Consider the following 70,729-nt stretch of genomic DNA (forward strand, 5'->3'; position numbering starts at 1 on the left):
AGGAAGACTCGATTCAGACTTATGCATAGGGCTTTCTCCCACTGAAATGTCACCACTTCCATGTGATGTGAAGAAGCTTAAATTGGCCTCCCTGAAGATGAAAGACCACATGGAGGAAGAAACAAAACCACTCAAATTGTTCTAGCTGAGCCTAGCACCCTGATGATCCATCAGCTGCATACAACCGTATGAGCGAGTCTAGGTGACTCCAGCTTGAGACTGGTCTACCAACATAACTATGATAAATAAATTGTCATTGTTTTAGATCCCACAGGTTTGGGGTGGTTTCCTATGTCACATTAGACATCCGATATAGTATGCTACAAATATAACATGTTATTAATATTTAATCCTTATTAATATTGTTATTAAAATTGCACAAGAATGAATCAAAGGTAAAAGAATAAATAAGAATAATAAGATTGTCCTGGAAACCTCTATAAAGGCAGAAAACTATCCCTTAGAAAAGTATGTTTCATTATTTTATGAGAATATTTGAAAGGGTGCAATCTCTCCTGAATATGATTATTCAGGAGACTAATCATTAGGATTAGAGACAATAACTACAATCTACTCCTTCCCCTTCTGCCAAATTCATTATCTAACTCACAAATATTTGTTGAACAATAGTGTTGTGCTATGGGCTATTCCCTCAAGCTGTATTATTCAATATTTTTATCAGTGACTTGGATGAAGATGTGGCAGGAGATTTATCAAAAGTATAGATGGCAAAGCTTGAAATTTAAAACATTTAATGGTAGAATCATCATTCCAAAATGTCTAAATCAGTTGGAATAATGAGTCAAACCTTTCAGTTTAATAGAGATTCAAGTAAAAGTCTTAGATTCAAAATAGCAACTTAGTTCAAAATACACAAGTACCTAATTGGAGAATCATATTTAAAATATATCATATTGAAAAAACAACAACATGAAATAAAACACAGAGACTTGAATTGGCTGCAAGTGAGTCAAGAACATGACAAGGCTGCCAAGAAGATGGCGTCTTGGCTACAACGAATGTGCAGTGCCCAGAAGAAGGACAGCAATGGTCCCCTACTCTCTGCTGTGGTCAGGCTACAACCTGCATATTGGGTTCATTTCTGGACTTCAGGACAATATGTAGGAGAAACATAGAGAATGAGAAGAGGAAAACCTGGTGGAGGAAAGGTCTAGAGACGGTGTCATAAGAGGAACAATTGAACAAAGCAGGAATCAGTAGATAGAGGAGATATGGTTTTCAAACATTTGAAAGGTTGTCATAATGAAGTGGTTTGAAATTTATTATCTATCTCTTCTGATAACAAATGCTTAGTTGAGGTCTGAATGGAAAACTGTCTCCATGCCTCATTCATGCGGCATTCAAGCATAGCTTTTAGTAGGCAGATCTTTGTACAGCACATCTTTTTCACAGAGAATGTCAAAGGCGAGGTCCCTGGAGCATCCTTGAAGTTTGACCTTTCTCATCTGTAAACATGCCCTGGACTAACATCAAAAACATCAGAAAAATCCTTTCCTCTATTTCTACTACACTCTGAATGGATGCAGGAGGGAGCCTTCAAAATGGCAGCTCATAGTCCTGTAATGAGACAGGCTTTGCCTGATCTCTTTGGGGAAAGACACTGCCAAGAACCAAATCTTATTCCAGCTTAAGGACCTCACTTATTCATTCATAAAAATTTACTGACTACTGACTCTTGGCCAGGCACTGTGTTGGGAATATTGAGATAAAAGACATCACCCTTATTCACAAGGAACTCACTGACTAGTGGGGATATAGGCAAATAAGTAACTGTAATAAAACTTGATGAAATGCTATAATAATAGCTATTTTCCTAGGTAGAGCTTTAATTTCATATTTGACACTAATATCAATTACCCATTTTTATTCTTTTAAATGTTTCTATATTTAATTATAAATCTTCTGGGTATTAAAAGATGCATACTTATTAGGAAAGATAGCTCCCTTCCTGATTAATTGGGTTTTTTTTTAAATACCAGAGACGATGGAGGGCCTGGATCTTCCCAAGACCTGAGGATCTATGGTTATTATGTTAATAATTCCACAACCTGATATAAGTTATCATCAAGCTCACTATCCTGAATGTACATTACACATAAGATCTAATTCTTTCATCTACTTATAGAAATCTACATCTCCCATCCCGATTAACCCATGTGATGTGTTTGGGGTTTTTGTTTGTTTGTTTGATTTTGTTTTTAATTTAAATTCTTTATTGTTTAAAGTATTACATGAGTCTTCTCCCCCCACCCCCACCCACTGACCTCTCCCCGGCCTCTCATGCCCTCACCCCACTACTGTCTATGTCCATTAGTTATGCTCATATGCATGCATACAAGTCCTTTGGTTGATTTCTTACCCCGTCACCCCCTGCCTTCCCTCATAGGTTGGACAGTCTGTTCGAAGCTTCTGTGTCTCTGGTTCTATTTTTGTTCATCAGTTTATGTTGTTCATTATATTCCACAAATGAGTGAAATCATGTGATATTTATCTTTCTCTGAGTGGCTTCTTTTATTTAGCATAATGCTCTCCAGCTCCATCCATGCTGTTGCAAATGCTAAGAATTCTTTCTTTTTTACAGCAGCGTAGTATTCCACTGTGTAGATGCACCACAGTTCTCTAATCCACTCATCTGCTGATGGGCACTTAGGCTGTTTCCAAATCTCAGCTATGGTAAATTGTGCTGCTATGAACATAGGGGTTTGGGGTTTTTTTTAACTATGTAAATATCTCTTTGACTCTCAAGACTTATAAATTTATTATATCATAAATAGGTATATGCCTTTTCATTTATTTCAAAATTGAAATTTTTGCTTCATAATCAGTCCACAGATGTCATGAAACTTTGCAAACAATTCTTAATACAAATACTAAAACTTTAAAAATTCATGAGTTATAATCCACAGCCATTTTTCCAGTGACTTTCTATCATAAAATCTGTAGGCAAATTATTCTTTTATAGAGGATCTCAAATACCAGTATTATTAAATATTGATAAGCTGTCAGACCTAAATTCCTTCCAATATATAATTTAGTACATACACACCACATGCTCAAAAATTTCCAATTCTCACAGCACATTGACAAAATAATTAGGAAAACTAGACTACCACTACCAAAATAGACTACCACTACCACAGTTCTAATGGAAGAACTAAGAACAGGGAGCAAGCATTTGTGGGTACTATTCTACATTAAAAACAGGTTTAACTGTTAGTCATTTAAAATATTTGTCATGTGGAATGCATGATTATGACTTCGAATTACCATTTGGTTATACTTCAGATTGGAGAATATTAAGACTGCCCTTCTGCAGCCTATGGAAGGTTAAGTTGACACATAAGACAGTACTCACTTTTTAAACAACATTTGTACTAAAAAAAAAAAAAAAGGCATCCAACTAAATATATATAAAAAAAGGAAAAAAATAGAATGAGGGCTGGGGTTATTGCTTTTAAAATGTTCTCCTAGAGCTACCAACAACTTGCCTTTATGAAAGAATTGAGACAAATACCTCTGCGTTCGCTAGAAGAGACATACAAGGACCGCTGGTGAGACTTGGTATAGGACACTAATTGGACTTGACTTCTTTCTCACTTTCTTCATCAGTGGCTGGACTCTCTTCATTTTTTATTTCTCTGGTTTCTGCAGGAGAGTCTTCTATAGTTTCTTAGTTAGCTACCTGGCCTTTTCTCTTTTGTTTGCATTTCGTTTTGTCTGAAGATGTGTTGTCCGGCTGCCTTTTGTGGCTTTGTTTCAACATGCACGCACGGGCTTGACTGACAGCCTGGCCATCACCTCTTGAACTCTTGTTTTTGCTCCTTCACTTGAGTTGACCTCCTTTTGAACCTTGTGATAGTGTTCGCCTTTTCCATTTACCTTTAAAGACATTTGTATGTGATGCATTTTTTTCCTTCTTGACATCATTTAAAAACTGATACAAATGAATTTCAGATACTTCCTTTGACTTCTGTCTGACTTGTAGTCACATTTTATGGAGTCTTTCCACTGACATTCCCACCTTGTGTCAGAAAATGCCTTCTAACTGATATATTTCACATTACCTAATTTCTATAGTCTTTATAGGCACAATAAATGAGCCAATAACGCCAAATAAATAACAAGGCTCAACAGTAATAAATTCTAGTCCCTTCATCTTCTTTTCAAATACTTCATGCATATTTTTGTTCATCTTTAAGGAATCATGGCTTTTTATTTTTTATTTAGTTTATTGGGGTGACATTGGTTAATAAAATTATATAGGTTTCAGGTGTTCAATTCTATAATACATCATCTGTATATTGGATTGTGTGTCACCACCCTAAGTCAAGTCTCCTTCCATCACCATTTATTCCCCCTATACTCTCTTCTTCCTTCCCCCACCCCCTTTCCCTATAGTAATCACTGTCTATGAATTTTGAGGGGTTTTTTTTTTTTGGTTTTTTTGCTTATCCCTTCACCTTTTTTTAATAGATTAAATGTATTTCAGCTAACTGGAGAACTTATACTTTTTAATGTCATAACTTTTGCCAGTGGTAGCTTTTTATTTATTTTTTATTATATCCTATTTTTTAAATATATTTTTGTTAATTTCAGAGTGGAAAGGAGAGAGAGAGAGAAACATCAATGATGAGAGAGAACTACTGATCGGCTGCCTTCTACATGCCCCACACTGGGGATCCAGCCCACAACCCCGGCATGTGCCCTGATTGGGAATCGAACTGTGACCTCCTGGTTCATAGGTCAATGCTCAACCACTGAGCCACGCCAGCCGGGCCAGTGGTAGCTTTTTATATGCAGGCTCCTATGTCTTTTTGACAGGACTTTTTAATCTTTTGAAGCTTTCTTGCTTTCAGGCACAAAATGATCCAAGCTATTATATATATTTCTAGGCCAACCATAGATTGAGATGTTTCTCCAAAAATCCAAGGTTATTTTAGTGAAAAAAATATAGAGAATAAGAATTGAATAATGGGGTGTCACATGACATAATATTATTCTTAGGATATTTCAGTATCAAAGGTATGAAAGTTCTTTTAAAGTTTACATTGATATTTCTAATTCTGTCCTAAAATTGCAATGTTCTTTCTTAATTTGAGGAATTCTCTAAGTGCTGCACAAGCAAGAATAATCTCTTGTTTACTTGACACAGAGTTCCAAAATGCCCACCCCAATATCACTACGAGCAATAAAATACTGAATGAAGCTCAATATTTTCTACTAGAGGCCCGATGCACAAAATTCGTGCAAGGGTAGGCCCTCGCAGCCCTTGCTTCCTTGGCCCTCGCAGCCCTGGCTTCTTCCGGAAGGTCGTGCAGATGGTCGTTCCACTGTTCGGCGGTTCAGTTGATTTGCATATTATACTTTTAATATTATAGATGCTATTGCTTTTGTTTTGAGACAGGATCCCAGAAAACGATGTGGATTCCAGCTACTTGGTTTCAGTTTCATAGTTCAGCCACACTCTTCTTGGCTATGTCAGTAGTGCTTGTTTGACAGATGGGTTTTTTCACTTGTTTCCATTGGTTTTGAGTCTGAGGTCTTGGTCCCAGCTGCCAGGTTTGCATTCTCAGAAGTGGAAGTTTTGGGTCACTCTTCCTTTCTTGGTACAGATATTCATGCAGTTTTAGAAGAGAACCCAAGTGCTAGTCAAGTCTCCTCTTAGAGGATGGGAAAAGTTTCAGTTCATGCCTACTATGACTTACTCCACAAAGAAAAGTACAAGTTTATTTACCCAAGTAGATGCTGGTCAAACTGATTTTTCCCATTCCTCTTTAAATTTTCTATCACACAATTAAATGTTAGCACTCCTAAATTTTGCTCTTATCTTAAAACTCTTTAAATGTCTCTCCCTTTCCTGACCCACAAGCACTTTCTTATAAATACCATTTAACACTTCCTCATTCACTTAGCAACCTAATGTATCATGAAATGTTTTATTTGCATTGTATAAACCTAAGTGATTTGCCCAGTTAGTAACACTTTCAACCCAGCACCAGGCCAGTTCAAGGTGTTTCATTTTCTGCAGAAAGATCAAAAAAAGAGTTTGTATGCAAATAACATACATGCAAATTCAGGCTTGTGAGGTTTAGACTGAAAGTCTCTCCTTTGACCCATGATTCAAAATTCATATATTTTGACTATATCATCTGACAAATTTTTATTTTTCAAAACACATATGTCTTGAATTTAATTACAGTGACACCAGTATAGAACTCCAATTTCTCATGGGTCTCTGTATAAATAAAAATATTACTTGCTTAATATTTTACAAATTCAAATTTCCAAAAACTACTTAGAGTTTTATCAGAAAATAAGCAGAATGTATCAAAATAAAACTCAGTAGAAATATGATATACATTGACATAAGGTAATAGCACATTTTCACTTCAGTTTTTATGCAAAAGTCTAAACTTGTGTCACTCATCCTTACAGAGAAAAACCCAAAATCACATTAAATTTCCAAATTTCATTATGGTATATAGATATGGTTAACCTCTGAAATTTAACAGGTTTTTAATACAAAATGACTTAATTGTAGAAAAATATTTTAGAAAATCCACCAAATTAATTTGGTTGTTGCTATTGTTCAACGCTTATCTTTCTAGAACTGGGACTTTTGTTATTAGGACAGATTTTAATGGCCACTTTATATCTCTCTCAGACTTTTACTCAGACCCTAGATTCCTATCTCTTTCTTAGTCTTACTTTTGTTCTTATTAACACAAAGTTGAACTTCTCTTTTGAGCTTAAATCTTTTTTAAAATATTTTTATTGATTTCAGAGAGGAAGGGAGAGGGAAAGAGATAGAAACATCAATGATGAGAATCATTGATTGGCTGCCTCCTGCATACATCCTACTGGGGATCGAGCTCATAAGCCAGGCATGTGCCCTTGACCAGACTCAACCAGTGACCCTTCAATCCACAGATTGACACTCTATCCACTGAGTCAAACCAGCTAGGGCTGAGCTTAAATCTTTGATATAAAAGTATTCATTTAAAATAGCTTAATTCATATAATATTTAACTCTATACAGACACTCATATTATCATCCTATTTTTTAGCTAAATATACATCAATCCACTCCAACAAACTATTCAAATACAAATTTTCATATGTGCTTTTAACCAATGAAACTACAGTTTCAATTAAGTGGTTTTTTTAAAATATATATTTTATTGATTTTAGAGAAGAAGGGAGAGGGAGAGAGAGAGAGAGAAACATCAATGATGAGAGAGACTCATCGATCGTCTGCCTCCTGCACATCCCCTACTGGGGATGGAGCCTGCAACTCAGGCATGTGCCTTTGACCAGAATCAAACCTGGGACCCTTCAGTCCACAGGCTGATGCTCTATCCACTGAGCCAAACCAGCTAGGGCAATTAAGTGGTTTTTTAAAATTGTTTGCTTGTTGTTGCCTCCCCCCACCCCCCCGAAAAAAAAAGCCCTTATTCTTTAAATTCTAAAGTCCCTGATTTTCAATATGTGAGCAGCCTGCCAGGGGTTCTTTGTTTTGTTTTGCTTGTTTGTCGGTTTGTTTTAAGGCAGGGGACAACCTTTTTTGTGTTAGTGCACACAGAGTTTTTTACCATTATACATATGTATTTAAATATGTGCTCTGGGGGAAACAAGTCCATCATCCTGTGACTTGAAAGTAAGGTTCAGGCAGTGGAAGCGCTGATTTCTTTGAACAGACTTCTCCTGATGAGGGCCCTTTTCCCCATTCAGTGTGGGACGCTGCAGGACAGCACTTCCTTGAGTGAGGACCCAGACCTATTACTTCTAGATTGTATCTCTAATCTGTGGGGATGTAGTGATCATGTCATGGGACTAACTATATTTCCAGACAATCTATAGAAGACATCTTGGTATCCCTAGGGAAGGAATACATGGTAGTTTATGGGGACATCTTAGAAAGGTAGATTTGGAGCTAAGAGCAACAGCAGAAGTCGCAGAAGTTTACTTGGGCACTTATGTCCCCAACAGCCAGGCTATCATTACTTTTTAATAACAGTTACATTTTCTTGCAACTAAGTCCTGGAAGGTGTCATCTTTTGTACTTGATGGCACTATACAGAAACCTAAGAGGATTTTTCCTGTATTTTTCCTTCATGTTTTTAATGATTTTGCAACCTGTCTTGAGTATCTTTGAGGAAGGCAATTAGAAATTTGTCCTTCTCACAGGTACCATGATTCCATCTGGCTGCAGTTCCAGGTTGAGTCTAGGACAACCAGGTTGAGTCTAGGACAACCATGTTGCACAAAGCCAGGGGGCCTCACATTTATTCTGTTTGACTGGTGACCCCTGGAGTTAGGCAACATAGCAGTTCTGCCAAGATCCAACTACAATTTGGTATACTAACTGGTTAATAAGATTAATTGATCAACAAGATCAATTTGGTACAATTCCATATGGATACAAAATGGGGCCCATACAATGGTCAAAAGAGGAATAGAAGTGATGAGGTGCTTCTTTCCCAGTCCTTGAACTTAAATTAAGGAGCACACACGGTAAAATAATCTAGTGTAGGGACAAACAGTCACATAAGAGATATTCAGAGCAGAAAAGGCTCTTAAAGACTAAATGGGCAGATAGACAAGTTCAAATTAATGGTCTCTCTCCCAAACTATGAAGCTCAGGCATCTGTGCACCACAGGAGGGAGGTAAAGAGGGAACTAACTAAAAAATAAGGTATCAGAGGTCCAAGCATTTACTCAGTCCTAACCTGCTGACCACCTCTGCTATTCTCAGGGTCTGTATTGTTACCGATCATGTCAAAACCACATCAAATTACTGTGGAGAAAAAGAACACACACTTAGAATTTAAAAATAGATCCACACTCTTTGATAAGAACTGCATTGCAAGCAGGAAGGAGAAGGTACTCATCAGATCGTAACTAGGTGACCACCTCGCCCCTGTTTTCTAACACATCAAAGGTACCCTTTCCTTTGAACGTAAGTTCAACCTGAGACCCCTTCTGAGAACTGCTTTGTGATCAGCAGGGAAGTGAGCCTCATGACACTCAGGTAGGGGGGAGAAGAACTCATGACCTTTAGGGAGGAGAATCCAAAGAACTTCAATACTAATCAGAGAAGAAAAAGATGAATCTGGTCGTCATTGCTTAGCAAACCTCAGAAAGACGATCAGGGGGGGAAAAATGCCTTTGTCAAAATGTTGAAAGGAGACCCAGTGTTTGTGTAGTAAAACACATGGATCTATCATTTTGGTAGACTTTATTTTTCTTTAACTCTGGGCAAGTAGTGCTGCCTTATTAGGAAGGGCTGATTTTTCTCATCAAAGTCATCTATTGAGGACAGGTCAGGGTGGCTCTGGACAGGACCGCAGAGTGCAAGGGAGGTGAGAAGATGATCTGTGAGGTTCCTTCCCTCACCAAGATTCCTCAGATCCCATCGTATTCACCAAACAAGGAGGAATGAGAAGAGGGGAAAGAGGAAAAAATGTACCTAATAGAGGGTCCCAGTCCAAAGCCCCAGGTGGCTTGATAACCTCAAAGTTGGGACCACCAGCAATTGACATGTTAGTCAACCTATCTCATTGCCTTCTGGTTGCCATTAATTTTGGTATCTTGTGACCAGAGTTCTTTCAAATGAGACATATTTCCCAAGATTCCTGTAGGGGACATGAGACAGAGGAAGTGGGACACCACAAAGTGACTATACCCCTTTAGCTCAGGAGCTTCTGCCCTAAGGGCATATTATGATTATTCAAATACCACCAGTGTTTTCCTGTCGATCTGTAGCAATAAGCAGACCCTCACCCAAAGGAATGTCCTGGAATTCCACTGATAAACCACTGATGACACAAGTTTTAGACAGGACCAGAGGGAGAAACATCTCCATGCTTCAGCCATGTGGCCTTCAAGCCTACTTGCTCGCTCTCAGAGGTTGGAACAGTGAAGCCTGCTCCAAGGGATTGACCTGGCTACAGCCATTGGCAGCCATTAAAACTCAGCTCTATCCTCAGTGGACATGTTCTAGGCTAACAGTCTCATGGGCCTGGATCTCTACTACATTCAGCAATGTGGTAGGAAGGGGGGTTTCAAAGATGAGGGGTCCAATATTACTACAATATGATGGACTTTCTTCTGACCTTCCTTGAACAAAATATCGACATGAACTAAATCTCCCCTATAGAAAGCATGTGGCCAAATCTTGTTAATTCAGATGAAACAGAGAATCGGGGTAAAGGGCAAACCTAAAATTTATCTGCATTATTTATAAGAAAAAATTCATGATTCTGTTATCATGAAAAAGTATTTACTTAAGAAGTGGAGCGCTTTTCAAGCACAAGTGTAGCATCCAATGTTTATGTAAATTTCAAATCATTTTATGCCAGAAAGCTAGTCCACATTGCCCTTTACTAGACCACCTAGTAAAGTTAGACCACCTTTGTTTGTCTAATTTTGCTTAAAAAAATAAAACCAAATTCTCTGCATAGGATGTGAATCGTACTTTTCACTTCTGGAGATAAACTGCGCACAACTGATTCATACAGATTAAAGACATGCTAGTTAGGAATCAAATAGTGTAACTTGCTGCCTGGTTTTGTATATAGACTAATTAAAAATAATCTCTGCTCAGCCACAAGCCCACACTTTCCTCTATTCTAGAAACATAGGGGCGATTGCTGAGTAGCAACAGAGTGTACAAAGATTTCCTCCTCACCCCAAGCCAGATCTAACCCAGATCAAGTGTATGTATACCACAACCAGGAGATGATACAATAGATTCGCAGACTCGAACTTGTTTCTAGACAGCCACAATTTCAAAATGTTATTGGTATAGAAAATATAAATTCTCATTTCACAGTCTTCACTCAAACCCATTATTATTGGAATTGCAACACAGATTATGTGTTCATTAGAGAGACTACATTGACTATGTTAGTCTCATAACAGCCATGTGAAACAGTGTAGGAAATTGAAGCTGAAGAAATTAAAATATAGCCTAAGTAAAAGGCAGATCTGGAATTCATTTGGAAGCTGCCTGACTTTCAGGCATATAATCTCAATTGTTACGTGATTTGTTTCCCTTAAGCCCATAGCCAGAAGAGTATAGAATTCACAAATTCTTGCATTTGAAAGAGACCTTAAGTGAGTCATTTAATCTGATTCTCCCCCCCTCCCCCCGCCTCCCTGCCCCACTTCCACCCAACCCCACCATGCAGAAATTTCTACTTAGTATCCCTAAAAGAGCAGCCAGGGTCTATTGGATATTTCTCATTTGAGGATAATTCATTTTAATACTGGACTGCTATAATGGTTAAACAGATCTTCCTGACTCCAAGATAGCACTGTAAAGAACTTTCTGACTGCTTTCTCCTCTAAAATTCACTAGCAAACAAGAAGAAAGAGAAACAGAAATAGAAACTCTAACGTCAGTGAAACCAGAAGAATTGAATCCATGAACCCCAAATCACAGTGAATGAGGACAAGAACACAAGATGTAATAGAAATGGCCCAACGGTAAAAGTGTGCTTGACAGAAATGGGCTTGGGTGACTGCAGGAAGGGCAGCAGGAAATTGAGAAGCTAGCTAATTTGCCTGGTAGATTCTGAAAAGACTACAAAATTTGAGGTTAGTTCTCAGCAAATAGAGATAATATCGAAAGTAGCAGTAGGCTGGGGGGCTATAGTAGAATCATTTGATGGTTAGTTTTTTGTTTTCAAATTAGAATGAACAGTTAGATCTAAAAGTCCCAAATCCCACTCACAAAGTCAAGTAATTTGTCTCTATCCTTTCAGGATACCTGAGGATTGTTCTCTGGTGAAGTTTAACCAGAAAGTTCTGGACTCAGGGAGGTGAGGTCCAGTGAAGGGTAAGGGTGAAAAACAATGATAAAGGGAAAAGGAAGTTAAACACATGAATCTCCTGATTAAAATCCCATTAAGAATCCAATACAATAAATGAAAAAAAAAAAACATATTGAATTTTATCATTGTGAAACTTCATAATATCAGAGATAAAAAGAAGATCCTAAAAAGTTCCAGAGAAGAAAAAAGAAATAAATCATACACAGGACCAGGAATAGGAATGATCGTACATTTTTAAGGGGGGGGGGGATGAAAATTAAAAGACAAGGGAATAATATCTTAACACATTTGATAGAAATATAAAAAAGTTATCAAAAAAAAATTTTATTTTACATGTTGTAAAAGTTTATATCCAGCCAAACTATCAATCAAGTAAATGTAAGGATAGCAAAAAGGCATTTGAGACATACAAAATCTCCCATAAATGCTCTTTCAGGAAGCCAAAAGACAATGTTTCACTAAATGAGGAAGCAAAGAAAGAGGAAGAATGGGACTCAACAGGAGAGAAGTAAAGGGAATTCCCAGGATGACAGCGGGGGGGAAGTGCTAGGAGCACAGCTGTGCAGCAGGCGGAGAGTTACCAAACCAGACTGGAGCAGGAAGTTGAGGTTCTGAGGGTATTTCTATGCGGGTGTTATCGCCAGAAAATATTATGATGTATAAATTGTCTAATAGATTTGTTCTTGAGGAAAATTGCATAGAAAGGCATTTTATAGAGCTCTTGTGTAGTTAGGAAAAACAGAGTATCTTATATAATAAAAACCTAATATGCTAAGTGTCCAGTCAACTGGTCGGCCATTCAACAATCAAAGCATAATATGCTAATTCTATGCTAAGGCCGCTCAACAGCTCGCTATGACATGCACTGACCACCAGGGGGCAGACTCTCTAACCAATAGGTTAGCTTGCTGCTGGTGTCCGGCCGATCAGGATTAGGCAAGAGGGGGCTGGACACGCCCTGGAGCCCTCCAGCAGTCCTTCCCTGGCCCCGATCATGCACCAGTGGGGTCCCTTGGCCTGGTTTGCACACTCTCGCAATCCGGGACCCCTCAGGGGATGTCAAAGAGCCAGTTGCAGCCTGCTCTTGGAGGCCAGGCCAAGTGACCCCACTGGTGCATGAATTCGTGCACCGGGCCTCTAGTTCTTAAAAATAAACAAGTTTTTTAAAAAGGTAATTATTAACTCCAGGAAAAAGACAAAGTTTTGAAAGAATGAAACTATAGTCACAGTGTTCTACCTGATTTAGCAGTAAACTTTATTTCAATAATGAAAATATAGAATATGAATTTAAAAATAAGATGTAATTTTATTGAGAAGTGAGGAGAGAAAAACAGATGTCAATAATTTAAACCTTCATCTATGGGAAGACAATAGGTAATGTCAAAAATGGATGAGTTGACAGGCAGCAAGATAAGTGTTTTATTTACAAACGAGAAAGTAAACCAAAGAAATATCTGCAAAAGTTTCTGTCATATCTGGGGAGCACGACAAAGGGAGGACAAGATTATTGTTTCTTGTGATGAGCTCTTTAGCATCATTTGATTTTTAAACTAACTTTTGTAATATTTACATAAAAATGAAAATGCTATTTTCAAAAAAAAGTTATTCCTTATAGTAACTCAAAGGTTGATTTTATAATAAGCATGGAGCTCTGTTAATTTGTCTTCTAAATTTCTCTACTCCAGATTTTTGGGCCTTTAGTAGGCCATAGATAGATTCTTAGGAGCCACTGTGTGTGTGTTGGTATTAATTTAATTTATAGTTAAAAATGTATAAGTCCATTCTGGATCATCTGGGTAGCTGTCACTTTGGTGTCAGTATGCATATCAGTCATTTTGGCCTTCACTACCATTAGTTTATCTAAGAAGTTAGTGAGCACCAATTTTAATAATTGCAGGAAAATGAGAAAGAGCAGTAAATGATGCATTAGTATCAAAGGAAGTCTAGAGAAATTATGGCAAGTCATATAAATGAAACATATAATAATTTGAATGGACTGAGTGTTGAAGAAATTGAATAATTTCACTGTAAAAGTGGTCCATGAATTCAAAGGACCAACATTCAGTACCATATTCATGTCTGAAGTTGCAGTTGGGGTTCAGCAAAATATTATCTGTCACATAAAATCAATGTTGTGATTTGAATCACATTTATTGATTTTGCAGTATTTTTAATAATATTTTTTAAAGTTTATTTCATATAATAACAATAAGCATCAGAAGTTTATACCTATTTTTAGAGTAGTGCATACTGGTACAAATAATAACATAATAATTTGGATCAACCATGGTGAGTTCTCTTTTTCCCTTTAAATGAATTTCAACATTAAGTTATTCTATTAAAAGAATCTGTACATTATGTACATGTGAGAATCATTCATTTATTGTTTGTATTTACTGAGATCTGACTGGTTCAGTTTGCTAGAATTCAATATGGGACACCACCCACTTGTGGCCCTCACTGACTATGTACTTACAAGGAAGTACTTTTTTCTCTCACCCATTTTAATTCACCAACTTCATTATCAAATGATACAGTTTCACTGCCTTTAGCACTGGAATTTCTTCATCCTGATCTCTACTTGTTGGTTACACTCATTATGGGAAGACAATAGATAATGTCAAAAATTGACATTATATATATAATACATGCCTCCCTGGAACTTGAAGAAAGAGGTGAAGGAAAATAAAAGGTTTAGGATATTTTACTTGCTATGATAACAATTTACCACACATCTAGTGTCTTAAGAACAACACAGATTTATTAGTTTACAGTTCTGGAGGTTAAAAATTCAAAGTGAGTTTCACAGCTAAAATCAAGTGTCAACAAAATTGCATTCCTCCTGGGAGATCTAGAGAAAATTCATTGCCTTGCCTTTCCAAGCTTCCAGGACTTCCCACATTCATGGGTTTGCACACCCCCCTCCCCCCTTCACTCTGATCTCTGTTTGAATCATCAAATCTTCTTTTCTGATTCTGACCCTCCTACCCTGCTCTTTTATTTACAAGGACTCCTGTAGTTGCATTGGGCCCATCAATCCTATGTAATAAAAGCCTAATATACAGATTGTCCCCTCGACAACAGGGAGTTCAACCACTCGCTATGATATGTACTGACCACCAGGGGGCAGTGCAGAATAAGGCAGGTGTCGGCGATGTGGCACTGGCAGCTGGTGGCAGTGGAGGCACTGCTGGCCCCAATGGGCCCCGATGAGAGCGGGACTGTGGCAGGATGGTGGAGCAGGTGAGCTGGTGGCGCCAGGCCAAGGCGGGTGCAAGCAGGGCCAATCACCCCACAGACAGCAACCAGTGGTGGCGGCAGGGGGCAGGGCTGCCACCCAGCTCCCAGGCACTGAGGGAGTTAGGTGGGGGGCCCAATGACTCAGGTGGAGGGGGGCGCACGGTGGTCCAGGGGGCCCAGGTGCTGCCCAGGGCCCAGAGGTCAGCTGGGGCCTGCCCTTCTATGCCAGACCCCCATGCTTCATTCGCCAGCCAGGCCTAGGGACTGCACCTGTGCACAAATGTCATGCACTGGGCCTCTAGTTATGGATAATTTCCCCCATCTCAAAATCCCTAATTCAATCATACCTATAAAGTCTCTTTCACTATATAAAGTAAGCAATATATTCACAGGTTCCTGGAACTAGGATTTGGACGTTACTCAGGTGGCATTATTCTACCTGCTACAGGGGTGTCACTAAATCCCACCTATCCCAAGAACAGAAACTCTGATGGAGGAATCCACTTTGGGAAAGTGTGGGAACACACTCTCCAAAAACAGCAAGTAAAAGGGAATGGATGCAGGGTTAAGAGAAGCATTTTATGGTGAATGAGGAGGAGGTGGTTCTTTTTCAAATGAATTAAGGAGCCGGTTGAGGGTGTGGAAAGGGTGGAACGGACTTGGCAAGGCTGCTTCGGAAGGTGGGGAAGCCTCCAACTAAGGAAGGAAGAGCACCTGCTTCCCCAGGGGCTTACCTGAGACGTGAAGCAGTTACCCAAGTAAGGCGTGGGGCCTGCGGTCACACGGATTCCGTGCACGTGAAGACGACCTAAACCCACTGCCAAGATAACCCTCTAAATTTTTATTTCATGTTTTTCAAACAAACCAAACAATGACATCAGAATTAAAGTCGTTGTACCACCTCCTTTTGGTTATGCATTGTCTCTCTTTTTCCATGATTCTTATAAGAAACCTGATCCTAGTTAGACTAGCATAAGAAGAGAAAAAAAGGAGATGATTCATAGACCACACTGGAAATAAACCAAGAAATAAGAAAAACTGATCTCTGCCCAGAAGAAAAATGGTGAAAAAAGTGTGCTAGCAAAAGGGTTGTATGCTGAGAGTTTAAATTGTTTAAAGGATAAAACATAGAATCTGATAAGATCTACCAGCTGTGTCTCCTTTCTAAGACATCTGCCCAAGAGACAGCTACCAAAGCTTAGAGGTTTTTCTCTCTTGCTATGTCATACGGTGTTCCTTTCCCCTCCCCCTCCCTGCTCTCCTGCTGACTCGTGTGTGTGTGTGTGTGTGTGTGTGTGTGTGTTTGTGTGTGTGTTTGGTTTCTCTCTCCCTTGCAAGAACCCAGCTGCCTGCCTGTCTCCTGCTGTCACTGCTGTTCTGACTAGCTTTTTGCTGCCTCTTTGCCTCTCCTTTCCTCTTTCTGCTTAGCTCCTTGCCTTTTGGTAAGTATGACAAACACTCCCCCGACCAGGCAGTGTGAGAAGACGTGGGGTGTGGCTCGTGGTGTTTGAAACTTGCAGATTGCCAGTGAACTGTTTAAGAACTTTCCATTGTTTTATTTACAATTAAAATGTGTTGCTCAGGAAAGGATGTGTAATGATCTGCTGGGACTGCTAGTACAAGTGAAAAATTCTCTCCCAGAGGAGAAAAAAGGCAGGCAGGAAAGTTTATAAAAGCTAAAATTTACAAATGTTCTGCTGTAAAATTAATCTAGAAAGAGACGATTTAAAAGTAACAGTTCTTTGACCTTGTTTTTCCTCTTGTAGAATTATCTTGAGGCTAGGCTACTTTTAGGAATTGAGTTGTTCTGTGGTTTACAATGACTAAGTTATTCCGTTTTAAAGTAAATATGGTACATGTGTTTAAAAAGTACTCATGGGATTAACATAAAAACATCAATGATGATGGCTGGCCTCTGGTGAATGAAGAATAAAACTAGTCCAAACAAAACACTTGCATGTATACTAACCACACTAAAACTCATAGAGAGTGTCAGTTTTAAGTTCATTGCTTTGAAATTTGGTTTACTCTAGACTTTATTACCTCCTAAAAAGCCTTCCTAACACTTTAAAATCTGCATATGGAATTAAGCCAGTAGATGTTTACTGTTTTCAATTTGTATTAAAAGTACTCTCTTCCCTTGATTGTCGAGGATAAAGCACTAAATGCCATGGGTCCTTTTAGAAGAGCTTAAAATAGCTCTGGCTGGACAGCAGGTGCTACCCGTCTTTCTCCAAGTTCAGGGGAGGCCGAGTTATATATAGATGAGTGGGCCCAACAAGTAGGGGTTGGGATAAAGAAATTTCAGTGATGAAGAGAATGAAACTGTTTACTGTATCATTAGATGATAAAGTTGGTGGATTAGAATGGGTGAGTGGGGATTTCGGGTGATAAGATAAGCAAAAAGCAACAACAACAACAAAAAACCACCCTCATAGACAGACAATAGTATGGCAATTACCAGAGAGAAAGGGGTGAAGGAGGTAGAAGAGGATAAATGGAGATGAAAGGGGACTTAACTTGGGATGGTGAACACATAATATGATAGATGATGTGTTATAGAATTATAGACCTGAAATCTATATAATTTTATTGACCAATGTCACCCCAATAAATTCAATAAAAAAGAAAAAATAGAATAAAATGGGTGAGAAAAAAGTACTTCCTTCCAAGTTAACGAGTACTTGGTGAGGGCCACAAGTGGGAGGGGATATCTGTACGTTGAATTTTCCGTTCTTGTTGGTGTTTGAGCATTTGACATGTACTGCCCTGAGAAGGGGAGCAGGAAGCCACGCAATGCGTAGAGCAGTATGTTTCTGTTTTTGCTTTCATGCCACCACCACAGCAAAACCTGTGCATTCTGGGGATCCTGTCATATTTTTATCCTGCTAATTAGCTCCATCACCATTAACTATCATTTGTAAATAAAATGCACCATAACTTAAAGGCTTAAGCTAAATCTATTGCAAGCCCAGATTGGTAATAGCCAGAAACCCTGAAATCCTGGACTCAGCTCATTCCTTGCCCCCTATTTCCAAAGAACCCAAATTATATCTCGATTATTTCTCTAGTTCATTCCCTCCCTGTTCATTAAACATTGTTATTTCTTAAAAATTAAGTTACCCTAATGCTTCTTGACTGAGAATGTTGCACTCTCTTCTTTTTTTCTATAAGATAGTCAATTTTTATATTAGAACAAAATATTATAGGAATTCAAAGAATTATTATTATGAGCATCACCATGTTTCCATACCAGTTTGTTTGTTAATTTATACCTTTTCTCATTTCCTGTCTTATTCCCAAAATGATACTAGTTTTAACCCCCAAAAAAGTGTTTTCATCATTGGTAATTATATGTTGCTCATCTGGGCAAAGGAAAATACCAGAAAAGCAAGAAAGTATGTTTTGTATCCAGTATAATGATTTATCTTAATGTACTCATATCAAACAAATCTTCATTTATACATTAAAATAGAGTTAAGAAACATTATTATTATTATTATGAAGGATTTTAGTAAGTTCAGTGTCTCTTGTATTAAATATTTTCACTTTGAAAAAGTAACACCATTTAAAATGTAATTATTTTAAATATATACATCCAAGTATGCCTAATAATTGTAAATCTACATAGAATTATTTAAGAGAATGATAAGATATATTGACTATTCTAAGCAAAATAACAAATATGGCCATGAAAAACAACATCTTGAGTTACTCTGTCAATGCCAATAATCGGAGATGCTACTGGACTTTAAAGACCAAAACCAAAGCTATGCTAACAGTATGACTCACTTGGGAAAAATAGCTTCCCACTGTTCCTAATATTTATGGTTTTGTGAAAGTACATTCATTCTATGTTAGAAACTGTAATTAGTAGGTGCTCATTTGGGGATGTCCTTATCATTTACATGCAACTGGATTCGCTACATGAAACCTGACTGTGCTTGCCACTAGGTACCACTCCCGTATGGAGGCCAATCACTCTGTACAGCTCCCGGGAGAACCCCAGTCAACACCTCCAGGGGGCAGTTCGCCATTACCCAGTCAAAATGGCCTGGGGAAGCCAGGCGATCAGGATTCCTCAACCCCACTCCAAGCACCATTGAAGGAGGCAGACGTGAAGCCGGAAACAGGGGCTCATGACATCACTGAAGAGTTGAATAGACAGCTGGAAGACATCATTAACACGTATGGGTCTGCTGCCTGCACAGCAGGGAAAGAGAGCTCTCCCAAGGCCAAGGAGCAGCCTGAGAACTCAGAACCAGCTGACAGCGGGGACAGGGACTGTGAGGAAGCCACTGAAGAGGCCGAGAGAGACCCCGTGGCTTCTGGAGAGCCACCTGCAGCCAAAGAGCCTGCCAGCAATAAAGAGCAAAAATTGGAAAAGAAAATCCTAAAAGGATTAGGCAAGTAGTTACGTTCTATATTATGCTTTTTCTTTGAATTATTTCCAAAAGGGCATTTCCTCCAACCTTTACTAAAAGGTACATCTCGTATTTGAATTACTACACGGTTTCCCTACACTTCTCTTGCTGTACTGGCTTCCAGCTGCTTTCCCTCAAGTGAGCTAAAGTGAACTTTCAACATGTTAGCCACCTCCCCTCTGTCCTTAATGGTTTAACTCTGAGAACAAAGAGCAAAATTCTTAACATAGTCTTTCAGCCCTTATGGTCTAACCCAAACCATTTTTTCCCAGCTTTATCTCACATCACTCTCTCCCACAACATCCCCTTCCTGAACACTCTGCCCCTATCATCACCACTTCTACAGCCGCCTAATAACTAGTCATTCTGATCTTCCCTTGCAGTTTTTTAAACCTGCCACTGGGCCTGATTAAATCCTATATTCTCTACCTAGAAATTGGTCCCCATTCCCCAGTTCAGTCATTAGGACACTTACCTCATCATTTGGCTTACAACTCAAACAGCATTTTCTTAGCTGAACTATAGATGAAGTCTTACTTTTTTCTTACTATGTATCTTTCCTTCCTAGCATATATCAGCATTTAAGCATGCACATTTATTTTGTGATTCTTTGGTTAATGGGTATCTTCCCCACTAGCTCCTTTTTCAAGGGCAGGACAGGGACTGTACATATTCGAACATCATCAGAGGCCTAGTGTCCAGGACAATGGATAGCACATGGTAGGTGGTCAATAAATATTTGTTGTAAGGATGAATGGATGAATAAACGGAAGCTGTTTAAATCAAAGCAAGTGGAATTTGGATTTAAACAAAATATAAATGTTGGGATTGATTTGTACATATAAAATGATTGTCAGATCACTTAGTAATACGTACCATTACTATGTAAGATATTTTTTATTTAACAAAGCTCTTCAGAAATGTGTCAATTTCAGAATGTCAACAACTGCAGAAAATATTTTTACTCTCATTATTTCATTGGTTCAGCAAATACTTATTAATGTCTCCACTTTATGAGATACTGTGCTAAGTGCACAAAGATAATTAAATTGTCATAGCCTTTTAGTCAAGGAGCTCTAGGTATGAAGAGAGGAAAAAACATGTAAACTAATTATATTACATAGGGTAAGTGCTAGAACAGGTGCGGGGAAATTGTTAGGAGAGCCATGAGGGATTGGTAACATCAAAAATGGTTGTGAAAGAAGGGTGAGAGAATTAATGCTTTAACTAGGAATGAAAGCATGTTACTTTGCATATGAATGCTCCTCTGCTTGTCCTCCTTGGTGAATTTTACTGAAACACTCACTATAAATACCACCTCCTATGTGATACATTTCCTGACAGGCCCAGGTCGAGTTAGCATCATGTTCCTTAGTTCATTATTAAATGTTCTGCAGCAATCATTTATTTATATAGCTTCCTCCCAAGCTGGATGGAGAATCTATCAAGGGCAGTGATCACATCCTACTCATTTCTGAAAGACAATGTGGCAGAGTGAAAGGTTGTGAGCTGTTGGAGCTAGAACTGGATTCAGATTCCAGTAATAGATTGTCTGTAAACCCAAAAGTATGCCTATGCTGGCACAGGACATCACTGTGATGCTTAAAGCCCATTGCTGGCAATGCTTTCAAAAAGGGCTAAAAGACACATTCGAAAAGCATACTTGACCCATCCAGCAAAAGGCTAACCCAGACAATGTGCCAATGTGCAAATTCTCTAGTGTTTGAGAACTTGGGGAAGGAGAATGAAATTGCTGTGTGTTACAGAGCTATTTTTTCCTTCTCTATCCAGGACATCTCAAAAGAAAGTCTCTTTGCATTACTCATTGTTACACTTCCCATAAGACAATAGAAAAATCACATGCAGAGGTGAATGATTTCAAGTGTTTCTAACCAGAAAAGTTATTTTGCTTTCTAACTCTAAAACTTCCTCTACATAGGAATTTGTATGTGTTGTACTGAGGGGATGATAAGAAGACAGTAGGAGTAATGTTAAAGATGGCCAATTTTGGTTTCTATTCTGTTCATGAATTATTTCAAAATCTGTTTTAACCTTCTAATTACCAAATAATTTAAAAATTAGGAGAAAAAAATTCCACAACTCTCATTCTGCCACTATGCACAAGTTACCAAATTTCAATTGAATGTGTTCGATCAGAACCAACGTTTGTGAATCAGAGTGCCCAGGGGGGTCCACTCTAATTACTGCGTCTGACCCTTCCATGCCATTCCTCTGAACACCATCAGAATATTCTCCCAATCATTGTACTATTTCAACTACAATATGAGTTAAAACAACATTTTAGGCTAATCTAAATATGCAGCAACCACTATTTTAAATATTATTTCAGTTGCCAGCAAGTGATTTTAATATGCTTCTTGGCCGTTTATCAATTAAATGGCACTGCATATCATCTAGATCAGTGGTCGGCAAACTCATTAGTCAACAGAGCCAAATATCAACAGTACTTCTTCAAAAATACCCTCGCCCAGGCCGAAAACCGACTTCTGCGCATGAGCCACCTGCGCACCCACACGTGGTATTTTATGGAAGAGCCACACTCAAGGGGCCAAAGAGCCGCATGTGGCTCACGAGCCACAGTTTGCCGAGCACTGATCTAGATCAATAGTTTTTCAACTTAACTGTGCATTAGAATCAAATACGGAATTTGTCAAAAATGCCGCTCCTTAGCACATAGATTCAGAATTGGTAGGTCTAAGGTACCCTGGGTAATTTTGACATAAATGGCTTGTGGAAGCAATGGTTCTGATGTTTCTGAAATGCCGGGGTCCAACCCCAGCAGGTCCAGTGGTTCCCAAAGGTGTAGACGGAGTCGGCGAAGAAGGAAGGACACGGAGACAGTGTTCAGTTGATCAGCAGCCTAGCCAGGATCTCCAGCCAGGATCTCCAGCCAAGTTCTGGTCTGGATCTCCAGAGAGGTTCTGCTTAGGATCTCCAGCCAGGTTCTGTGTCCATGTTCTCTTGCTAGGTTCTCCAGGTTCTCCAGCCAGGTTCTGTCCAGGTTCTCCAGCCAGGTTCAGTCACCAGGTTCTAGTCAGGTTCTCTTGCCAATTTCTGTAGTCAGGTTCAGTCCAGGATCTTTTGCCATGTTCTCTCGCTAGGTTCTGTCTCTAGGTTCTGAGGCCAGTTTCTGTCCAGGATCTTTTGCCATGTTCTCTCCAGCGAAGTTCTTCTGTCTCTAGAGAACGTTCTGTGTAGGTTCTGTGCCTAGGTTCTCTCTCTCTTGGTTCTGTCTTCTAAGTTCTGTGTCTTGCTGTCTTGTTACATCTGTATTTATACCAGTTGATTCCAATCCTATCAATCTCTATTCCAAAGGTTAGGACGTTTCTTATCTCCATTCCAGGGAGTAAAGATTATGTAGCTTAAGCATGATTGTTCATAGTTAAAGTGATTAATTACCCACCTGGCACTTAGTTAAGAGGCTTTATTCCCTCCCTAACTTCAGGGGAAAATCCCTACCTAGGGAAACAACCTTTCTCAGAGACCTTGGTTAAAACACATAGTGCCAAGAAGGTGAGCAAACATATTAAGAACAGTATGCCATATATGCCAGGTCCCTTGAAACAGCAAGGATGGACCGGCTCCCGGCACTGAAAGTGCTTCCTCCACCTTTCGGGGAAAATATAAAGCGCCAGCTGTGGTCCTCTTTGAAAATCTATCTAGCTCTTTGGAGGATTTTATTAAATCATTCTACCCATACCTGAAGATACATGCTTCGACTTCATTTATGTACTTGGTCAAATATGAGTTTTTAATTATTACATGTTTATCAAGTAATATTTGCTTTATTGGTATTTTTAAGGTTATGAAATGTTCTGACTCTCTAACCCAAAACCTCCCAACTTTGGGTTATTGGAAATTTCAGACCAAGTTAAAATTTCCCTAACTGCCAGGATTCTCTGGCCTTTGATATAGCATACAACAAGAAAATCTCCAACAGTGATGGGCATGGTTTACAACATCTCCTAAACGTACTGGACCACAATACCCTTCTTTCGTGGAACATTTGTACATGTCTCTACAACCCAAGCACTCAGGACTTATTTGTCCTTTAGAGGTTGCATATCCTCCCACAGTCAACACGCTATACACTGAAGCAGTTGGGGGAATGTTTTAAAACCTCCTTAGTGTTTAGAGTCATGCTTTCCTTGGCATCTGAACTGAAAGAAAACAGATTCCACATTAGATAGCACCATGACATATCCTGTTAGCATTTAAAGTATCGCCCTTGCTTCCCTCACACCATCCTCCAGGCTCACGAGTGTCTTATTAATCATGTCTCTGTTAACATTACGTGGGCTGCACAAGCGCCACATAGTAACAAGCACAAAACAATGATGAAATATAATATACCTTCTGGTATTTCGGTTGATAACTAATTGTATAGGAAATCAGTTTGAAGCATAAGTCCAAGAGAAAAACAGCTGATCTGCAGGTCCATTCTGAGTTCAGACTCCATCTAGTCAACCCACTGATTTTATAGACAGGGAAATTGAAGCCTAGATAGTTTTAAAGATTAGAGGGGAGGAGAGAGGAGGGAGTTTACTCAACTAATTGATGTGATTGTGAGATTACTCATAATGAAAGCAGGGGAAGCTCTGAAGTTATTAATATTGCAGAACCAAATATACATAAAAATAAAAAATCCGTATATTGGTTGAGGAGCATTCACTGAGCTCACTTAATGTGCTTCATCTTTTAGTTACAGGTGAGTTTCAGTTCTACTTTCGGAAGGGCACCTTGACTAAAACATTGCTTTTCTGAAGTGTCTTCAGCCATTTACTTACTTTGCCTTAGAACAGCCACTTTCCCTGATGGTCTGTTTCATCCATGTTAGCTTGATTTCTAGTTTCACTGTGAGAGGGAAACAAACTGCTGCTTTGAAACAAATTCTAAATTTTCTGGAAGAGATAGTTGGAGACCAGATGAATTCATGGGGAAGAAGAACCAGCAGAGACTGAAAGGTTCACAGTAGATTCACAGGGAAGCTAAAACTTAGGCCAGACCCTGAAAGCAGAGGAGGGTCTGGAGAAGCAGGTGGAAGAAGAGAGAAAAATGTCTCTCAAGCAAAATAACCAGTACTCTCTTCTAAACGTGAACCGAGTTGAGAAAGGATGTATTCATTTCTTACTGTTCTTTCTAATATGTTTCTTTTTTATTATAATGTTTGCTTTATTTTATTTTTCCTAGAATAATTTCCTCATTATTAGATTTAGAGATTTTTTTCTTTTTAAGCAGTTTTTCTTTATAGTTATAGCCAAGGAATTGCTAGTGGTTTAAACACATTAACAGAACTAATAAGAAGTCCAAAACCACTCTCCAAATGAGTGAGAAGCCAAAATTCCAATTACATAGAATAAGGTCACTAAAATACAAGAGAAATAAAACGTCAGCTGAATGGAAAACAATGTGACTAGAGAACACAGGGAAGATAGTATTTTCAAAACTGATGTAATTAGTAAAAACAAGCAAAGCAAACAAAAACCATGACTATATGAGGTGACAATGAGGGGGTAAGAGAACCTTTATAAATTTGAAAAGTGGACCAGAACACTTGAGGTAAACAAATATGTCAACCAGACAATGTTATTTGTTGTTGTTTTCTGTATCAAGCTAAAAATAGTTAAAGCTACTTCAGTCATGCAGTCATCAAATTTTAGAGGCTGAACTCAGAATCTATTTAGTCAACTTATTAATTTTATAGACAGGAAAATGGAGCACAGAAAGTTCAAGAGTCTGTAAAAAGGTCACTCAACTAGTTGGTGAACTATGCAGTCAGTTCTAGAACCCAGGTCCCCCAAACTGCGTCCAATGTGAATTTAAGTATACTGTCCTTCCTGTCTACATACATTGATACATACATATTTCCCTTAAAAGATATCTATAGGTGTTCAAGAATTATTTGTATTACACTCATTATCTTTAAATTATGTTAGAGGGAAAACAAAGTTAACAATGAAATATTCTGGGTCTAACATTTGAAAAGAACATTCACAGTTTTTTCTTGCTTTAAGCTTCCTCCACCACTTTTGGAAATCAGAGAGAAGATAGGCGCACATGTGTATTCAAGACCAAATTTTAGTTCTAAAAGATAATTTTACAAGAGAAAAAGCAGTTTTGAACACTCATTAAATCTATATAATTTGTCACCAAAATTTTCATAAATAGTTATCATTCTGCTAAAAGTTTGAGAAAAGTCTCAGTCTGCATTTCTATAGCTAACTTCAATTGTCTTAATTTAAGGCTTTTAGTTTCTTTGATGTAGAAATAATTCCTTTATATTCCAATACTCCTGCAGTCTACAATAGCATCAATGGCCAGAGCCATGTGACCTGGCTGTTCTTGCTGCACAGGTGGTTCTTCTTTCGTGTAGACTTACAACCAAACTGAGCATTCTGTAGGGTAATGGCCATTTGCCACCATAAACCTTACCCAGCTTTAATGAGGACTTCAGGGCAGTCCCTTGCTTTCTTTATGACTAATTTCACAATCACGTTGCTTTCGAATGACACATTGAGAAGACAGATCATCCCTTCCCAATAAATGATCCTGAATAAAATAATTTTTCCTCTTGTTACCAACACTGCCACCAAATGACCCCATTTCTATGGAATTATAATTACAGCCTTTCTTAAAAGATGAGCAAATCTCTTTGTGTATTCCCTTCCTCTATGATAATCCCATACACCACTTCAGTCCAGCAAAATCAATGAAAGCTTAAAAAATAAGTTCTCTGGTGTTGCTAATTTATGAATTCTGCACATGCCTGATTCTGATTTCTTGGATTTTTGTTGTTGTTGTTGAAGGGAGAAATCACTTTAGAAGAGTAGATGATGTTTCTGAATGTCATTCTTCTATACAAAATAACAGCATATGGGAAGAGACCTCAGTGAGTGTGATGATCAAAAAAAGAGAAAGCAACCCTTCTCACAGTTAAAGAAAACAAAAAGGAGATACTTAATGCGGGGGAAAAAGAGAGCCATTGGACTCACTCAGGTGTTTCTATCGCCCCCCAAAAGAGACATGTAATGGTTTTACGTGTCCGTACTCACACTGAGTTATCCTAGCATACACTAAATGTCACCAGTGACAGTAAGACCTATCTTTCCTCTAGTCCAGTGGTACTCAACCTTCCTAATGCCGCGACCCTTTAATGCAGTTCCCCATGTTGTGGTGACCCCCAATTTCATTGTTACAAATTGAACATAATTAAAGCATAGTGATTAATCACAAAAAAAATATGTAATTATGTATGTGTTTTCCGATGGTCTTAGGCAACCTCTGTGAAAAGGTCGTTCGACCCCCAAAGGGGTCGTGACCCACAGGTTGAGAACCGCTGCTCTAGTCGGTTATTCATTTGATGCTAGCGTGCACTGGCTGGCTTTGTTTTGTTCCATTATTACCTACATTTGCTGAGCACTTGTCACAGAGCAAGCACTGTGCTGGATCCTGGGCCTGATGTGATCAACAGTGCAGTGTCTTGCCTTTCACAGATGACACTAACTCAGGACAGCAGTCTTCATGTGGGCACCTTCCCCAAACTGAAGACAAGAGTGAAGGGATGGCCTGACCTGTACCATGCACACTCATCCCTGCTGCTAGAGAAATAACTCAAAACCCATGGGGGATGCTGGGGGGGCAGGGGGTGCTGGGGGGGCAGGGGGAGAGACAGCAGTGATGATCAGTTTAAAGGCAGCATGTTATTCCAGGCCATGATTGGAGAGCTGATGGGGCACCTCTCACACCCACCTTCTCCCCTGTCTTAGGCCATGTCTCTAATCTGAACTGACGCACTGGGCAAAGACAGACGAAACCATAGACGAAACCAGCTGTTAGGAATGAGGTCATTTTTTTTTTTTTTTTTCAAAAATAGTTTCCTTTTATTTCTCTTGGCTTCCCTGGCATCAAAATTCCACAAGGGAGTGAAGTGATTTAGAGCAAGTAGACAAACTTTGGATTCAGGCCTTGGCTCTGCCAGTACTAATCATGTAACTTTGGACTCCCTGGGCCTTAGATTCTTATCTGTAAAATTAACCAGTTGTCGATGTGCTCTTTGAAGTTCTTTCTAGACCTAAAGTTCTTTGAAGCCATTTGAGTTAACAGATTTAGCAAATAAAAACAAAGGATGGCCAGGAAATTTTAATTTTAGATAAATGATACATAATTTTTTTTAGGACAACTATATTCCATGTCCTGTACCCTAATTTCATGTTTTCTCTCCCTATCCGGGATGAAAGCAAAAAATCCCAGCAAACAGGAAATTCCAACATGAGGGGAAGGTTGTCTAAATCTATAATAATAAAAACGTAATATGCTAATTATACCGGACGTCTTTCTGGACATCCTTCCTTCTGGACAAAGCCGCAGCAGGTGGGGGCCAAGGCAGAGGCCCTTGCACAAATTTCATGCATCAGGCCTCTAGTTGCTGATATTCTTAAGCATATTTATATTGAGAGACATGGGCTCCACTGTGGGGCTTGACCTCCGCATTCTGATTAGACAGGTGGTTGTCACTCTGTTCCACCTGATTGGACTTTTGAAAATACATACTCAGTGGTACAGGTAGGCCTCTGGGTCTCTCTCCTCCCAATGGCTACTTACAGACAGGATTTCTGGGCACCACAGGAAGGCAAACTGGACAGTTTGAGCTGAAGACAAAAGGAAGAACAATGGAGCGGAGGTGGAAAGAATCTGAGGCTTACCATCAAATAATCATGAACAGATGAGATTTTAGTGTAACACAGACTCATACTGGGAACAGAAAATGAGACTGTCAACAGAGATTAAGTCCTGGGAGGGAGAAGGGAAGGCCCAGGAAGGCTTAACCTGTAACCAAAGAGACACACAAAGGCCTGGACAAGACCTTGCATGTCATGGGTCCGTTTTCTTTATCTATTGATTTTACTCTCTGCTTGATGGGAAATATGATCAGAGTTATTCCCACCCAAAACTCATGGAAGGGATCATGCACGGAAACAAGAGAATCTGATTCCCCCAAAAGAGAGGAAAAAGGTACTAAAAGAACAGCAACACCAAAAAAATAAAATACAAATAAAAAAGATAGACAAAACTGTCAAGTTTCTCTGGTTTGGGCTGGAATTATAGCAACTTTATGTATCAATGATGGCTATTTCATAGCAGTCAGAAATTTTGATGGACCGTTTTGTTTTTTCCTTTTTAAAAATTAATTAATGTGGGGAAATTGATTATTCTTTCATAAAGTCAGTTTATTTTATTCTTTTGAATATTTTTAAAATATTTAAAATTCTTTTGAACATTTAGAATATGGGGGGTGGAGATTAACAAGAATGGATTCTTGGGCACTACTGTTATATTGAGACTTTACCATGAGCCTGATGTTGTAGCACATACTTTCACCAACTTCTCAACTAATCTTCACTCTGTAAGGTAGGTGTCATCCAAGATGCCTACCTTTCTTATAGGAGAAGAAAATGATATCTGAAGGTCAGGTTAAGTAGCTTGGTGAGGGTTGGATAGTAACTAGCAAATGGACAATCTGAGATTCTAGCCCATATCATTTGACTTCAAGCTTAACACTTACTTTTAAAAACATCTTCACCGTTCTTGTTTTCTCTTAAGGCAAAGAAGCCAACCTGCTAATGCAAAATCTGAACAAGTTGCAAACACCTGAAGAAAAGCTTGATTTTTTATTCAAGAAGTATGCTGAATTGGTAAGATCTTTGATTAACGCTTTTTATCAGAAAGATTCAGGCTCAGTTAGAGCTGAGAAAAGGAGGCTGTTCATTTTTTAGGTACATCATTACAACCATGACTGGTTAGCTCAGATAAGCCAAAGATGGAATTTATAAAAGCAAAAAATTTTATAGGAAAAAGAAACAAAAAATCCGAGGAATAATAGCTGAGTGGAGAAAGAAGATAGTGCTGGAGTCTACTCCACCTTTGAGTACATGTGTGATTTGGGGGATGGAACAGAAAATTATAGATAATTGAAAATTCTGGATATTTTAAAGTTCTTTTTAGCTTTGCAATAAAACAAAGGCAAACTTTCATTCCATTCTGTGCTCAGGTTTTTGGAGGGGGTTCCCTCAGGAAGAGGGTTGAGTTAATCCCACCCCCTCAGTTTGTAACACATTCTCATTTAGTCTTGATGACTTTTAGTTAGGTAGTCAGTTAGCTAATTAGTTATTCATTCATTTATTCTCTTTGATCTACATTCTCCTCCCCTTCCCTCACATGGCATAGTGTTTGATGTAAACTACATTGTGCCCAGTTCCTGGTCCTCCCCAGTCAGTCTCCCTCGCAAAAAGTCAGGGCTACTGGAGGAAGGGCAGACCTCAGACCTCAGAGAAGCCATGATGTGTCTTGTATCCTCACCAGTACTCCTGCAATGGGCAGGGCGGAAAAGGAGAAGCATTCAGTGAAGCCAGCCTGTCTGGTTTCAATGAACCCTGCCCAAACTTGCTGAAGGAGTGACATCAGCAGCCTGTGTACTACACTGGGGTGTGCGAAGCCCACAGCTGAGAGGTGGCACCCTCTCAAGTGAAGCAAGGCAATGTGCTTCTCTCTCATTTCTGCTTGTTTTCTTTAAAAAATATTAACTTACTTATTTCTGTTAGGGAAGTGGTGACAGAATGAAACTTATGTCCACTCACACAGCAGAACAACTCCTCCAGGCAGCGGGTTGCCCTGCCCCCAAGGGCAGATTCACTGGGCAGCCAAACAGCTATGAGTCAGGGCCTCTCGCTTACACGGGCCCCTCTGAGGCCCTGGACATACTCCTCTTTTCTTAATTATGTATTTTTGGGTTTTGGTTTTAAAAAGAGGAACTCCAGAACTGAATGAGCTTCAGGCCCACAAACCCCTTAGGTACCTGATGGAGTAGAATTTGAGGGACCTGTTTTCTTTCTTTTTCACTCTAATTTTAGTCCTGTAATCCTAGTTTGCTCTGTCCTTTCTTTCATTTATCTGTGCATCCTGTTATGCTAAATTGTCTATGCAGTAGACTCACACAACTTCTGAAATCCTGAGAGACTAGCTTATTCCTAACTCTGCCAACAATGCTTTTTAATTATTTCTCACTATACAACCCATATCATTAAGATATAAGAAAAATTCTGAATACACAATTCAAGTAAAAATATCTCTAATCCCATATTAAAAAAACACAAACTTTGATTTATACATCTTCCTTTCCAGTTTTGCTATATATGCAGAGGTACCTTTTATTATAATTACCATCACGAGGTACATACACAGTTGACTCTAGAACAACATGAGGGTTAGGGCACCAACCCCCTGCATAATAAAATATCTGAGTATAACTTTAGACTCCCCAAAAACTTAACTAATAATAGCCTACTGTTGACCAGAGCCTTACTGATAAAAGTCAATTAGCACACATTTTTGTATGTTATATGTATTATATGCTGTATTCTTACAATAATATGTTAAAGAAAAGAAAACATTATTTAAAAAAACATAAGGGCAAGAAAAATACAATTTCCCTGGCCTTGTAACTCAGTTGGTTAGAGCATCATGCTGATACATCAAGGTTTCAGATTCACCCCCCAGTCAGGGCACATACAAGAAGTAATCAGCAAATGTATAATTAAGCAAAATAACAAATCTGTGTTTCTCTCTCTTTGGAATCTGGTATTTTGGCTCATATGGCATATATTTTCCCATACAGTTTACTAGAAGCCCAGTGCACGAATTCGTGCACAGGTGGGGCCCCTCTAGGTGGCTGCAGGGATCGGCTGAAACCCGCAGTCCAACACTGCCTGCAGCTCTTATCTGCTGCTCCCACTCATCCCAGCCCCATTGTGCCTGCCGCAGGCTTGCGCCCAATCAGTCCCGATCAGGAGAGGCTTCTGCTGCTGCAGCAGCGCTCCCCAGCCATGAGCCCTGCATCTGGTGCTCTCCCAAGGGGAGTGGCCTGTGGGATCAGGCTGAAACCGGCTCTCCAACATCCCCTAAGAGGTCCTGGATTGTGAGAGGGTGCAGGCCAGGTTGAGGGATCCCACAGTGATTGGGCCAGGGAGGGACACCAGGAGGGCTCCAGGGTGTGTCCGGCCCATCTCACTCAGTCCCGATTGGCTGCACCCCAGCAGCAAGCTAACCTACTAGTTGGAACATCTGCCCCCTGCTGGTCAGTGCATATCATAGCGAGCAGTTGAGCAGCGTTAGCATATCATTAGTATATTACGCTTTGATTGGTTGTTTGGTTGTTTGGCTGTTCAGTCTATTTGCATAATACCCTTTTATTATATAGGATAGTCTTCATAATTATATTTTGTAAAAGCATTGTTATTTTCTTTTTTTAAAATTTTTTTATATATATTTTATTGAGTTTTTACAGAGAGGAAGGGAGAGAGATAGAGAGTTAGAAACATCGATGAGAGAGAAACATCGATCAGCTGCCTCCTGCACATCTCCCACTGGGGATGTGCCCACAACCCAGGTACGCATATGCCCTTGACCGGAATCGAACCTGGGACCTTTCAGTCCGCAGGCTGAAGCTCTATCCACTGAGCCAAACAGGTTTCGGCAGCATTGTTATTTCCACAAAGTGGACATATCTACTGGTTCTTTCATTTTGGGACACTTAAGATTCCTTCCAGTGTTTGCTGCAATGAACATTATCACACATTCGATTTGTTCCTGCTCTCTCTTTTTCATATTAGGAAAAAGTTCCAGAATTGGGATCACTAAATCAAACAGTATGAATGCCTTTTGTTTTTTTGTGTTTATGACCATATTGCTTTCCATAAGAATGGTATAAATTTATAAAGTAACTATCAGTGTATCAATTTTATTGCAACTTATTTAACATTGGCTGTTAACCATCTATGAACAATTTCAATACCACAAAATAAGTTGTGTCAAAATGTTTTTCCAAAAAATATGGCTTCCATTCTCATCTGTCCATCCTGCTCTTTTCAATATTTTCCACATCATTTTTCCTTTGCCCCTTCAATGTAGCTATTCATGCCAACAGCATGTTTAGTTTCTAGCGCCATGCTCCATACTTGACTGGACTGTGTGGCATTCCAGACTCACACAGAAAGCCATTCATGGTACTGCAGCCCCACAGCTTCTCCACTCTGCCCAATATTTCCTTCATAAGCCAGGGCTGCTCACCTTGGTCTCAGGGAACTCCCAGCATCTGCTCACCATCTAGCCAAGCAGTCATCCCCACAGAGGTTATTCTTCCAGAGATCCTCCTCAATTCAAGCCTTACTTACTATACCTTGACACTTGTATCATGTCTAATAAACATTAAAACCTCAAAGAGCACTCTAGAAAACATAGGAGAAAATTGATCCCAAAAAAAACATTAATTTTAATTTTCAGAAAGAAAAAATTATGAGAAATTTTAATCTTTTACTTGGAGACTAAAACCTATTTTCTTGCTCACTGATTTGAATATTAATACAGAAAGTGTCTGAAATATAAGTGTTAGCATAGAATAAATCATCAAATTCAAAGCTGTGAATCAAAGTGCCACTCCAGCTCACTCATCCTTACAGATTTGGAGTTTTGTAATAGTATCTACTATGGTATTCATTTATAAATAACGATAAGTTCATTAATAAATAAGAACACCTTATGACTAAACTAAGAAATGAGCTAGGAGAAGTATTTTTTGCAAATTTCCTCAATATTAACATAGTTACAACAACTTCACTAATACTATTGTGATTTAGTTCTTGGCACCAATTTTACTTTTTTAATTTAATAACACAAAGGAGAGAACAGGAGAACTTTAGGATAAAAATACTATATGCCTGTTACAAGTGTATAGAACTGTGTCTAAGTGCATTGTTAAACCACAAAGCCAGCATCGGACTGAAGTTGACTCAGTGGCAATATGTTTGTTTTCATTAATCAAGTCACTTCATATGCATTCACATAAATTTGAACTAATTATACAAAATAAGCCACACTCTAAAATAAAAAAATTATTAGAGAGTTTAGGGTTTTTATTTAAAGCAAAGCAAGACTGACCTAGCTAAATTTCAGATGTGTATGATCTTGTGTAAACTACAACACAAATGTTTGATGAGCAAGCACAGATGATCTCTTCCAACTTATGAAACACATGTACGGTATCCTCCTTCTGACACTCAGATTAATCACATAGGGCAGGTCCCCCCAGCGGGGGCCGTTTCACCCACCATGGGACAATAGGAAATATCTGTCTGGAGGTACTTTGGATGTCACAATTGGGGGTTGGGGGTGTGCTACCAGCATCTGGTGGGTAGTGGGCAGGAATGCTGCTAAACAGTGCACAGGACAGCCCCCAAAACAAAATATGATCTGGCCCAAAAGATCAATAGTGCTAAGGCTGAGTGCTGATATATGGTTTAATATTCAAAGGGTAAAGTCTAAAGCATAAAGGCAATAACGACAACAATATATAAATTTCAAGAAAGGACAATAGATCATTTCCAGTCTAAACATAAGTATGAGATGTTTCACCCCTATCTAATAAACATATGCAAAGTGAAAGGACCTCATACATCCTATGAACAGGAGGTGAGTGTGAAAAATATATAATAAAATACAACTGATTTTTCCAATTGAAATTCAAGAAGAATATCAATATGTATAGTAATATGGGCCTAGTTTTTTTCTGATGTTAATTCTCACTAATAATTAAGTATTTCCCATAAGTATGAAGATAAAATATCATGTATGACTACCCCCACCTAAATGTGGCAAGGATATATCATGATCATTTCAGTGTGGTAAAACAATTTGTGAACTGAAGAAAGTGTGACAGTCTGGTTCATCTAGTTCAGAAAGAACAAATGCTTCTTCAAGTTAGGGTAACTGAGATACACATCAGGACTCATGTCGTGTGTGTATCCATTGGTTTTGGGCTCTGTGAGGCACCAGGAACACCTAGAGTCCTAAAGCATAGAGGGGCTTCCCAGAGCTTTCCCTCTCCCTTAGGCAGCAAGGTCATTATTACGACAAGTACATACCTGGCTTAACCAGCGTGATTCAGGTGATCAGACTGAGTCCAGCAGAGGACGTGGCTCTGGACAAAGGACTGCACTTGCTTGTGGTCACACTGAATGTCAATCTGAGATCCACTCTCCTAGAGTGTGCTAATCTCTGAGCACTGCTGAAGGTTGATACTCAAACTGCCCCAACCCAATTAGAATTCCATAAAAATGTTGCTAAATTTGCCCTGGCCAGTTGGCTTAGTCAGTTGGAGCATCATCCCATACACCAAAAGGTTGTGGGTTTGATTCCGGTCAGGGCACATACCTAAGTTTCGAGTTCCATCCCTAGTTGGGAGCATAGATGAGGTAACCAATCAATGATTCTCACTTCAATGGTCTTTATTCTCTCTCTCTCTTTCTCCCGTCCTCTCTCTCTAAACTCAATAAAAAATATATCCTTGGGTGAGGATTAAAAAAATGTTGCCAAATTTATCAAATAAGAATACAGAATAGCCAGTTAACTTTTCATTTCAGGTAAACAAACAACAAATTTATTTAGTAAAAGTATGTCCCATGCAATACTTTGGGTATATCTTTACTAAAAAAAAATTATTCCTTATTTATTTGAAATTCAATTTTAACTGGTCCCACATTTTATTGAGCATCCTGAGATGGAAGGTCCAGGGTGCACTGGCTCCACTTTCCACACCGTCCCTGATGCTTAGTTATGGCTGCTGGAGACGGGGAGGGAGGCCCCACTGTGCTCAGCAGAAACAACTGTCATGACTTATTCAGCATAAGCATGAGGGGTATGTGAATGGGCAGAGAGCAGGGCACATTACAAACACTAGTCATCATGCTAAGTTGTGTGGTGGCTATTTGTGAAATTTTGGTGGCAAATTGTCAATGCTTCTCTTCTCCCCCTTTATCACAACCCACAAACTTCATCTTCTGTTTACCAGGAGGCTACTTTTTTTCTTTCCTACTCTTTAAAATAGTTTCTATAAGCTTATTTTGAGAAAGTATTGAAAAGTAAAGGTAAACCAAGCAGACACACCATTGACCACTGCCCCAGTGCTAGGCATTAATTAGTATGACTTCTGGCAGTTTACAGATTCTGAAACATGCCTTTCCAATATTGACTGGCATCATCTGAGAGACTCAAGAAAGAAAACACTAGACCAGTGGTCGGCAAACTCATTAGTCAACAGAGCCAAATATCAAGAGTACAACGACTGAAATTTCTTTTGAGAGCCAAATTTTTTAAACTTAAACTATATAGGTAGGTACACTGTTATTAACTTAATTAGGGTACTCCTAAGGCTTAGGAAGAGCCACACTCAAGGGGCCAAAGAGCCGCATGTGGCTCGCGAGCCGCAGTTTGCCGACCACGGCTCTAGACTATGAAAAAGAAGACAAAAGTAAGAAGAGGTCAATAATAATAGTGATGATAAGGAAAAACTTGTGAATGTTAAGCTGTGAAAACAGTATCCACAAGTACTACAAAGGTAACATGGGTGAGGATCATTTGATTCCAGAGGGACGGTGATAATAACAAAGAAAATATTTCCAAACAACCACAGAGTGATCTTTAGGCATCTCCTCTTTTGCCCCTTTTTTATCAACTCAAAAGAGAGTCTTGCCATTTCCTTTTGCATCCCCACGCCCCTGTCTAGCTGGACGAACATCGCACTGAGCAGAAGACTCTAAAGCTCCTACAAAAGAAACAGGCACAAATCCAAAAGGAAAAGGACCAGTTACAAAGTGAACACAGCAGAGCTATCCTCGCTCGGAGCAAACTGGAGAGTCTGTGTCGGGAGCTGCAGAGACACAACAAGACACTGAAGGTATGTGTCACCAAGGCCCTGCTAACACCTTCTTCCTGCTGCACAGACACAGGCCTCTGCTACTCATGGAAAGAGCTTGAGTTTCAGAATCAGAGAGACTTGGGTTCAGATAATAGCCCTGCCACTCGCTCACTGTGACCTTCAATAAATTATCTAACCTCCCCACGCCTGTTTCCTCATCCACAAAAAGGGGGTTGTAGGAACTTCACTGTGTGGTTGGGGAAAAATTAAATGAGGGCACATACGTACGGTGTCCATAGAGTGCCTGACACAGAACAGGCCCTTAGTAAAATGCATGCCATTCCCCTCGCCTGCTTCTTATGTTGAGCTTGTTTAGTTTTGTGTCATAGGTAGGACTTCATTCTACTCTTTAAAATACAAACTTGTAAAAATGCAACATTTTTATGTGATAATGAAATCTGCATGACATGAATTGACACAAAGCTAACTGACACGGTAAAGCAAAATTGAGAGCCAAAATGTCAATAGTCATCTGAAAACAGAAGTTACTTGAGAAAACACTGAAACTCTTCAGACTTAATTATTCAATCTCAAAATAATAGACTGACCACTTCATTCAGCCTGCATGGGTTTCATTAATTACAGCGTAAGCCTCTAGCAGTGTGCTTAATTTGATTACACACAGACACTAGCCCCATTCAATGAAGCAAGATGCAGGGCTCTCCAAGATAATACTGCATGCGTCCACAATCCCCTTTCCAGCGGAAGATCCTAAAACTTCTGACGAACAAGTGTTAATTAGACACCAATATTCCTGGGAGAGAGTTATTATTAGATGTGTTTAAAAGGAAATACTTAAAGAATCAGAGAGATTAAGATCACTGATGAGTTTGTACAATGAAGTTAGAAAAAAAATAGAAGAGGATAATGTCTCCTCGTATTCGAAAATTGCTTTTTGATATCTGGGAAATGGGAAGCCAGTGTGATGAATTCTAACACCCAAATCATGAGTTGTAGGAGATGAGCTTCTGGCATCTCTTCAATCACTGCTCTCAGGACACTCACAACTGAGATTAGAGGGGAGCATCATCGACAACTCAAGATATGTGCTCCAGGAATAGCGCTCTGTGTTTACACAAATCTCCTGACTTTCACTAGTGCTCTATAGAAAGGAGAGAAATTAACCAGATGTAGTGGAAAGATTTAGCAACAAAGAGATTTAAAAGTGGAACAATGTGCCAAGGTCTGTTTGGGTGACATTCAAAGACAGAATGATGGAAGTGGCAATGGCAGGGGACCCTGTGGGAATACTCACACACCGTCAATAATGGCTTCCAGTTACAGACAATGAAATTTAGTATCATTATTATGATAGAAACTTGGGAAGATATAGGAAGAGAATGCATAGCTCTTTCCACCACCATAACATTTAGCGCTTACTGGTACTTATTAAAATTGATTCTTCAGTGAGTCAAAGCCCTCACAAAAACCTCACAATTCAACTTAATTTAGAAAAAGACCAGTGAAAGCCTGAAATATGGACTCATTGCAACAAAATACTACATATATTCAAAGCAATAAATCTGAGCCTAAAATTATACTGAAAAAGAACTGCCTTATAAAGAATAGCTAAGTGTCTTAGGCAACATTATTTTAGTAAAGGAATAAGTATGATTTGTTATAATAGAATTCCACAAAATTTTAATGTGGAAAGGACTTTAGGAATCATCTAGTTCAAGCTACCTGTATGTCTATATCTAAATTAACAATTCATTGATTCATTAAATAAACACATACTGAACACCTATGGATCACATGTCAGGCATAGCACTAGTTCTAAGGTGGATAATGATGCTTGTAGAGTTTATTTCCTTAATTATTCAGATCGTGACCCTCAATCTTCTTTGCCTTAATTTTCACTTTGATTAACGTACTTGATAAAGAAAATTTTATCTCAGACACCCTTCAAATGATTGCATTTTCTTTATCAATTGATTCAAAATTTATAAGATCATTTTAGACTTATTTTTCTCTTATTAAAAAACAATTCAATGTAAAAAACAAGATGCCATTTTGTGGCCAGGAATGAGTGCTATGATGGTTTGATGTGTGTTTAATGCCCTCATAATACCCATACCTTCTTTCTGTATCCAATTACCAATGAAAAACTTGTACTTACTGAGTAGCATGGGGTGCTTCTTCCATTGACTTTTTCACTCATGGATGGAATTGTTATAAATGCAAATGTCATTCAGATCATGGTCTGTAAGGCTATGACTAGGGGCTTGTTGATTTCTAAGCTAATTAGGAGCAATGAGGAAACAACCACTACCATATGTATATTCCATTTTTCTTAACAAATGGCCATAATCATTTTTAGTGAAATATGTAGAATAACTGTTGGTTAGCGTACAAAAGTCAAGGAAATAAGATCTCTGATAGTTAATTTCTTCAGGTTAGGAAGTGTAGCTATCTTCTACAATATCTCTAAGATATTGTCACTCAACAAATGTTTATACCATGAATAAATTATGATTCTGATATCAGGAATCATGTTAAAGTTAGAAACTATGTTAAAATTGTGAAGGAAAGAGGACACCTGATGATAAACTAAAATATTTCCAGAGCATATACTTTCAGCATCAATTTTTATTTCAGCACATTATTCTACTATCATAATAAAGATTTGCACAATTACTTCTGTTTAAATTATCGGTTCATTTTTAAAAAAATCTTGTTACATACTGTGATCAGAGTAGGCAACTAAATACAGTATAATTTTACTTGCCAACAATGAAGCAAGCTTTCATACTAACAATCTGAACTGAAAGGAATCCTACAAAGTCTGTATTACTTGTCAGCAGTGTATCTTTGGTATGATGGAGCAAGATTAAACCCTTTTATTCTAAAAGAATGAGAAGAATAATCACAAAGCAAACAATTCTAAATATAGATATGGGGGAAATATGGGTACATTGTTAGTAGTTAGCAATGAAAGGCGAGTTTTGATTTTTAGGAGCAAAGAGAACAGAAATGACATAAAAGTTAATTTCCAATTTGTGAATGTTAACAAAGTGCAAGATGGGAAATTAGATGTTTCATTTTAGAGTTAAAGTATATTTGAAAATTAATATTGCTTTCAGTTTCAAAATTTACAATGAATGACTGAATGTTTCAATTACCCTACATGACATGTGGGATGATTGTTCTTCAGAAATAAAATAGCCAATGTATTTTTTAAGATTTCCTTTTACATTTTTGATTGCTGTAATTGATCTCTAGCTATCTTAGTTTCCTTTTCAAGCTTTCTGATGAAACCTTTTTCTTACCAAGGAAAAGTATACATTGTGATTACTTTATATTTACAAAACTTGGGTCATGCAAGTATGTGATTCATACCCCATAATTTGTATAGAGGAATATACGATCTATAGTTCTTTCTGTACCAAGCAAAGGCACACATATATGAACTCTCTCATCTATCAATAAAACCAAGCGGCCTTTTATTCCCAGGTCACAATCAAGAGATCAAAACCAGGTGACTGTATGCTTGTTAGAAATTGTTGCAATTCATTCACTCCGCAGGACACCCGTCATCTTTAAAACAAGCCTATTCATCACCAGCTATCAACGTCAGGGCTCTCATTGCACCTGCTCTCAGTGACCGTGTATTCACAACTGAAACCTTTGCTCATGCATTTATTTTGGGGCTGAGCAACATGGCTCTAGAGAACTGAGAAGAACCATCCTGCTTCCCCTGCACATGAATCTCCTTTCATGGACCTTGAACCCTATAACGGAGGGTGCATGTAAACCAGTATAATGGGAGATTTTCATCCACAGGAGGAAACCCTCCAGCGGGCACGGGAGGAGGAAGAGAAGAGAAAGGAGATCACGAATCATTTCCAGAGTACCCTGACAGACATCCAGGCCCAGATTGAGCAGCAGAGCGAGCGGAACATGAAGCTGTGTCAGGAGAACACGGAGCTCGCAGAGAAACTGAAAAGCATCATTGATCAGTATGAGCTCAGGGAGGAGGTAAGAACCACATCAAACAACGTAGAAGCACTGGGTACAGATCCTGACCTGGGTTGTGAAGGTAGGGAACGTGGTTAATAAGAAAGTTATGACCAGCCTTCTCAGCTGATTAATAGTTAGGATTGGATTTCTTCTACTAGCCAAATAAAAACAGATGGTATTGCGCAATACCTGGCTGAAAGTCATATGGAATTTCTTCAAAACTGGAATCACTGTGAAGCAAAGGCAATAAATAGAAAGTGATAGGCTGTGAGCACAGTTATCCTCAGTCTTTTTAAAATGCCCTCTACAGAGCCATGAAATACTGCACACACTCCCTCTTAAGAATCGCCATGTCATTAAGGATCTGTATTCTAAATACCCCACAAACCAATACCAGTATTAATAATGTAATAATTATAACCATCATGGTATTATAGATTCAGACTTTAGTTTTGGTCATGTGCTAAGAACTATACATACAATGTCACTTAATTGTCTCAACAATCTTATGCACTAGATAATAATATATTATCCACATTTTACAGATGGGAAGCAGAGGCTATGAGATTAAATCACCCACAGTCACAAAAGGAGGACTGCTTTAATAGTTCACCTTAAGGGGACTATGGGGATCTTTAATTATTCCAAAATTATATTTTAATAATTAATATGTTTTTAAGACTCCTAAAGTCCCATCAGGATTTTGATTGATCATATTTCTTTCCTCATTTTAAACTTTCCTCATTTTAACTTAGTCAAAGTGGTTCTGTTGGCAACATGCTAAGGAAACAACCAAGCCAAAGGCACGTGGGAGTACCACTTAGGTAAACCAAGAAACCGCTCATAATAAGCCAAAATGCCAAGCGACCATTTCATCTTGTCAGGAAGATCAACACTGCTCCAGAGTGGAGGACCAGGTGAAAGCAGAAAGGAAGGAGCTAAAAAGAAAATAGCCATACTCTTCAGAAAGATCTCAAGTGGGAATGGCCTGGTAGACGGGTTGTCAGTTTCTGGGACTGGTTCTAAGTAAGGCCAAAGGATAGAATTCCATATGTCCTCTTGCCAATGGGACCTCCTAATGAGCAAGAAACTCTCCACACTGGGGTAGAGTTGGAAGCCTCTCCTGACCAAGCCAGCAGAGAGGCCAAAAGGCACGGAGGCACACAGGTGCACATTTGCCTAACAACGCAAGGCCCTTGGCCTTGTCTTGCCCACCAGAGCAACAGACTTGAAGTCAGGGGGCTCCTGCCTTAGTCCCTGATCCAGGGCCACATGCTGGTACCCCAGAACTTCCTTACAATCCTTGAAGCAAGAACATGGAGGATGTGGAGGAGAGTTCACCATGATAAACTACATTAATGTTGTGCTTAAAATTAGTTTTATATTCATAGAAAGTGCCAAAATACCAAGTGATAGTGCTGTTATGATATACATCACAGTCTGCGCTGCCTGGCCTATTACCAGCATCATATCAATAGTTACCAATTCTAGAAAAATAATGTTGGGGCCTTTTGGAGATATAATTGCTGAATTCTAGCACCTCCACCTTTTGCCACCACATTTGTGAATGCAAAATGCAGGGGACTTCACCAATTTATGGTCTTCTGCAAAGCCATAAGTGATGCTAATGTATTTATTCCCCTCTTTTTAAAAATCTTAAAACCTGGAGAATGTGTGTTTATATGAATATTACTTTTTATTTTCTATTTTTCAGCACCAATAACAAGTCAAGCTTGATATGCGCACTTTGTTTTTTCCTTAGCATCTGGACAAAATATTTAAACACAGAGAACTGCAGCAGAAGCTGGTGGACGCGAAACTGGAGCAGGCGCAAGAAATGATGAAGGAAGCAGAGGAGCGACACAAACGCGAAAAGGAATATGTACTTATCATCTGAGTCAGTGTGCTTGTCTGGTCTGCCTCGGGGTCAGAGGACCCTGAGAAAGTTGTTTTTGAGAATGGTCTCAGAGCCATAGACTGCTAGAGAAAGAGCCTGAGCTCCCCTGGAGACTAAATTGGCCAGCCCGGTAGGAGGCACTGTACCTAAACAACTTTCTACATAAAACAGTCATGCATCCATTCAACAAATCTTTTCCCAGTGCCTGTCATATGCCATGCACCAGCCTGGGTCCTGGGCTACAGTGGTGAACAAGATGGAGAAGGTCATGACCCTTAGAGACTAGAGTCTAACCGGAAAGAGGAAAGCAATTAACGAGCAAACACACAAGGAAGGGTAATTTCAGATAATAATAAGTGCGACTAAGGAAATAAGGAAGAACTGAGAAGGGGCAGAAGGAGGGGACCTACTTTAGACCAGGTGACCAGGAAGGCCTCCCACAGGGGAGGTGGCTTGAGCTGAGCCCTACCTGATGAGAAGGATGTCTCCAATAGCAATGTCCAGCTGATGCTGGAACCAGCTTGGCATCCTCTAGAAACAGGAAAAGGTTAAGGTAGCAAGAACATGTTGACCCCGTGGGAGAAAGTTTCAAACTGAAGTTGGAGGGGGAAGCAGGTGCCAAGTTGTATAGCTTTGTAGGCCTGGAAAGTAGTTTGGATTTTATTCTAAAAATAATGAGAGAGGACTGGGTAGCTTTAGCAAAGGAAGTGGCATGATCTGCTTGGCATCTGTAAAAGATGATTTTGGCTCCTGGGTGGAAAATGAATGAAAGAGGGACCAGAAAGCAAGAAGACAGGAGGCTACAGCAGCAATTGGACTGAGCTATGATGATGGCGTGAATTAGTAGGGGGGCAGTGGCGAAGGAGAGTTGGACATGGATAAAAGTTACGTTTTCAATGCAAAGCCAGCAGGCAATGCAGTGAACTGAAGGTAATAGTGATAAAAGGAGTCAAAATTGGCTCCTGAGTTTCTGGCTTAAGAAACCAAGTGGTGGCTTTTATTGACATCTCATTAACCCCAAATGCTCCAGGACAGCGGTAGGGCCATTCTACAGATGAGAGGCTCAAAGAAGATACACAATTTTATAATTAAGGTCACACGCTGCTACGGGACCAAGATGTATAGTACACCAAAGTGTATCTGCCCCCAAGCCCAAGCTCTGTGATAATACATCACACTCAGGGGCATGTTTCAGAGGCAAAAGTTGAAGTGTGTGTCTATTGCTGGGGAGAGAGAGATTTAAGACATAGTCAATGGGCCAATCATTGGAATTTGGCCATTTAATAATTGATCATGAGCTTTGCCTTTACTGAAAATTAGATCAGAATCACTTCAGTTTGTTAGAAAAGTAATTTAAAAATAACTTTGGTTTTCAAGTGTAGCAACAAAAGGACAAATTTTGGAGTACATAACCTAGTGGTCACTGAATAATTTCAAAGCAGAAGTCCATGTGCTCTTAATAAAAAGATTAATTTATTAATCCATCTATAACCTAGCTCTCAAAGAAAGAAATACATTTAAGAAAACAGATACTCTACTGTTGTCATAATTACTCCAGTAGATAAAATATGCTTCCTAGAAGATCAGTACCTGTGGTCTATAATATATGAGACATGACAGAGGAACATCTAGGCAAAGGTTAGGTGAAGGAGACTGGGGGGCAGACATGGGTGACTGGCCCAGCCTTAGCAAGAAACGCCCATGCTATCTATTTTCCATCCCAGTTTAGTAAAACATAGCAGGTTTTGAGGCAAAGAAAAGTAGCCTGCCTCGGTTCTTCAAAGCTGCCGGCCACTGACCCCTTTCTAGCTCTGATACTTTTCTCTGAAAGTAGTGAAATCACTTCAAAGCTGGGGAGTTCCTTCACTCCAGGTAGAAATGGCAGCCACCTGCCTCCCCTCTTCCAGGGACCACCCAGAACAACAGGGCTCCTTAACCCACTTAGAAAGCAGGGGCCATGTACACGGCCACTATGCCACTCAGATGGCCAGAGGGGTCTTCCACCTCACAGCTGCCCCAGAGCACTCAAATTACTTCACTTCTATAATAATCCATCTTCACTGCACGCTGGGAGGTATAGAGGAATATATAAAACCCACCTTACAAATGGAGAGATCGAGCCACGAGAAAAAAGACAAACTAAGATAAGAAAAAAGATATCTTCAAGGTTTACAAATGTAATACATGGACCTCATGGACACTTTTTTACAATAGAGACAAAGAAGAAAATTTATATCGGCCTTTCTTCAAATACATGAGAATCTTCTTAACTGACAGCCACCTGCCTAACTAACCAGATTAACTCATGATGTTCACCATCCTCTCTGTAAACGCACTGCTGACAGATGCCCACAACATGTTGAGTCCTGTGGCTAGTAAGCCGATCTGGACTGTCTACACATGGTTGCCCCCAATAAGTAAGGTGGAATTGACCAAGAATCAGCCCTTTGCTCCCAAACCTTTTCTATCCAGTTATCCTTGTATTTCTATTCTGTAAATCAACAGAATCACACATTAACTGAAGAAATAGGAGTATGAAAAGAAACTTGTTTCTATGAAAATTATGAATAATGCTTCTTTTGAAAGACATAAGATATAAGCAAACAGCAAGAAACAACTGTCAAGTTAGATGTTAGTAGCTATAAAAGACTGGGAGAATGTTGTAAAACTCTACAGAATAAAAAAAAAATCAAGCTGGTTCACAAGTATCTGTCTGTCTAGCACTCTAGCACCTTTGTTTAAAAAAGAAAAAATTCTAAATCTTATATGGCACATCATGGATATCATTTTTGTAAAACAAAATAAACCTTGCTAGGTTCCATTATGAAGGCCCATACCCCCCAAAAAAGACCAGAGCCCTACATCAAAATGGATAAATAAGTGAACATATCTCTTAAGTTAAAAATAACATGTCTGTGTCATTTTTATGCCTAAAACAAGTTCTTTAATTTAACCCCACAGCTCAGAGTTCTGATCCTGTTTCCTATGAGAGCCTTGATTATATTTGAAAGGCAACCTTATGGAAGAGGGACCTTATTTTGTAAACTTATACAGGACTTATTTTCTAAACCTAGCACAGGATTTGGGGCAATAGGTCAATATCTAACCCAGTGTTTTTCAAAATGTAATCTATGGACCACCAACATCCAAACCATTTTGGGTATTTGCTCTAAGTATGGATTCCAATCACACATCCTAAACTTCCTTATTCATGTTCTCTGAGAGGAATGAGAATTCAGACATGCTCCCTAAGTGATTCTAATACCTGCTCTGGTGGAGAACACTGGTTAGTTAGGAGACAAACTTTGGGTTTAATATAAAGAAACAGTTGTTCACAAAAGTGCCCCAGGTGGGGATGTTCTGGAGATGTTCAAGCAGAGGCCAAATAATGGGTGGGCAGGATTGCTAGAGAAGGTTCCAGAATTTGGTGGGAGGTCAAATTTTGTGTAATTCATGCTTGACTTGAAAATGATTTCCCCTTTTCCCCCAAATAAAACCACTAATTTTTAGTTGAGAATCCAACCATTGAGACTAGTTGTTTTCTTATATTTCTTAGAGTCTCTACAAAGTTCCCCCAAAATTACTTGAGTGGGTGAATTAGCAAGTTATTATGTCTTATACGCATATTACAACCAAATGATAATTTAAAAGACAATCTGACCATCTTTTCCTGCATTCTCTCTTCTCACAGTTGCTGAACCAGGCAGCAGAGTGGAAACTTCAAGCCAAAGTGCTGAAGGAACAAGAGACAGTCCTGCAGGCTCAGGTGAAGTGAGGGGAAACATGCATGGGGTGTGCTCTCCTTCTGTCCCCAAGTCAGAGGCTGTGAACCAAAGGTGGTCTGCTGAGGGCCCACTTGTGGCAGGGAGAGGGGGCCAGGACTTGAAAATAAAGAATAACTTCATGTCTATTAAGAAAAATAAAAGCTCTGCACCAACAACATCCATGCAAAAAAGGGCACCAAATGGTCAATGAGAATAAGCTGGTGTCCAGGTTCCCACCTACCTGTTCATACATATGTCCTCTCTCTCTCCCCACATCACCCTACTAAGGTAAGAATAAAATGTAAACTGTTCAGATGCACCATCTATACTGTCAATACTGAAAATGTCCTTGCTTGCTTGATATTATCTATAATAATAAAAGCATAATATGCAAATCAACCAAATGACCAAACAGCAGAACCACTGTCTGGACACCCTTCCCGATGACCACGCTATGACATGCACTGGCGCCAGGCCAGCCAAGGCAGTGCAATGCAATCGGTTGGGGTGGCCCTGCCATCGCCCCATGATTGCACTGCAGAGTAAGGCCCAGGCCACTGGCTGGTGGGGCGATCGATCGGGGGGAGGGGATGCTCCGCGATCACCCCAAAGAGGGAGGCCCAGGCCACCCTCTGCACAGAGATCGATCGTGGAGCCCCAGCCAGATGGGTGGGGCCTCCCTCTGTGGGGCTATCAATCTAGGGGCCCTGTGATGGATCGCCCCAGAGAGGGAGGCCCAGGCCAGCCAAGCAATCACACCCCACCCCTGTCGCCCGCAGAGGTAGGTGACCAGTGGAGGGGGAGGTGGGGGCAGCGCTGCACAGATGGCAAGCAGTGGCAGCAGCGGGGGCAGGGCCAGCTGCCAGAAGCTGGGGGAAGGAAAGCCTGATAGGCCTTGATTGCTGGCCAGGCCTAGGGACCCTACCTGAGTGGTCCCGGATTCCGAGAGGGCGCAGGCCGGGCTGAGGGACCTCCCCTCTCCCATGCATGAATTTCATGCATCGGGCCTCTAGTTCATAATAAAGGGAAATTAGAAAAATTAGAATGAGCACCCAAGCGTTTGTGCTCTCAGAGGTTGGCTCTGTCAGTGGCAAATGACTAAATGGCTGACAAGTCAGGAACTGTTCTCAGTTGGCTTCATGATGTCATATGTGTGTTTTGACTAGATTAAGGGAATTCATATTTCAGGATAAAAAATAAAGCCTCATGCAGCATCTGACTCTGGGGGAAAGCAAGACCTGTCCATCATTCCTGGGCCTTGGGGCCTCTGTCCCTCCTGGCAAATCTTCCCAGGTTCCAGGAGAGCCATTCTGCCCTGGCCCACACAGGGGCTCTGGCTCCCCTGCTGGGAAAAATGCCCAGGGTCCTACAGGAACTGTGAAATCACATAGAACAAATTCACACAAGGTGCTGAAATCAGAAGACTTCCAAACTGGACAGCATAAAGATGTGAGCAATTCACTTGTCCATGTTGATGTACTAACTGCTGAATACTTGTTCGTTATAAAAGAAGAAGCAAATAAGAAAAACAAGCAAGTTAAAATCACAAATTATACCACTACATCGATGATCCGCATCCAGCACGGCCAGGGGTGAACCTGAGGAGGGGTGGCGAAGGATTAAAATAAACGGACAAGAGAATACAGTTGGGGCCAGGTGGATCACTGTGCCTGGATAAGGAAACAGTGACACGCCTGTGAGCCGAAGCTTTATTTTATAGTCAGGTCACACAAAGCAAAACAAGGGCAAGCTGTTTACAATGTTCTTGTGAATTTCAAATCTGCTTCTTTCCTATTGTTGCCATTCTCTGAACTCTATCAAGCCTTGTTTTGGCAGCACTTGCTGTACACGCTCCGTGCCACCCCCTCTCGCCCCCCCATCCCTGCCCTCAGCCCACATCCTTAGCTACCTAGGACTGCAGGGTCGGACTATAAGGTCAAGCTTACAACCATAGCCTTTTGGCTATAATTGTGCTGGGAGGGCTTTGCCCTCCAAGCTGGGACTTGTATGTGGCTTTGCCACAAGTCAGTCCGAGGCTTGATCCTGTCCAAACGCTGTAGCCACTCTCCACACATAGACAAAAGCGTAGATAAAATTTGGAAAGCTAACCTGACTAAAGCACACTTTTCCAATGTGTGTACTGAATGCAAAATGAATTGTTTTCCCCCAGTAATATATCAAAATAGTTGAAAAATACTAATTACATCAACATTAGAGCCATAAAGTTTTTGACTATTAATAGAATGAAGGAACTGGGAGTTAAAAGACTACAGTCTCGAGCCATAAACTCCAGATCATCCTTCAGGCAGTCACAAGGCCCATCACATCACTGTGTGGGGTCGATGACAGGCAGAGGTGGCACTCTAACCAGAGCCAGGCAGGGGGAGGAGGTGTGACCTCACCAACTGATGGCATGAGAGCCAAGCCAGGGCTTCTGGCCCTATCTCTTCCCTATTCAACACAGAGCCTTGCGGCAATACTTGCCACTACTCACATCATGTTACAAGCAATCTCTACTCCTCTTTGCTAAATAAAGAGAATGAACTTGAGAAGAGTATATTAATAGCATATGATTCTGGGCTAAAGAGTGATTCACTCAGATGACATGACCTATAAAATAAAAAATAAAGTTGTGCCCTAATTTTCCACCTATATCCCCCTAAAACTTGAAAAACATCTATCTGGGGTTCTAGACTTGACAATGTTTCTCGTTCATCCCTCAGTACTGACCTGAGTCCAGGGACCAGGGTCAGAGTCCTGGCTCTTCTGCTGAAAAGCTAGGTGACCCTGTGCAATGCACCTAAGCCTCCCTAGACCTAAATGTCCTTGTCTGTAAAATAGGATGATGTAATGGATTAATGATCCCAAGCTGGAGTCCTCTGGGAGGCCCATAGTTTTCAATATTTCCAAAACATAACAGCACACAAGGCAGCAGCTGCTATCCAAAACGTAGTTGTTTTTGACATTATATCAGTTCTCAATCACACACCTATGGCTATGGATGGCAATTATTCATATATTTGATTAAATGTTTAAAAGAAAAAATAGTTCATGAATATGTAGTATATGAAGTTTGTTTTCATATTGTGCATGCAAAGCACTTAGCTCAGTGCCTAGATCATAATAAACATAATTAATTCAACTTGTATTTATTGAGCACCTACAAAGTGCTAGGCATGCTTGTAGGTTTTGGAGATATAATCAGGGAGAGACAGAAATCCCTCCCTAATTAAATTTACACTCTAGTTATAACAATAATGTTAATAACAATTAGTATATGAGCTAATATCAGTACTATTTCATAGGTGAGGACCACATAGTGATATATGAGTCTAAGGGAGTCTTTATTTGCACAAAAGTTTAAGAACCACTGGAAATATGATATCAAGAACCTGTTCAGCTCTAGTTCATGAATGTAAAGAACTTCCAGAGCTGAAGAAGTGTAGCCATAAACTGAGTTAACCCTGCCTTCTCTTTTCCCCCATTTTCCATGGCACGTGTCTCTCTCTACAAGGACCCACCTTTGTCTGTGTCTTTTGTCTTCAAGACATTTTCAAAACTCCAATAATTACTTAATCATCAAGAAGAATATAGAGGCCCTGAACCCCTGTGTGTCATCATGTTTAGACAAGTTCCTCTTGACAAGTATCAATATTATACTTGTAAAACTTCTAAACCTTGAAAAGCAAAGTCTATCACAGATTATTTGGCACAGCACTCAAACACTTCCTTTGGGTTACAATGTCTTTAAACGGGCGGATGACAGGAAAGGGAGGCCTCCTCCGTCCTCATTTCTTCCCTCTGAGCAAGGGAAATGTCAAGACGGATTGTGTTTTCCTTGAGGGAAGTCACTTTTCAGTCAAACAGCTTGCCAGTTCGGGGCATGATTCTCACTTAGGGAAGAGATGTCTGGCTTGCCATTATACAAACCAAGGCAACAGACTAAATGTCAGAGATGATCAATGGGATGCAATCATCACTACAAACAGAGTGTTCACTGGATCGATCAGGATGAAGATGGTAGTAGATGTGGAAAGTCAGCAACCCCTGGCAACGCAGACACGAAATACTGCCCGAGGGGAACGATCAGCGAGGAAACTGTTAGAGATGGGTAATCGTCATCCTTCAACCCCCAAATCCTCACCTTATCAATCTACGATGGGAGAAGAGTCCTCTGCAACTACTCTTATATTTGGACTTATTCCCAAATCAAATCTCGAAAGTTTGCTAAGAAAATCCCTGAGCACAGTTCTGTTCCCTATATGTTTTGAATGTCTGTAATTAAATATGGCGCTCGGTTAAAAGAATGTGTGTGTCAGCCCGTTTAAAATAGAAATGTTGAGACAATTATTGTTTACTAACCCGAGAACAGTTTGTTTCTATTTCTGCCTCTGGCAGGAGAGAGAGGGACTGTGGATGACCTCGGGATGTTCCTTCGACACTTCTCTGAAATACCAAAGTGAGTGTAGGAGTATGACACATCAAAACAAACGAGCACCATGTTTGGTAGTGAGAGGAAAAATACGACCAAACAATTTATCCATATAGTAAACAGGAAGTATACATCTTTAGGTGGTATAAGTGGAGGGTTAGAGTTGGTTACCTGAGAAAGGTATACCCCACACAGGTTTTGCCACATATGGCAATAGGGTCAAATACAAAGAAAAGCAGAATATTAAGAACAGTCACCCAAAGGGGAAAATGGGGAGTTGTTGTTTAATGGGTATAGAGTTTCGGTTTTGCAAGATGAAAACATTCTGCAGATTGGTTGCACAATGATATGAATGTACTTAACACTACTGAGCTATACACTTAAAAATGGTTAAGTGGTCAAGTTTATGATATGTATATTTTACCAAAATTTAAAATTGTTTAAAAGGGAAATGTTGAAAAAAAATCATTAGACAAAGGCCAGAAAAGGTGGTAATAAAGCAAGACATTATTTCCTGGCACTCTGGATATGTCTGTCATCTCAATCAGCCCAACTGATACAATAAAAATAACATTATGCCTAAATAAAGGGGTGGATGTGGTTACTCCCACTAGAAGTGTCAAGGTTGCCTCTATGAGATGGACCATGCATGCGATCATCCCTGCCCTCTCCAGTGTGCAACCTGCAACTAAAGGGCTGCAAGAGGGCTTGGGAGACCAGAGGATCTGAGACATCCATGTAATTCTGCTGGAATTACTGAAAAGTTGAAAAAGAAAAGAGAGGAAGCAAGAAAAAAGTTAATAGGAATGCTTGGCCAAGAAGGCAAATAAATGGATTTTGTGGTAGAGAGTGAAGAGGATCAGTTAGGGGTAGTTACTCCCACCAGAGGCTACCAGATCATGTGAAATATTAGTAGCCAGCCCCACCGGAACTTACACTAGGATAGAGCCTCTCAAATTGAGAGGCTTGACCTATTCATGGGCCCTGAAAATAAATTCATTGGATCCCAGCCAGGACTTTGAAAAAAAATAAAACAGAATTAAATCTGTTTTGAGAATGCATTACAGGCAATAAAATTATTGTCTTATACAGTGAGTGTGTGTGTGTGTGTGTGTGTGCGCGCGCGTGCGCACAAAACTTCCCTGGCCATGAATTCCCCAATGCCCCTTTACCCAATCTTCCCTAATCTGTATGCATGGAATCAAATTTTAGACCACCAGAGCTGCCCCAAACTCTGTCACATATTCACAGTGCTAATGAATGATTTCAAATGATGGTCAGCTGTTGTCTGGCTTTTCTTCGGAAATATTATATCCAATGAAAAGGTTTTATGTTATCATTTTGTTGATCTTTACTGCAATAAGAACTGCTGTTCTGAATCATTTGAGAATGAACTATTCTAAATAAGCATATTTTATGAGTTCTAGGGTTGATTCCCACACGCTCCATCTCACTCCCACCTCCAAGACTAAGAACTCTACATTCTACTGGCATTCAATTGGTCAGTTCTTCTCTGCTTTTGAAAGGAAAATAACACAAGTATCACCAGCTGTTTAAGTTGGTGCCTGCCATCTGCCCAACCATCCCAGTCTACCAACAGCAGTCTCAGGTTCTTGTTTGTTGCTGGGTGTTGTAAGCTTGCTTCTTCATACAAAAGACATTTCTGTGCCCATTTGAGGACTTGGGGCTATTCCAGGCACTCAAGGGTACCTACCAAAGACTCATTTTAAAATGCCGACTTTTGTCACTTAAATCAGCCATATTAAATCAATCACCCAAAATATGCTATCCTAAAATTATTTTCAAACACAAAACTTTATTATTGTATTACTGTCACTAACCATCAAGTATTTACACACCTTCCTTTTCTGTTCTGCTCTATTCCCACCCAAAGGCAAGCTTTGGAATTAAGGATGTGGAGACACAAAGGCTTCTCCCGGTACTCCCGTGGTGAGCCGCACACTTGCCAATGCTAACCCATACAGTGTTGTTTTGTGCAAATCAGAAAAAGGCATTCCTTCCTCAAGACTCATTATTTCCATCTGCAGAAAACTGATATAAGACACTGATTTCGATGAGAAGAGACATTTAACAGCTATTGGCTAGAACACTATATTCATAAATACACAAAACCACAATGTCTACAATGGAAATTGCTTACAGTGGCACAACCTGCATAATGGCAGCAGCCACAGTCCATGTCCAGCCCACATTTCCTTTATCACTTTTTTCATTTGTCTACGTTCTCACTTCCTCCAAGACCCAGTTCAAGGCTCACCTTCCCCACAGAAACACGGCTGCTCCTCTACATTGGCACTTTATTTTCACTGAACTCTAGTTAGATTGTCTTTGGGATTGTCTTTCCATCAAGATTACAGGTCCCTCAAAAGTGGGAGCCACATGTCAAATACTTTTGTATATACAATCCATGCAAATGTTCAGAGCTCAATAAATGCTTGTTGGTAAAAAGTTATGATACAATGAAGTGGTAATGACATATTTTATTATTTCATTTTTCTTTAAAGATGTATTTAATCGTAGTCACTGACCTCGGTTGATCTCGTAGTAAATAAAAGAACTGAACTTATTACTAACACTGCATTAGAATTCCCTTAAATCATTTATCTTAACAAATAATGAACAATGACATGTTTTGTTCTGGAAGCATTCAGAAAGGAGCCCTAAAACAGATCCTCTCCCTCCCATTTACAGCTCACCCTCTACTCGGGGCGGTTTGAAGAGTTCCAGAGCACACTGACAAAAAGCAATGAGGTGTTCGCCACTTTCAAGCAGGAAATGGATAAAGTGAGTACAGCTTACCCCACACAAAATATTGACATTTTCTATTTTGACGGGCAATTCTCCTTTGGGTTCATTTTTCTCTTGCTAAGATATTCCAGTGCGTTTCATGAAGTAATGAAACATTTATAGGTGCCAATGAGATTTGGGGTGTATTTTTTCATTGGTAAATATCTAGTGTATTAATCTTAAAAAGAGCCCCAAAACACTAGGACACATTTTCATTCTGAGGAAGATTTTTTTTTCTACTCCATGGATGGCTTTTTAAAAAAGAAGAAGAAAAGAGCTAGCAGTTTAGCAGTTTAACATTATGTTGTTCATACTGAAATTTTTTATATATATACATATATATAAAATATAAAAAAAAATTTTAATAAAGCTTTCAGCCAGCTGATGTGCTCAGCGGTTGAACATTGACCCAGGAACCAAGAGATCACCAGTTCGATTCCTGGTCAGGGCACACACCCGAGTTGTGGGTTTGATCCCAGTAAAGGCGTGCAGGAGGCAGCCGATCGATGATGTTTCTCATCCATGTTTTGATATTTATACCTTATATCCCTCTCCCTTCCTCTCTCTAAAATCAATATATATTTTTTAAAAAGCTTTCATATAAATATGCAAGAGTAGAATTTTAAAGCAGAAAATGCCATTTCATAGGATCCTTCCTAAAAGAGAAGATATGCAGTATGATGTAACTGACAGAGTATTTGAACGAGATGATGAATTGAAATTCTGGTGTGTTCTTACACCTCAAGTAGCATTGGGCAATTCACTCAACTTCCCTCAGTTTTATTTTTAATACAATTCAAGGCAATGTCCCCCTTGCTTCCTTCATAAGAATATGAAGTTCAAATAAATTAACATATTTTAAGAGGGCTTTCAACTTAAAAATTTTTTTTACAAATAAAAGGTGCTCATATTATTGTGGGATATAACACTTAAATCTTATTTAATTCAGTGTTTTCCCAAAACAAAATCAGCATCACAATTGTGTTTCTAAAACATTGGCATTAAACATTTTTAAGTGTAGAAAGCCTCCTCTTCAAAATATTTTCATAAAATAATAAGTTTCACAATTCAGTGAGCAAACCCAAGTAGACTAGCTCTTGTTAATAACTACAGTTTTTCTACCCCTGGAGGGATCTGTCCGTTTTAAAAAAAAAACTTAATTATAGAGTTTTAAGATGAAAATTAAAGCATGAAAATGTGTTTTAATTTAAAATTATATAGCTTTAAGATTGGGATAAATCTTAAAGAGAAATCTAAAGATTAAAGATTAAAAGGAGGTGTTCTTAATCTGGAGTTTATTTATAGCCAAAAAATTTGATATGTATATTTGCATTTCTCTGAGTGTGGTCCCATAGACTTCATCAAATTCCTAAAGAACTCAATTACCTTAAAAAGTTCATAAACTACTAACTTAGTTAAGAAATAAAAACAAACAAAAAACACTCGAGGCTCCTCTATTGAGGCCAGTGGCCAGCGGCCGGGCCCAGCTCTGAGGGCACCCAGACTCGGGCCGATTGGCACATACAGCAAGTGCCAGCTGTGATAAATCCAGGTCACTGCTCCTGCGTAATGTGCCTTGTCTTACTTCATCCAAGCAGAGAGGAGAGCCTACAATCAGGATCGTGAGCAGTTTCAGCTTCAAAAAGACAGCTTTACAAGAAGAGAGAAACAAACTCTACAAAAAGATTAGAGAAGCGAAAATGCCTGAGAAGGATGAGCTTTTTTTTTTTTCTTTAAGAGAGAAAAGCCAGTGACAAAACAGCATGGCCCTAAGTAGTTTCCTTTTTCCTCAACTGGCTCCGGTGCAAATACGTTTGTCCACCCCTGACCTCGATGGTGTAGGAATAAATGGTGACGTCCCCACTCACTCCTCATCCCTTCACATAGAACTCCTGTTTGCTTCAACAGCTGGAACAAAAGGGCTTTCCTTGACATCGCCTATGAAGCTGATAGCTTCTTTGGTAGGTTAACTTTTCAGGAAGAATATTAAAACACTCTAATTTCTGCAGACGACTAAGAAAATGAAGAAGCTGGAAAAGGACACAGCCACGTGGAAGGGCAGGTTCGAGAACTGTAACAAAGCTCTGCTGGACATGATTGAAGAGGTGAGGGAGCCTTTCCCTTAGCTTACTCTCCCCTGGCCGGTCAAAGGATTCATACTTACAACATTATATCCTAATGCTTACCTTTGAAAAAGGACTGACTTTTTCTGGGATGTGATATATGAAATTATAATAGAGTAATAAGAGCAATTTAGAATCCTACCCAGACTCCTAAAGAGCCTGGTGTCCCTTAAGTCACATGCCTACGGTCCCCCCAAGCAGCAGCAGGCCTGCAGGGCTCTGAATTCCTTAAAGGCTTGATGAGTGTCCTACTTGTCTTTGAATTTCCCTGGTGCCTGGCATATAACAGGCACAGAATGAATTAATTCATTGATTTGAACATACTGAGAGACACCAGCCCAAGCACCCAGGGTACATGCTATTTTATAGACAGATATGGAGATATATTGTTTAATTCCTCCAACAGGCGTTTGAACACTGATGTTATGTCAGGCCCTGAGGAGGTATAGAGACTATAAAGGCAACGATACATGGCCTTTGACCTGAGAGGCAGGACTTACAGGTAAAGGTCTCTCCATGTAAACAAGTAAAAAAGCATCTTAAAGGGTACAGAGTAGCACAAAGATGGGGTGAGGGAGTAAGATAATTAGGAATAATTTCATGTACAAACACACTGACATTTCTAGAGAGAAGGAAAATCGGACAGTTTGAGCAGCCAGCATCATGAATTAGTGTGTGGTGAGTTTCTCTGGTTATAATTACTGTTCTAACAATTCATCCCAAATTACAACCAATTCTAAAGCATGAGTTTATTATCCATCAACATAAATCAAACCGTTGCTGGATTAGCATATAGCAGTTTATCTATAGAAGAGATAAGGCATTGCTGACTGCCAAGACCCAATCTATCTCATTCGTTTTACCACATGCATGGACTTACACTCTCTAAGTCTTGCAGGCAGAAAATTCATGTACAATTCTAGAGGCCCTGAACTGAAGTTGAGAGAGGCTTTGCCATCTTTCTTTTCTAAATTCTACCAGAACCTAGCATACAATGCAAATAATAATAATAATAATAATAATAATAATAATAAGTGATGCCTCTGACCAAGTGTCCATCCAGCCACCACTCTGTGGTCAAACCCCAGAGCCTGGTAGGCAAATTCCTAGACAAATGGTTTTGCTTATCTCCAGAGAACATTCTGGTAATTTTGCTTTTTGACATTTCGTGTGTTTGTGTGTGTGTGTTTGTGTATTTTCAAATCACAGAAAGCATTAAGAGCCAAAGAATATGAGTGCTTCGTGATGAAAATTGGGAGACTAGAGAATCTCTGTCGAGCTTTACAAGAAGAGAGAAATGAACTCTACAAAAAGATTAGAGAAGCAAAAATGCCTGAGAAGGATGACCAAGATCAGCACACCTCCGACGAAGAGCCCGAGTCAACGGTTTCTGTGGGTGAAGAGGCCGACGCTGAGAACGCCAATAGTGTTCACAATGCTGTGAAAAATCTGGCCGCAGCCTTTATGGTTATTCACCATTCAGAGTTGGCCCTTGACCAGTCCAAAGAATTCCAAGCAGAATTCAGCAGTCCTCAAGGGGGCGGTGACATGGCCCTCAGGGAGCCAGAACGGCCCTCTCTGAGCCCTTCCTGCCATTCAGAGAGTTCCCCACCTCCCTCAGCTTCTCAAGCTGAGACTGAGGGAGGCAATGAGCTAGAACCTCCCCCCAAGGCCAGTAATCTCCCTGTGGGGTCCAGAGCAGAGCCCCAAGACCAGGATCTCCCCATTGAAGTACTGGCTGATCAGGAGCCCCTTCTGGAGGCAGAAGCTTCTGGTCAGACCCAACAGTCCCCAGTAGAGGCCTCCCTACCGGGGATGGAGGCCAATGGTCCTGCTCCACCACCCCCAGGAGGTGAGAGAGTTCCAGCTGAGGTGCCTGGATGTGAGCCCAGTAGGCAGCCTCCGCCAGCAGCAGCAGCAGAGGGCCTGCTAGGAGGGGCCTCAGCTGGACCCCAGGTGCCCAAAGTGGCTGACACCAACGTGGAGGAAGTAGACTAAGCCTCATGGTGCCTCCGGAAGCTGTTCTTCCTGACTTCACATCTTCATCGTAACAGACACTTCTGAAAGAGGCATAAGGGCTGGGGATGTCTAATGGAAGAGACTTAATTAGAATCAAAACATTTTTAAATGTTATGCAGAGCTCATTCAGCCTTTGCTATTTGTTCTCAATTTGGAGCTTTTCTATTTATCACTGGTTGATAGTATAATTTTCCCAAATGGCAACAAAACATGCTAATAGAAAATTTATATTAATTTGCCATTAAGATGGCACTTCACTCCATTTGTTAATCAACAGTAAGATTTGGTATTTAAAGACTTCCACTACAATATATAAATACTGAAAATGTGATGTTCTATTTATTTCCATATGTAGTTTAATTAAGTCCATAATAAGTAATGGATGTCCAGGTTCTACTTAAACATGATATCTGTAATGTATGCATATGTGTACATATACTAGACATATACACATGTATGTAAAGGCATACAATATGTGTGTGTGAATCTATACATATGTGTACTTATGCACATATACACACATGTGTGTATCATCTATATGTATATATTTACATACATTTCTTTCATCCTTTTTAAAATTTCTTTCATGCAAAATATTTAGATGCTAGTCAAAAAATGATCTCTTACTTGTACTTGGGACTAAGGCTCTATGAATCAGTAGTAGGTTCAGAACACAAGTATTTAGGCCATGTAATGCGGGGCAAAAATAAGTAACACAGTGGTAGGTCAATAAATTCAACCAATTGATCAAATGACATAACAGCAGTTGGGTTAGACTGCAAGTCTGTGTGAAATACATAAACACAAAGATGGCCACAACAGGTTCTAAACAGAAAAGGGGGGAGATCACAGTTATAAACTGCTCACTTTTTCTAGCTGCTGCTTCTACTCAGTTTAGCCCATTGCCTTGCAACCCGGCCTACTTATAGCTTCCTGCAAAGAAAGGGAGCTATGAAGAAAGGCCATGTTCACCCCTTGCCTCTTGTGACACAGAGGTCTTGAGACAGAATATTCATCTGGCCCTGCCAACTCCTCAGTTCCCTCCCTGTCACCTACCACTCTCTCCAGAGGTTTCTCACCACCTCTTGCTGTTACTGCCTCAGTCTAGAATCTCAAAGCATCTGCTCCTTCTTTCCAGCAGGAAATCCTCATTTCAATTATTGTTAAGTAAAAGCTATTATCTTTCCAGAACAGGGTCTCAATATGAGTGATGAGGCTTACAAACCAACACAGTTTCTATTTTGAGGAATTCTCTACTGCCAGAAGTACAAAGCAAAGGAAAAATGGGTTCCTACTCAAAATGACTTGAAAAATAAGTAAGGATCCAGGAGAAGGCAAAAGCTAGAAACACCTGAGGTTGTCTGTATGAGTATTACATTATCATTGCTTGGCAAGAACCTCTAATAATGAAAACAGCGTAAGTCACTCTGCCTAGGGTAGAGGGAGACTTCAACAAAAAACAATAAGAAGGAAGAGAGGGGGATAGGGGAGAGGGAGGGAAGGAGGAGAGAAGAAAGAAAAAAAAGATCTAACCCAGTCCTACCTTAAAAGTTGAACTCAAATAGAAAAATGGATGAGAGCAAGATCCTCTATTATTTATGCAGGAAATCATTCTTCAGTGTCGCATGTGGCTGTCTGCCAAGGCACACAAAGTGCTTGTAGGCAGCAACCATATGCTACAAGAATTGTAAACTGCATAAAATTTGTTTGAAGTAGACAGTGAGGATAATAACAAAATGCTAGTTGCAAGGGGGAAGTGGGGAGCATATCGCTATTTAAGAACCCATGTATTTTTAAAGACTTAACATATTACAACCACAGGGTATCCAGCCAAATTCAACATTACATGAAGTCTTAGAGATTTAAAGATTCATTTAATTCAGAGCCAAATATTCACCATAACAATTCTGGAGGGTCCCTTTTTCCACTACTTACATAGGCTAAACTTCCAAGAATGGACTAAGATTTGATAATCATAGTAAAGTCTCAGTCTGCATGTCTAGCAAGAGGAGCCAAAATCCAGTAAATCAAATATTCTAATACCCAAAGTTTTTTGTGTGTTTTTTCATCCAAAATGCTTTCATAGCAACATAGTACTCACTATATATCTTGGGCAGAGTTTCAGATATAATAACTTGCCTGAAATTTGCAAAACTCTAGGCTTTGGGAGAATTATTTTAATATTCAAAGAATGTTTTATTAGAGTCCTTTGTGTTAGAATCTGGCCTTACTAATTATAACAATCTCTATATCCTATATAATAAAAAGGTAATATGCATATATATATGTACATATATATATATTTGCAAATACAAATATATATATATATATATATATATATATATATATATATGGAGTCAATAGTATTTTACTGGCCAAAGTATGACTGGATTTCACTCTCTGTTCTGACATTAGGAAGAATTGTATGTGTGAGTCAAGTTAAAATATTTTCCTTTGGTCACATTACTCAAAGAATGAATGAGCTATCACCCAGCAGCACTTACCCATACTCCAGGATTCAGTTTACGCTTATTCTGAGGCATTCATCTGCCCATACATTTTGTCCTTCCATCCAGTCTACCCTTGGGATCCAGGTCCTTGATCAGTCTCTTACTCAATGTTATTTGCCTCATTATCCAGCATCACAAAGCAAATAGTATCACATTGGTACAATAAGACATTTGTCTGGCCTAACAGCACAACGACTGGGAATGACTGGTCACTATGACACACACTGACCACCAGGGGCCAGACGCTCAATACAGGAGCTGTCCCCTGGTATTCAGTGTGCTCCCACAGGGGGAGTTCTGCTCAGCCACAAGCCAGGCTTATGGCTGCCAGCACAGCGGTGGTGGCAGGAGCCTCTCCCGCCTCCTCAGCAGCGCTAAGGATGTCCGACTGCAGCTTAGGCCTGCCGCTGGCAAGTGGACATCCCCCGAGGGCTACCGGACTGCCAGAGGGATGTCTGACTGCCAGCCTAGGCTCAATCCCCCAGGGAGCAGGCCTAAGCCAGCAGGTGAACATCCCTCAAGGGGTCCCAGACTGCGAGAGGGCACAGGCCAGGCTGAGGGACACCCCCGCAAGTGCACAAATTTTTGTGCACCAGGCCTCTAGTATATATATAAAAGGCTAACATGCTAAGTGTCCGACTGTCTGACTGGCCACTATGACACGCACTGACCACCAGGGGGCAGATGCTCAATGCAGGAGCTGCCATGATGTGCACTGGCCATTTACAGAGAAATGGCACCATGGACCTGGTGCCTACAAAGCAACACTCGGCTTCCCACAAGTGGACAGGCCCCACCACCACCCCGGAGCAACAGCCCACCAAATTACAGCCAATGCTGCCAAGACCCCATGGCACAAAATGTGGCCCACAGCCCAGCCCAGCCCGCAAAGAGTCACCAGGTAATGACGTCATGTAGCAATACCTGGCTTCCTCTCCCTAGCAACTAGCCTCCTTGGAGTTTCTTCAGCCCAGGAACATGACTTGCTTTATAGCCAGGTGCAAACATTGTGAAGCATTTTCCCGTGCCTCATCTCATTTGATCCTCACAGAAGTCCTGGAATAGGTAGAAAGGAGACTCGGTAGAATCCTATTTTCTTTTCATTAGCCAGAAAATGGAGGTTTAGAAAGCTTAGAAACTTGATCCAACTGAAAAGAAGTAAGAAATAGTGGACCTTGAAAATGACTTCAGGTTTTCTCACTACACAGAATATAGTCAAACATTGCTGCAGTTAAATATTTTACCCTTTGTTCTCCCTGCATGATCTACAATAATAATCTGCTTCGTGTTGATATTTACTGCTGTATTGCTGACAATTACCTGAAAGAGAAGTTGGGGAGCTTCACTGGGCTGGAAAAAGTTTAGCTAAATCAGAAACCAGGTCTAATTAAGCAAGTTTATTCTATATCCATAAAAGGCTAAGTTGACTCACGCATGCGTGATACATATAAAGCTCTCACTGGCGCCAATCGCACAAGTGTATTTCGATCTCTCATTGTCAATCATGAATTTGGTTGACACTTCTATTATAAAGAAAGAGCAAATAGCAATATTAAAATATTTCTTCTAATTAATTTCCTTTCAATGTGCACGAATTCATACACCAGTCCACTAGTAACTCGTAAGAACTGAAAGAATAAGGTCCTTATCAACTTTATGTAATTATTTCTAGAGATGCCAGAAACAAAAGTTGTTTGGTGTGTTTCTAAATGAAGTAACTATAATTTATCTATTAAAAAGTTATTTTTCACCCCAAATGCTCCGTCAGTGGTTTCATCTTTTAATTTTAATGTATGTTTATGTTAACTTTTGTTACTTCAATGTCTCAACAACACCTAACAAAGATTATGGTTTTATTCTGCTGTTGGTTGATTGTTTTATCTCTGAGTAGAATGTAGTGGAGTAAACATTTTGCAAAATCGAGAGAGAGAGAGAGAGAGAGAGAGAGAGAGAGAGAGAGAGAGAGAGAGAAAGAAGAAGAAGAAGAAGAAGAAGAAGAAGAAGAAGAAGAAGAAGAAGGAGGAGGAGGAGGAGGAGGAGGAGGAGGAGGAGGAGGAGGAGGAGAAGAAGAAGAAGAAGAAGAAGAAGAAGAAGAAGAAGAAGAAGAAGAAGAAGAAGAGGAGGAGGAGGAAGAAGAAAGAGGGAAAGAGGGGGAGGGGGAGGGGGAGGGGGAGGAGGAGGAGGAGGGGGAGGAGGAGGAGGAGGAGGAGAAGGAGGAGGAGGAGGGAAGGAGGAGGGAAGGAGGAGGGAAGGAGGAGGGAAGGAGGAGGGAAGGAGGAGGGAAGGAGGAGGGAAGGAGGAGGGAAGGAAAATAGAACATGATGCCCAGGGCTAACAAGAAGAGAACAGATATCACGTGGCTGATGTTTCTCTCCAGTACCAGCCTCCCATGAGGTTATGTTTCCACAGGTTGCTCTGCCATGTGTCCTTCAGAAATACTCTGAAGAGCAAGGGAGGGTGTGTGGAAGGTGTCAACTCATTTTGCCTCAACCTAGTCCCTCTAACTACTCCAAGAATTTTCTTTAGCAAGACCCCAATACTGTAGTCGGCAAACTGCAGCTCACGAGCCACATGCAGCTCTTTGGCCCCTTGAGTGTGGCTCTTCCACAAAATACCACAGGCGCGCATGTACAGTGCGATTGAAATTTTGTGGCCCATGCGCAGAAGTTGGTATTTTGTTGAAGAGCCACACTCAAGGGGCCAAAGAGACGCATGTGGCTCGCGAGCCACAGTTTGCCAACCACTGCCCCCAAAAGACCCAGCTATTCTGCCTTTTGCTTAATTTCTCACCCCAGACCACACTAATCTAGGAGGGGCTTCCTGAATATGGCATTTCCTAGCATACTTGAGTAAGAGGATTGTTTAGCTAGAATGGAAGAAAGATTCAACCCTCCCCTTAAGGCTGTTTTCCCTCCTTTTTGCCTGGTATAGATATATATTTTTAAATAGCTCTCTCTTTTTTGAGATAATAAAAGTATTACGTGTTCATTGCAAAACTGAGACTGCTTTTCAGTAAGGCAAAGAGGTTATTACAAGAGAAATCATTTCAGGAAAATTTCCTTAGCCCCTCTAACTAGTTAAATCTAGTATTTAGGAAAAATCGAAGTAATTTAAAATGTAGAGAATTTACTAAAAATCCTATATAATAAAAGCATAGTATACAAATGGTCCCCTTGACCAGGAGTTCAACCAGGGGGCAGGGCTGGCCAGGGGAAGGGAGGGATGCCCCAGACGGCAGCTGGCAGCCACTAAGGACACTACCAGTGTATGAATTTCGTGCACTGGGCCTCTAGTATGAAATAAAAATGATAACCTTGGTCTCTAAAATTTGTTCCATCATAAACTGGCAAGTCAGATTTAGGAGGCACATTGCATATATGGGTTACATGTGCACAAGATTTAAATCATTTCCTTTCCTGTACTTTAGAACCGAAAATTAAAGGTGGTATATCAGCCATGAGGGCACTCCATTAGAATAGCATTTGTAAATGAGGGCAATAAAGATTTTTCTCGACCCTGGTAAGCTATGTCCTCAATACCTAAAGTTAAGTCTCATTGGGGGTGTCTCCTGATAGTGTTAGTTGTGGTTGTGTGTGTGTGTGTGAATGCACATACATGTGCACACATGCACATGAACACACATGTATAAAATTTGACCTGGATTTAATTCTGCTGCTGTAGGTGAGTCTTTGTCTCACCTTCATGATTCTATGTCTAAGAGTTCAAATTTACAGACATAGTACAACAGAGATGCCTTTCATCACATCCAAAGTCATGAGGGTAACTTATCAGATGGGAGTGCTCCAGTGTTGTAGACTAGATTAGAACATAGCAACTGCTCTACCGAGACTAGTATAATTCCTCACAGATTGTTGTAATGCTCTGGCTACAGAAATTCATGTTTAATTCACTTGTTTTCGTAACATTCTTATCCAGGAATTAACTCCCTGGAAAAACCAGTTAAGTCTAATCAAGGTAAAAAGTGTAAGAAAGCACTAAAACAGGAATTAAGTTACTGGAGCCCTAGTTTCTGTTCTGCTACCAAGTAGCTGGGTAAATTTGGAGAAATTAAAATCTCTGGGCCTCAGTTCACTCATCTATAAAAGGAGAGCCATGGAGCAGATGTTCGAGGGTTTTGGAGTCTCTGATTAAAATCCTTAAGAGACTTGTGAAGTTATGTAGGGCTTTCTACTCTCCAGGGAGGGTTTTATTCTAAGAGATCTACACATCACCTTGGTCACCTTCATTAAGAATCAGGTAAGGAGAAGAAATTACCTAAAATTTAAAAAATATTTTTTTTAATTTTAAAAATTAGGTAAAGGAAGCATTAAGGGGGCAATCACAAATTCTTGGATTTATTCAACAAACACTGAAGGCTTTCTATGTGTGAGGTTCTTGGATGACAAGGCTAACTGAAGGATTTCAGGACCACCCATACCTTGAGCTCCATCTGCTCAGAAACAGAGCACCTGGTCATGTGACTGGGGCCTGAGAGTTCCTCCCATTACATGCGCCAGGGACTCATTAGCAAGGAAAGGGGCTGCAAGAGGCGCCAAGAGGTCCCACTAAATCACAATGTTCAGCAATCAAAAAGCAGAAAGGAAACTTCTATGAGCACTTTATTACAAATGATACCCAGATCTCCAAGTGGAAAGTTTGCGTTCCCGGCAGAGGAAGGTTTTATAAAATGTGTCTGTGTGGTTATCTGTCTGTGACCATAAATGTGTGTGAGGGCATGCTTGTGTGTGAGAGTATGTATGAGTACTTGTGTGTAATATGTGCATATATACTTATATAGTTTTGTGAGTGTGTTCTATGCATGTAGTTCCATGTGAATGTTTATAATTGTATGTGACTGTATTTATGCATAATAACTTGGCACAAGCCTATGTGTGTATAGTTGTGTGTGAGTTTATGGCGTGTGTGTGATGGGGCTGGGAACTGAAAAGCTGAAACACTGCAGATGTGGTTTAGTCCTATGACTAGCTTGTTTTTTATAGGATCATGTCTTGTTACGGGCTTTTGTTTGCACAACTAATCCTCTTTCGCTTACAGTGTCACAGGGCTCATTCCTTTTTGGCTGACAATCTGGATTCTGAACAAACAGGCAGGTGGATGAGGCTACAAGTATAGTGGAGGCTACTCATGAACTAATTGCATCTACCACCGGTCCCAGGTGACAGCCACCACTGACTCACAACTCCCACCCTCAGGCAAGGCTATTGGTATGTCTGGATAAACTCTCAATGCTTTTCTTCACACAGACCAGCCATGGCTTGAGCAGGGAATACAAGAAGTGGTAGCAACCAGATTAACTTGATTCTGGTTATTCTAAATGAGAAGAGCTCCTCAGGTGGCCACTATTTCTAGCAAAGTTGGCATCCTTGGAGGCAGAGTTATAGTCTGCTTTATCTCCGCTGCTATCATCTAGCTGAAATCAAACCCCTGAATATCCAAAACATTTCCCTGAATTAGAGACGATGGGAATGGGTGGGAAGAGATTATATATAAAATGCATAACCCATGGACACAGTATGGTGAAGGCCTGGTGCAGAGGGGCAGGTGTAAGCTAGAAGGAGAAAAAAAAGGGACATCTGTAATACTTTCAACAATAAAGATACATTTTTTAAAGCCAAAGAGAAAGTGTCCAATCCATTTATGACTTAATTGGTAAGTCAGAGATAGCAAATGAGAGTTGATTGCAGATGCTACCAGCCAACCAGCAGGCCCATGACTCATTCTTTGCACAGAGAGATTTTTTTTTCTGTGATACAATTCATGTCCCAAAAATATCTACTATTGACTAGCTGTGCTGTCATAGCTGGGCCATCTGGCTGCTGCCTTGCCTGGTATTAGGAAACTGATCCAGAAGTCCTCTGATTCATTCTGGGAGTAATTTAAAGCAATACCCAAAGGAAGGAGAGTGAGAGCTTTTTATAACAAATTAATTGCCTGCCATACAAGTAAACTGATGATCTTAGAAAGTTAAAGGGAACAAAACAGCTAAACATAAATAAAATTAAAAGACAAGACCAGAAGGGAGAAGATAGTCACAATAAATACAACAAAGCACAAATGTTCATCATACAAACAGAAATCATACAAAGCAATAAGACAAATAATTCAAAAGAAAGTGGGAAGGGGCAGGGGAAGCCACCCACCCAGGTGCAGGTGATGAGGGGCATCAACTTCATCATTTTAAGATTCCAGAGATTCTTCATGTTTCCCTTGAGCTCTAAAATTAAATGATCCCCTGTGACTCCATCTCCTTAAAGTTTCTGTTTCTTTTAAGAATTAACTATGAAGGACCTGTTTTGTTGTTTCAGCTAATATTTTGGCCTTTATTATTATCTAGTATAATAAAAATATTAAAGATCAACCATGGTTCAAACCAGACAAATAACTTTTATCCATGTGCCACGTCTGATGGCCCAGCAGGAGAAGGTGCTGTGATAAATTAATAATCCTACCTTCGCAAAAGGGTGGTGCAGCATCCTTGTCAGGTGTTTATCAGACACATATGTGGTGACCTACAGGTGAATTCATCTCTCTGAGGAGTTCCTTTTTATCGTCTTAAATTTTAGAAAGCCGAAACCAGTTTGGCTTGGTGGATAGAGCATCGGCCTGCGGACTGAAAGGTCCCAGGTTCGATTCCAGTCAAGGGCATGTACCTGGGTTGCGGGCACATCCCCAGTAGGAGATGTGCAGGAGGCAGCTGATCGATGTTTCTCTCATCATCGATGTTTCTAACTCTCTGTCTCTCTCCCTTCCTCTCTGTAAAAAATCAATAAAATATATTTTTAAAAAAATTTTAGAAAGACACAGCTATTGCCTCTCTCTTGAATGTGTACAAAATTTGCTAACATGTCAGATAGTCATCCCATAAACTAAAAGACTAGCAAAACTAAATCCCAATGGCTGAAGGTTTCCCATCACTTTGTATAAGAGTTTATGAGTTTGAATTAGATGGAGAGAGGAGGCACACTGTTGGTTGTCTTAGTGCATTTGGGCTGCTACAACAAATACCATAGACTAGATGGTTTATAAACAACAGAAACTTATTTCTCACAGTTCTGGAGGTTGGGAAGTCCAAGAGCAAGGTGCCTACAGATTCAATGTTTGGTGAGAACCTGTGCCCTGCTTCATACATGGCCATCTTCTCACTTGTATCCTCACATGTCAAAAGGGGCAAGAGAGCTCTTGGGGGAACTCTTTTATAGGGCCCTAATCCCATTCGTGGGAGCTCTACCCTTATGACCTCATCATCTCCCAAAGGCACCATCTCCTAATACCATCATACTGGAGGTTAGGATTTCACATACGAATTCTGGGAAGACACAAACATTCACACCATACCATTGGTTGAGACTCAGCTGTCAGGAACTGGAGGGTAAGTGTGGTGACCATATATTCTAAATCCCACGTAGAGGCACCATCTGACAAGGGCTAATGTTCTTATATGAGTAACAAGACAGAACGCTGGAAATAAACACTGACCAGGGGGAGCCAGTATTTAGGTATAAAAAATACAATTCTGTCACTAGCTCCCGATATTCTAGATTTTTACTAACTTGATTCCAGGATGGGGCTTCAGAGAGTTAGGCTTTTTGATAAGATTGTTCCAAACCAGAGTTACAGAAGGGAAGGACCAACCTGTGCTCTGGTCCCAGACTCCACGCTGCTCCCAGGCGTGTCTACAGGGAACCAGATAACTGACTCCTAACCAGCTTATTTTGGACCAGCGGCTTCACTTCCTGACGTCTCCACTCTCACAGTCAGAATCCAAAAGCCTCTTACTCTGAAACTGCCTGCAAGTAGGGGCAGACAGCAGCAGCTGTCACTGCACGGATGATGGGCTAGTGCTGCTGCTTGCCCCCAAAAACTGCCATGAGTGGACGATTTGCTTTCCTGCCTGCCCAAACCCACAGCCACATCATCACAGAACAGCTTCAGCACGGAACAGGAGTGCCACCTACTGAAGCACTAGAGATGCAGCCAGCGTCTCGACCAGCCCAGGCCTGCTTGTCACCCAGCAACAGGACTGAAAACCACCTTTGTATTGCAATTAAGTAGGCCTCATCATCTGCCAACTTCAGTGATTGTTTACCACGGTTAGGCTGGAAAAGCCTCAAGGAAGTTAATTCAGCTCTGAACAAACGAAACCCAATTGCAATTGGGATCCCTGCTGTATTGCACTCAAGCAAGAAGTGGGCAAGCAGCAAATGCAGCTTAACACAGAGCACAGTTATTAAGTACTTATCCTGTATCAGACACTGGGGAGACTCTAGAGCTAAAAGTGGGAATCACCGACACTAGAGAAACAATAGGAAAATGATATAGATCTGTATTCCACAATTGACAAAATACACTCAAGGAACCCAGCCACAATTTATTGCACAGGAAACACGTCTCAAAGTACAGAACTGGAGATCTGGATTTTCCATTTTCCCCTGGGTTCTATCACCACTGTCACTAAGCTTACATTAAGAAGTCATGGTGAATTCTTTAATTTTTTTGAGTCACCAATTAACAAATAACATATGGAATTTTGTGCTCAAAATAGCTGCTTTGCAGGTACCCAAAGCATCCTTTCAGCCTGCCTCTCAGAAAATGTTGCCAGGACAACTCTCAAAGTGCTAAACCTTTCCCTGGATTCACGAACTCCTTTACAGTGCAAATAGCAAATTTCTGACCATGATCAATAAATTACCTTTTTAAATGTTTATAGTGTCTAATGACATCAGAAACTCTTACAATGTGTACACACATACTTATATGAGTAAGTAAACACCCTATCAGTCAAGAATCCAGCACATGGTGATGTGCTCATACATCTGCAGCTGGGTGACAGAACCTGAACACCCCGAGGGGGCCCCTTCCCTACTGAGAAATCCTGGTGCTTTAACCACTGTGCACGGCCACTACCCAAGCGTATTCTAATGAGCTGTACAGGTGTGCCTCCTCCTCTCAGAGGAGACCAGGTAAGTACAAATGATAGGAAATGGGCAAAGAAGTGTCATATTAGATGCAAGATTTATAGACTTAAAGGAGAAAGCACATTCACAAACTAAAATATTTTAGCTACTACTGTGAGAATTATATTTGAGACCCTGCTAAAGTTTCTGGTGTTTTACTATGATTTTACTCTTGAATACAATCCTGGTGGACAGAAACTTAAGGATTATGCATTAAGTATTTATGCTATATTTTCACACATAATCATACAACTATCATGTTTCCCAGTAGTTTTGAAAGGTGTCTCCATTTAATCATTCAGATATTTACTGATAGTTTTCTTATATGCCTTATTCTGTAAATCCCATAATTTAGCTCAAAGGGGCCACTTCGAGCTTCTGTCAGGGGCTACAAATCCACATTCAGCAATTCGGTGAGCTGCTGAGAGAACAGGCATGCACTATGTCAAACATCTCTCAGAACCTTCCACAAAACACCAAGGCCACTCCAGCTCTCATTCTTGCCTAAACATCAGCAGTATTCTGAGGACAGGCCTTATGGCTTCTCTAGTCTCTTTTTGAGGTATACAGACTGGTAAGTACTGGGCAGGACACAGAGGCTGAGTCTCAACTTTCATTCATCTCTCCTTCCCTCCATTCCTCTCCCTCCTGCTCCATCCTCCAAGGTCAGCAAGGACCTGCCACCTGACCAAGGCAAAAATGCTCAAGGCTTGTGGATAGCCTTGGTAAAAACAAACATGGAATGAAGCAAGGTAAACTGACATAACCATAGATGCTTATATAGGAAGGAAACTTAAAACCACGTGCCCTTCAGAGGAGCGGATAAAAAAGCTGCAGTAATTTACACAATGGAAGAAACACTAAGCAGCTGGAGAAAAAAAAAAAGAGGATCTCTTATCCTTTACGACAGCATAAATGGACCTGGAGATTATTTTGCTAAGCTAAATAAACCAGTCAGAGAAAGACAAATATCACATGATCTCACTCATATGTGGAATATAATGAACAAAATAAACTGACAAACAAAATAGGTCTAGAGACATGGATGCATGGAAAAGGCTGATAGATCTTAGAGGGATGGGATGGAAAGAGATTAACCAAAGAACATATATGCATATATGCATAGTCCATGGACACACACAATAATGCAGTGAAGGCCTGGAGTGGAGTGGGGTCTGAGTGGAGGTGGGCAAAGGGGGGGTGAGGAATGGGGGACATCTGTAATACTGTCAACAATAAAAAATAAATTTAAAATAAATAAACTGTGTTAGATTATGTAACAATAAAATGCAGAAAAACACAAAAAAGGTAAAGTTCTATGTGATCCCAACAGAGTACCCTTTCCTTGATGATAAGAGAACCAAATATTTTTAGAAGTTAAAACTGTTACACCTACAGAAGTGCAGACACCAAAACACTAAACAACAAAAGAAAACAAAAATAAACCCCTCCAATTCAACCTCTTACTCAGAGCTTCAGTGCCCTCTACACTTCCTGCCAAAGATTCATCAGCACATTAAACACCTCTAGCGATGGGAATTACTAACTCCCCAACAGCTCATTCCATACTTAGATGATTCTTTTGTATATCAGCCAGAATATGACATAATAATAATAATAATAGCTAACATTTGTTAGATATTTTATTTTATATATGTAATGTTGTTATTCTCCTCAAAATGCTGTGGGAAGATACTAATATTATCCTGTTCTACAGATGAGGGAGCTGAGGCTTAGAGATGGACCTGCCCAGGGTCATCCAACAAATAGGAGACAGTGTAGAATGTGAGCACAGGCTGTCTGACTCCAGACCCTCCCTAAATTATTGGGTTTGCACAGCATAATGATTCCTGCCTCCTCTAATATCCACGGATTAGTCTTTGGTCAACCCTTT

General features: G+C 40.0%; 1 protein-coding gene across 2 annotated transcripts; it reads left to right on the forward strand.

The window, feature by feature from the left end:
• Positions 1-16,419: 16,419 nt before the first annotated feature.
• Positions 16,420-58,795, forward strand: TXLNB (taxilin beta). Of its 2 annotated transcripts, none has more exons than XM_081094814.1 (10): positions 16,420-16,544; positions 19,053-19,504; positions 29,144-29,235; positions 36,156-36,326; positions 40,131-40,325; positions 42,070-42,189; positions 45,896-45,970; positions 53,113-53,205; positions 55,218-55,313; positions 56,541-58,795. In XM_081094814.1, exons 2-10 carry the CDS (start codon positions 19,066-19,068, stop codon positions 57,327-57,329), a joined length of 2,070 nt encoding a protein of 689 aa, XP_080950940.1. In that variant the 5' UTR covers positions 16,420-16,544; positions 19,053-19,065; the 3' UTR covers positions 57,330-58,795. The 2 variants fall into 2 exon arrangements, with proteins under 2 accessions (XP_080950940.1, XP_080950939.1); XM_081094813.1 differs by having other exon boundaries at positions 16,450-16,540.
• The last annotated feature ends 11,934 nt before the right edge of the window (positions 58,796-70,729 follow it).

The sequence above is a fragment of the Myotis nattereri genome (genome assembly GCF_964212035.1).
Source record: "Myotis nattereri genome assembly, chromosome: 6".
Taxonomy (NCBI): domain Eukaryota; kingdom Metazoa; phylum Chordata; class Mammalia; order Chiroptera; family Vespertilionidae; genus Myotis; species Myotis nattereri.

Bases quoted from the DNA above. Each gene is read 5' to 3' on its own strand.
- TXLNB (XM_081094814.1), top strand. From the start codon at position 19,066: ATGGAGGCCAATCACTCTGTACAGCTCCCGGGAGAACCCCAGTCAACA. The intron at 42,190-45,895 runs GTACTTATCATC...CTCTTCTCACAG, and splicing joins ACAAACGCGAAAAGGAATAT to TTGCTGAACCAGGCAGCAGA. The intron at 53,206-55,217 runs GTGAGTACAGCT...TAATTTCTGCAG, and splicing joins TCAAGCAGGAAATGGATAAA to ACGACTAAGAAAATGAAGAA.